We start from the raw sequence: 72089 nt of genomic DNA, 5'->3' as shown, positions 1-72089 counted from the left end.
AGCACCGAGCATTTCCGGGTTACTCAGGCGGGAGCTCGGGTCTCCGCCCTGCATGTTTGGCGCTCTTTACAGAGCCAATGAATATGCAGGGATTGCCAGCCAGTCACTGTAATGCTGCAGCCATGTTGGTTGTGGGCATTACAGTGATTGGCTGGCCGCACAGCGTCACCTCGAGTATTTAAAACGGGGCGCCGCCATCTTGGACACAGTCGCTCCGGATTAGACAGTGTAGGGACAGCGCTGCTGATTTAGGGAGAGATATAAACTGCAAAATAGTTACTGTAGGGTCTGTAAAGGCTGCCAGAACAAACAAACAGTCCTTTACAGGACTAATATCCATCCCAGATACCAGGCAGGCAGGCTGTATAGGAGACACAGTGGTTATACCAGCAAACGCTGCATTACAGTCCTGTGTGCTCCTGTTGCTGAAATTGCTGGACTTAGCACCAGGTGTCGGGAGCCAGGAAAAATCTTTTTTTTTTTCATTTAAATCCTCCTTTTTTTCCTCCTTCACACTGTACAAATACCAGACTTATTAACCTTTTGGTGTCCCCCCCCCCCCCAAAAAAAAAGCGTGTCTCTGATTTTTCAGACACAAATATAACTGTTAAAAATAGTCTGGTGTAGGCTAGAGAAACAGAAGTGTTGTTTTGCACTTCCACAGTTCAAACCTCTGTATTATCCATTTTGGGCCATTTGTATCTAAAAAAAAAACAGTTTGAGTGTGTCGCTCACTGTTCAGCTGCAAATATCTCTATTTAAAAAAGTTTGGTATACCCCAGTAAACAATAACTGTGGTTTTGCCATCCCACAGTAAAAAATCTCTATTATTCAGCTTTTGGTAGTTTTTTCCGTAAAGAAAAACAGTAGTGTCTCCTGACTGTTGTGACACAAAAATATATCTGTTGAAAATAGTCTTGTGTAGGCCCGACATCCCAGTGTGGTTTCGCAGTTCCACGGGTCAAATCGCTGTACTATCCAGTTTTGGGCCTTTGGTATCTAAAAAAAAAAGCAGTTTGAGTGTGTCGCTCACTGTTCAGCCGGAAATATCTCTATTTAAAAAAGTGTGGTATACCTCAGTAAACAATAACTGTGGTTTTGCCATCCCACAGTAAAAAATCTCTATTATTCAGCTTTTGGTAGTTTTTTCCGTAAAGAAAAACAGTAGTGTCTCCTGACTGTTGTGACACAAAAATATATCTGTTGAAAATAGTCTTGTGTAGGCCCGACATCCCAGTGTGGTTTCGCAGTTCCACGGGTCAAATCGCTGTACTATCCAGTTTTGGGCCTTTGGTATCTAAAAAAAAAAGCAGTTTGAGTGTGTCGCTCACTGTTCAGCCGCAAATATCTCTATTTAAAAAAGTGTGGTATACCTCAGTAAACAATAACTGTGGTTTTGCCATCCCATGGTAAAAAATCTCTATTATTCAGGTTTTGGCATTTTTTTCCGTAAAGAAAAACAGTAGTGTCTCCTGACTGTTGTGACACAAAAATATATCTGTTGAAAATAGTCTTGTGTAGGCCCGACATCCCAGTGTGGTTTCGCAGTTCCACGGGTCAAATCGCTGTACTATCCAGTTTTGGGCCTTTGGTATCTAAAAAAAAAGCAGTTTGAGTGTGTCGCTCACTGTTCAGCCTCAAATATCTCTATTTAAAAAAGTGTGGTATACCCCAGTAAACAATAACTGTGGTTTTGCCATCCCACGGTAAAAAATCTCTATTATTCAGCTTTTGGTAGTTTTTTCCGTAAAGAAAAACAGTAGTGTCTCCTGACTGTTGTGACACAAAAATATATCTGTTGAAAATAGTCTTGTGTAGGCCCGACATCCCAGTGTGGTTTCGCAGTTCCACGGGTCAAATCGCTGTACTATCCAGTTTTGGGCCTTTGGTATCTATAAAAAAAGCAGTTTGAGTGTGTCGCTCACTGTTCAGCCGCAAATATCTCTATTTAAAAAAGTGTGGTATACCCCAGTAAACAATAACTGTGGTTTTGCCTTCCCACGGTAAAAAATCTCTATTATTCAGCTTTTGGTAGTTTTTTCCGTAAAGAAAAACAGTAGTGTCTCCTGACTGTTGTGACAGAAAAATATATCTGTTGAAAATAGTCTTGTGTAGGCCCGACATCCCAGTGTGGTTTCGCAGTTCCACGGGTCAAATCGTTGTACTATCCAGTTTTGGGCCTTTGGTATCTAAAAAAAAAGCAGTTTGAGTGTGTCGCTCACTGTTAAGCCGCAAATATCTCTATTTAAAAAAGTGTGGTATACCCCAGTAAACAATAACTGTGGTTTTGCCATCCCACGGTAAAAAATCTCTATTATTCAGCTTTTGGTAGTTTTTTCCGTAAAGAAAAACAGTAGTGTCTCCTGACTGTTGTGACCCAAAAATATATCTGTTTAAAATAGTCTTGTGTAGGCCCGACATCCCAGTGTGGTTTCGCAGTTCCACGGGTCAAATCGCTGTACTATCCAGTTTTGGGCCTTTGGTATCTAAAAAAAAAGCAGTTTGAGTGTGTCGCTCACTGTTCAGCCGCAAATATCTCTATTTAAAAATGTGTGGTATACCCCAGTAAACAATAACTGTGGTTTTGCCATCCCACGGTAAAAAATCTCTATTATTCAGCTTTTGGTAGTTTTTTCCGTAAAGAAAAACAGTAGTGTCTCCTGACTGTTGTGACACAAAAATATATCTGTTGAAAATAGTCTTGTGTAGGCCCGACATCCCAGTGTGGTTTCGCAGTTCCACGGGTCAAATTGCTGTACTATCCAGTTTTGGGCCTTTGGTATCTAAAAAAAAAGCAGTTTGAGTGTGTCGCTCACTGTTCAGCCGCAAATATCTCTATTTAAAAAAGTGTGGTATACCCCAGTAAACAATAACTGTGGTTTTCCTCTTCCACGGTTCTAATCTACTCTTTATTACCCTTTTTCCATTGATAGTGCAAGTGTAAGCTATTTTACTTCATTTACAATGGGCAAGGCGCTTGGCAAGGGATGTGGAAGTGGACGTTCTGGTGATGGTTCGTGCAGAGGACGGGGCCGTGGCCAAGGTGAAAATGTGCCACAACCAACAGCCACATCTTCTCGCTCCCACTTCTTGACCGAATTACTAGGGAAGCACAGAACAAACACCAGTATTGAGAACTGATCAGTGTGAACAGGTTATTAATTGGATAGCAGATAATACTTCCAGTTACCTGGGCACCACCACCTCCGGTCTGTCTTCCACACGGTCAACTCTTAGTAGCCATGAGTCTCGACCGCATACGCCTCCTCACCCTGATGCTCCTTCCTCCCACCATGCCGAGTGTCGTCAGACAGCAAGTGATCCCACACTTGGACACTCTGAAGAGCTGTTCACTGGTCCATTTCCATATTTGGGCCCCTCGCCTGATACGCTTGAAGTGGTGGAAGAGGAGATCCCATGTTGCGATGCCAAAATATTTGAACAGCCACGGCCAAAGGAAGTCAACGTTGGCAATCTGTCACAAGAGGCGGACGATGACGAGACACAATTGCCAGGAAGTGAGGAGGAGGATCGTGGTGCGCAAGTGGAAGAGGAGGAGGTGGTGGATGATCTAGTAACTGACCCAACGTGGAAGGAGGACATGCAGAGTGAGGCCAGCAGCACACAGGGGGAGGGAGGCAGAGTACCCCAACAGGCAGGAAGAAGCAGTGTGGTGGCCGCAGACAGAAGGCAGGCAACCGTTCCCCGTAACACCAACACGAGGGACGTTGCCAGTACAAGCGGTAGGTCTTCCAGAGTCTGGAATTTTTTTAAAGACTCTGCTGATAACCCCAAAAAGGCCATATGTTCCACCTGCCATGCCAGCATCAGCAGGGGTGACAAAACTACCAGCCTGACCACCACCAGCATGATTAGGCACATGGCAGCAAAGCACCCGACTTTGTGGGGCGAAACCCAGGGTCCACGACCAGTGTCAGCGGGTGTCACCACTGCTTCTTCCACTGTTGTGCGTGCAATAGAACTCCCTGTTGTGTGTGCAAGGCAATCCCCTGTCCATACTGCATGTAAAGATGCCCCCTCCTCTCAGTCTTCACTTGTTATGGCAGTTTCTCAAGAAACAGCATCAACGTCCACGTCCACGTCCCACCGCAGCGTTCAATTGTCCATATCCCAGACCTTTGAACGAAAGCGGAAATTCGCAGCTAACGCCCCACCGGCCACAGTCCTAAATTCGCACATTTCATGACTGCTTGCATTGGAAATGCTGCCTTTTAGGCTGGTGGAGACGGAATCCTTCTGCAATCTTATGGCGGTGGCCGTCCCTCGGTACTCGGTCCCCAGCCGACACTATTTTGCCCGGTGTGCCATCCCCGCACTACACAAGCACGTGTCCCAAAGCATCTGCCGTGCCCTCAACAACGCAGTTACTGGGAGAGTCCACCTGACAACGGACACGTGGACAAGTGCTTGTGGCCAGGGACGGTACATCTCTCTGACGGCACACTGGGTAAACATAGTGGAAGCCGGGATCCAGTCGGACCTTGGGACGGAACACATCCTCCCCACACCGAGGATTGCGGGCCCTGTGTCAGTCAGAGTTGCCCCCACAGTGTTGAGCTCCTGCGCATCCTCCTCCTCCTCCTCCTCATGTTCAGCCTCCATCTCAGATATCACCACATCAGTTACAAGCTGGAAGCATTGCAGTACTGCCTCCGCCAAGCGGCAACAGGCTGTGCTGAAACTCATAAGCTTAGGTGATAAACCTCACACTGCTTGTGAGTTGTGGACAGCTGTGAAAGAGCAGGCAGATCTGTGGCTGAGACCGCTGAACCTACATCCCGGCATGGTCGTGTGTGACAATGGCCGTAACCTGGTGGCGGCTCTGAGGCGAGGTGAGATCACACACGTACCATGCCTGGCTCATGTGCTTAACCACGTGGTTCAGCTGTTTCTTAAATCGTACCCCGAGTTGCCAGATCTGCTCGTGAAAGTACGCCGCCTGTCAGCTCATTTTCGCAAGTTGGCTACAGCTTCCACCATCCTTGCTGTGTTGCAGCAGCGTTTGCAGCTTCCGGCACACCGACTGGTGTGTGATGTTCCCACACATTGGAACTATACCCTCCACATGTTGCAAAGGATTTGTGAGCAGAAGAGAGCAGTTGTGGAGTACCAGCTGCAACAAGGCCGTCGATATTCAGGTCAGACTCCACACATAAGACCTCAGGAGTGGACCTGGATGTCTGACATATGTACGATCCTGACAAACTTTGAGGAGGCCACCAAGATGGTGAGTGGCGATGACGCCATCATTAGTGTCAGCATCCCACTTGTCTGTCTTTTGCAACGCTCTCTGCAGAGAATTAAAGAGGAGGCATTGCAGCCAGAGTATGATGAGATGGATCAAGAAGCTGTAGCGGGCGATTACACACAGTCCAGCCTCATCTCATCCCAACGTGCATTGGGGGACAATGAGGGAGAGGAGGAGGAGGAGGAGGAAGAACAGAAGCTGCTATCATGCGTTGTAGACGGTAGTACCTGTACAAGTGTCATACTGTCGGTGCAGCGTGGGTGGCCTGAGGACAGGGGGGAGGAGGAAGAGGAGGAGGAGGAGGAGGAGGAGGAGAGCATGGTCAGTCGTCATCTTGGTGAGGACACGGAAATCTTGCCCGTTACCAGTCTGGCACGCATGGCTGACTTTATGTTACGCTGCCTTAACCGTGACCCTCGCATTGTCAAAATGTTGGGTGACAGTCATTACTGGTTGGTGACACTTGTAGACCCCCGCTACAAGGAGAACTTTCACTCTCTTATTCCTGAGGTGGAGAGGTCTACAAAAATGGGGCAATATCAGAAGGCCCTTGCTGCAGAACTCTTAAAAAAATTCCCATCTGAACACGATAGCGGCAGAGGTCACAGTTCGCTGCCCAACCAAGGCGTACAGGCGAGAGAGATGCAACTCCAATCCAGCAGAGGCAGGGGAACACTGTCAACGTTCTGGGACAGTTTTCTGACACCCGCCCAGCTTACAGGCCCTGAGGCGCGGGGTACTCTCACAAGGAGTGGAAAGTTTCAAAAGATGGTGAGGGAGTACCTTGCCGATCGTACCAGCGTCCTCCGTGATTCCTCTGTGCCTTTTAATTATTGGGTATCCAAGCTGGACACTTGGAATGAACTCGCTCTGTACGACTTGGAGGTCCTGGCCTGCCCTGCCGCTAGCGTGTTATCGGGGCGTATTTTTAGTGCCGCTGGGGGAATTATAACTGATAAGGGCACTCGCCTGTCAACTGACAATGCTGACAAACTGACCCTTATCAAAATGGACAAGGGCTGGATTGGGCCAGACTTCTCATCACCACCAAATGACAGCAGAGTAACATAAAGTCAAATCCACTCTGTTATTTCGGGAGGTGTATTCACATGCACCGCTTCACACCAACACATGGGTATACGCTTCCTCGTTTCGGCTGTTTAATCTTCTTCTCCTTATCCTCAGCCTCCACCACCACTATACCACCAGGGTGCCAGCATTGCAAGTTGCTCCGTCCTTATTTTTGGCAGCTTTTGCTTGCAAGGCATAAGCAAATACTATGGGACACCCACTCCCCAATAATGGGACTTATGTTTGTAATATGCTGTACTGCATGGCTCTTGTAAGGGGCATTGCAAGTTGCTCCTTCCTAATTTTTGGCAGCTTTTGCTGGGAAAGCATAAGCAAATACTATGGGACACCCACTCCCCAATAATGGGACTTATGTTTGTAATATGCTGTACTGCATGGCTCTTGTAAGGGGCATTGCAAGCTGCTCCGTCCTAATTTTTGGCAGCTTTTTCTGGGAAAGCATATGCAAATACTATGGGACACCCACTCCCCAATAATGGGACTTATGTTTGTAATATGCTGTACTGCATGGCTCTTGTAAGGGGCATTGCAAGTTGCTCCGTCCTAATTTTTGGCAGCTTTTTCTGGGAAAGCATATGCAAATACTATGGGACACCCACTCCCCAATAATGGGACTTATGTTTGTAATATGCTGTACTGCATGGCTCTTGTAAGGGGCATTGCAAGTTGCTCCGTCCTAATTTTTGGCAGCTTTTGCTGGGAAAGCATAAGCAAATACTATGGGACACCCACTCCCCAATAATGGGACTTATGTTTGTAATATGCTGTACTGCATGGCTCTTGTAAGGGGCATTGCAAGTTGCTCCTTCCTAATTTTTGTCAGCTTTTGCTGGGAAAGCATAAGCAAATACTATGGGACACCCACTCCCCAATAATGGGACTTATGTTTGTAATATGCTGTACTGCATGGCTCTTGTAAGGGGCATTGCAAGTTGCTCCGTCCTAATTTTTGGCAGCTTTTGCTGGGAAAGCATAAGCAAATTCTATGGGACACCCACTCCCCATTAATGGGACTTATATTTGTAATATGCTGTACTGCATGGCTCTTGTAAGGGGCATTGCAAGCTGCTGCGTCCTAATTTTTGGCAGCTTTTGCTTGGAAAGCATAAGCAAATACTATGGGACACCCACTCCCCAATAATGGGACTTATGTTTGTAATATGCTGTACTGCATGGCTCTTGTAAGGGGCATTGCAAGTTGCTCCGTCCTAATTTTTGGCAGCTTTTGCTGGGAAAGCATAAGCAAATACTATGGGACACCCACTCCCCAATAATGGGACTTATGTTTGTAATATGCTGTACTGCATGTGATGTGCCCCCTGGGCCATGTGTACACGTGTGTGGGATACCGGGTGCCGGGTCTCTGGGGTCTGTAGTCTCCGTGGCGGTGACCCGGTCCCGTGGCTCATTCTGGTCAAACCAGTGGCAGTCTTTCTTAGGTTTTGAGGTTAATTGTCCGACTGCGCCACCCGTGGATTGCGGTCAGGGAGTACCACCGCTGCAAGGCAGACTGCTGAGGCTGGTGTTGTGTGCGCAGCATAGAATGGGATAACTCCCCTCGGGAGGAGTATAGCCTCAGCGCAGTGAGTGTGGATGATGGGGGTGATGGTGCACGAGCGCAGCAGGAATGACTCAGAGTCTTTGCAGTGCAGTTCAGGGTCTTTACTGATGATAATAAGGTAGACCCTCCCGGGAGTACTGGCTAGCATAAGAGGCCTGGTCAGTCTGTGAGCAAGCAGGAGTTCCTCTGGCCAGGTGGTGTTGTAGGCCTCCCCGTCTGTCTGCACTCTTCCTGGCTACCTTGCTGTAAGCGGGTAGAAGTAGCCCACGTCCCTGAGTGTACCGTGTAGTGCTCACCCGTATGGCTGGTGACTTGGGGCCTTCTGTTAGCCTCCGCTCCACGACGGCGGTGCTGGTCCCTTGCTTGTGACTGAGCTTCCGGGCTTCTATGGCCAGAGGACCTGAAATCCCCTGTCGGCTGGTTTCTGCTGCTGGATATATAAGTCCTCACAGCTTCGGACTCCTGTGTCCGGTTCCTATTGTCTTCTGCCAGGGCGAGCTCTGCTCAGCTTCCAGCCCCTGGTCTTTAGCTCCTAGCTCCTACAGAGCTCCTTGCTGTTACTTTCCCTTGCTCTCACTCTGACTGTGACTGTTCTCTGACTCACTCAACCCCGCCCCAGATCCAGTTTATAAGGGCAGAATTCTCCCCTCCCAGGATTGGGGCAGGAGGATGTTGCATGTTTAAGGGATCCTGACCAGGAAACCTCCCACTTGCTCTCCGACGTAATATCTCTATTACTGTGGTGACCAGACGCCTGGGGTGCCACACATGGCTCTTGTAAGGGGCATTGCAGTTCCTCATAATTTTTGGAAAGCCTTCCATTCACTGCTTAGGCCAACAGTGCACGGGAGACCCAGTTGCTATAAATGGAAAAAAAGGTTTAGTTAACGCCCTCTGACCTCCATGTCATTTCCAAGGGGCATTGGAGTGGCTCGAAATTTTTGGTAGGCATTGCACTCACTGTATGCCCTATAAATGTGTAGCTGAACCGCTCCTTTTGTTACAGAAACATATCCTACAAGGCATATCTGGTTGACTGGCCTGATATTGATGTGAATGGTCCCTGTTCCTCCTGCTCTTTCTCCTTTGCCACTACCTCATCCATCATTTATCACCTGAAGCTTTGTTTTCACGGGAGTCATAGAACTTGGATAGTAGCAGGAAAACTTTCAGCAATCCTCGGAGGAGGTAGGATATGCGCCAAAATGCTGACCACCTCAGGCCTAGCCGCTACTACATACATGCGCTTGCATTACAACAAAACAAAGCAGATGCTAACTTCTATCATCCTCATCATGCTCCTCACCTTGGCACTCTCAACTCCCCTGATGGAGAAGCCAGGGCCCACCGGAGGAGTCTGATAGTCCGGTGGGCTCGGCCAATACTGCCCTAAAGCAGGCCAGGCTAAGAAAAGTGTGGGAAAGGTTACTGGGATAAATAGGGGTGGCTGTGGACCGAGAATGGACACCCGGCCACCCCCTGGAGGCTGGGGAGCAAGCGGGGACACCCGGCCACCAGACGGCTGGGGACTGAGTATGGATACCAGGCCGCCGACACAGCCATGGCGTGGTGGTCAGATTCCGCCTCCACATGCCTAAAAGGCCCAATTTAAAGTGCAAGCAAGCAAGCAGTATGGTATTGCAGCCTGGGGGTGGGTGGGTGGCAGGCTGCATACTTGCGCTTGCATTGCAAGGAATGGGAGAGGTATAATTGAACACAAACCTGGGACAAGGACTTGAATGGGGATAGTTGCAAGTCTGCAACGACAGGTGCAAGGTGGGAGGCATCTTCGCATGTACCATGAACAGGGGTTTGGCATGCACACACTACAGCGGAATAGGCTCTCCTTCCCACTAAATGCACTGGGGAGGGCACAGGTAATGTTTTGGTATATGCGCTTAATCTTATGTATAAGGCACACCAGGACAAATATGGGCGGCTGGGGACTGAGTATGGATACCTCGCTGCCGAAGCAGCCCTGAGGTAGTGGCCAGCTTCGGCCTCCTCCAAACTAAAAGGCCCCATTTCAAGTGCAAGCTAGCAGTATGGAATTGCAGTCTGGGGGTGGGTGGGTGGCAGGCTGCACACTTACACTTGCATTAAAAGAAAACATAGCAGATGCTAACTTCTGTCAACATCATCATGCTCTTCACCTTGGCACTCTCAACTCCACCAATGGAGAAGTCAGGGCCCACCGGAGGAGTCTGCTTCTCTGGTGGGCTCGTCCAATGCTGCCTAAAGCAGGTCAGTCTAAGAAAAGTGTGTGGGGGGATGTTCCAAGGAGAAATAGGGGCGGCTGGGGACCGTTTATGGACACCCGGCTGCCCCCAGGTGGCTGTGGACCGAGTATGGACACCCGGCCGCCGGGCGGCTGGGGACTGAGAATGGATTCCAGGCCGCCAACACAGCCATGACGTGGTGGCCAGATTCCGCCTCCACATGCCTAAAAGGCCCAATTTCAAGTTCAAGCAAGCAAGCAGTATGGTATTGCAGCCTGGGGGTGGGTGGGTGGCAGGCTGCATACTTGAGCTTGTATTGCAAGGAATGGGGGAGGTACAATTGAACACTGCCCTGGGACTAGAACTTGCATGGGGATAGTTGCAAGTCTGCATCTTCTGATGCTGTAAGGATCACTTATGATGGGCACACTTTTAGACAGTGACCTGGGAGTCAGAGATGCTTCCAGGGGTCTTCCCCATGCTGTTCCCTTGTCTTTTCAGCACTTTATGCATGTGTCACACAGCACATGGCCAGATAAGGTTGTAAAATGTTAAAATGACATTTCACGGTGAATGCATTTGTCAAAGTTGAAAGCAATACAAAATGCAAAAACAAATAAAAAATGCTACTTGTGAACATAGCCGAAGGTGTGGAGGAGTATTTTTGTTTTTAGTCATTTATTTTAACTTATACACAAGTCTTTACCCTTGATGTTCCTTAACATATTTCACAGGAAAAAAGATTCACTTTCGTTTTTGAACGTTTTATTGTGAGCCTGTAAAAGTGGCTTAATACCTCTGACCACGTTGTTGACAGCAGTGACCTGGGGGTCAGAAATGCTTCCTGGGGCGATCCCCATGCTGTCCCCATGTCATTTGAGCACTGTCACTATCGTTTTGGGCACTTGTTAGGCTTTTAAAAGACTGCCGGGGGTGCCACCGCAAAAATGCTCGAGTCTCCCATAGACTAACATTGGGCTCGTTGCTCGGGTCGAGCACCCGAGTATCACGGCGAGCTCGGCTTGAGCTTCGAGCACCCGAGCATTTTAGTGCTCGCTCAACACTAGCAGCAACCAGTGGGACAGAGTTGAACATGTCTACCATTTAAAACGTGGCCAGATGGTCTTCATGGAAGACTGGAGGGCAAAAAGCCATACCGTCAACATGTAACCAAGGCCAAGCACCTCAACTATATATAAGCATAATAAATGGAGTGCAGGAAAATCCCGTCAAGTGAACTGGACTGATGAAATGTGAACTATTGACTGTAACTTAAGAAAGTATGTTCACGGAAGCTCAGGAGATCAGTATAATAATGAGTGTCTGTAAGCCACAGTGAAGAATGGTGGATGTTCCTTGCAAGTGTTGGGCTGCATTTCAGCAAATGGAGTTGGGAATTTGGTTAACATTAATGCTGTCCTCAATGCTGAGAAATGCAGACAGATACAGTCATATGAAAAAGTTTGGGCACCCCTATTAATCTTAAGCTTAATGTTTTATAAAAATTGGTGTTTTTGCAACAGCTATTTCAGTTTGATATATGTAATAACTGTTGGACACAGTAATGTTTCTGCCTTGAAATGAGGTTTATTGTGCTAACAGAAAATGTGCAATCTGCATTCAAACAAAATTTGACCGGTGCATAAGTATGGGCACCCTTATCATTTTTTTGTTTTAAATACTCCTGCCTACTTTTTACTGACTTACTAAAGCACTTTTTTTGGTTTTGTAACCTCATTGAGCTTTGAACTTTATAGCCAGGTGTATGCAATCATGAGAAAAGCTACTTAAAGTGGCCACTTGCAAGTTGTTCTCCTGTTTGAATCTCCTCTGAAGAGTGGCATCATGGGCTCCTCAATACAACTGTCAAATGATCTGAAAACAAAGATTATTCAACATAGTTGTTCAGGGGAAGGATACAAAAAGCTGTCTCAGAGATTTAACCTGTCAGTTTCCACTATGAGGAACATAGTAAGGAAATGGAAGAACATAGGGACAGTTCTTGTTAAGGCCAGAAGTGTCAGGACAAGAAAAACATCAGAAAGGCAGAGAAGAAGAATGGTGAGATCAGTCAAGGACAATCCTCAGACCACCTCCAGAGAGCTGCAGCATCAACTTGCTGCAGATGGTGTCACTGTGCATCGGTCAACTATACAACGCACTTTGCACAAGGAGAAGCTGTATGGGAGAGTGATGCGAAAGAAGCCGTTTCTGCAAGTACGCACAAACAGAGTCGGCTGAGGTATGCAAAAGCACATTTGAAGAAGCCTATTTCTTTTTGGAAGAAGGTCCTGTGGACTGATGAAACCAATATTGAGTTGTTTGGTCATACAAAAAGGCGTTGTGCATGGTGGCAAAAAAACACAGCATTCCAAGAAAAACACTTGCTACCCACAGTAAAATTTGGTGGAGGTTCCATCATGCTTTGGGGCTGTGTGGTCAATGCCGGCACTGGGAATCTTGTTAAAGTTGAGGGACGCATGGATTCCACTCAGTATCAGCAGATTCTTGGCAATAGTGTTCAAGAATCAGTGATAAAGTTGAAGTTACGCAGTGGATGGATCTTTCAGCAAGACAATGATCCAAAACACCGCTCCAAATCTACTCAGGCATTCATGCAGAGGAACAATTACAATGTTCTGGAATGGCCATCCCAGTCCCCAGACCTGAATATCATTGAACATCTGTGGGATCATTTGAAGAGGCTGTCCATGCTCGGCGACCATCAAACTTAACTGAACTGGAATTGTTTTGTAAAGAGGAATGGTCAAAAATACCTTCATCCAGGATCCAGGAACTCATTAAAAGCTACAGGAAGCGACTAGAGGCTGTTATTTTTGCAAAAGGAGGATCTACTAAATATTAATGTCACTTTTCTGGTGAGGTGCCCATACTTATGCACCTGTCAAATTTTGTTTGAATGCAGATTGCACATTTTCTGTTAGTACAATAAACCTCATTTCAAGGCAGAAACATTACTGTATCCAACAGTTATTACATATATCAAACTGAAATAGTTGTTGCAAAAACACCAATTTTTATAAAACATTAAGCTTAAGATTAATAGGGGTGCCCAAACTTTTTCATATGACTGTACTTATCCATCATAAAATTACATCAAGAAGGTAATGATTGGCTTCAAATTTATTTTGCAGCAGGACAATGACTCCCAACATACAGCCAATATCATTAAGAACTATCCTCACAGCATAAAGAAGAATAAGCAGTGCTGTAAGTGATCACCTCCATAAAGCCTTGATCTCAACATCATTGAATCTGTTTGGAATTAAGTAAGGAGACAGAAGGATTTGTTCAAGCCTACATCCACAGAAGATAAGTGGTTAGTTCTCTAAAGTGTTTGGAACAATCTCCCTACTGAGTTCCATCAAAAACAGTATTTAAATGTACTTAAAGGGAATCTGTTACTAGGTTTCTCTATGTAATCTGAGAGCTCCATAATGTAGGAGCAGAGTCCCTGATTCAAGTAATATGTCACTTACTGGGCTGTGACAATACAATTAATGTTTTATCAGCAGGATATTATTACTACAGGACAACCCTGACAGTGCAGGGTAGACCAACCCCGCCCCCAAGACTGATTAGCAGCTCTCTGTCACTATACAAAGTACACAGAAAGCTGTAATGTGGGCGGGTGTTATATACAACTCAACAACTGAGCTCTGCTAGACCTGCAACAGAGAAAACTGTGGCTCTATCATAACTGCTGCAGGCAGTAAACTAAGTGATACATTGTTGTAATCAAGATCTCTGTCCCAAGCTCATGCTGCTTTCAGATTGCACAGCAAAAACCTGCTGACAGAGTCCCTTTAAAAGAATTGATGCTGTTTTAAAATCAAACTGCGGACACACCACATATTGACTTGATTTAGATTTCTCTTTTGTTCACACTTTGCATTTTATTAGTTGATAAAAATAACTTATTAACACTTCTATTTTTCAAAGCATTCTTACTGTGCAAAATTTGTTTCACACCTGTCTAAAACTTTTGCACAGTAGTAGATAAATAGATTTACTTGGAAATTTATCATGAGAGGAATCTTTGAAGTCAGTCTTGCTTTGTCAATGTTTACGCAAAATTTATCAAAATGTTCCTTTAATATTTTCTGAATTTTTTTTATTTTTAGAAATTTGGAACATCTTAAGATGTAAGACTTCTGTCCAGTATGGATTATTACATCTCTCGTCTGCTCAAGTGACTTTGCGTCATTTTTTGTTCCACATTTTAAAAGGCTGTATGTGATAAATATGAACTAGCCTTTTATGACAAGCTTTGATGGGCTTGACACGCAATTCTTTGAAAATGGTTCTTTACTTTAATAAATGTGTTTAAAAACTAATGAAAGCACAAAGCAACCAGAGTAACTGCAGTAAAACTAATTTTAATATAGAAAAAAATTGCACCTTTTGGTGTAATTGATGTTTTTACACCAGTTTTGCTAACTTTTTGAAAAGTGGAGGGATCGCAGCAAAACAGAGCAGGGCCCAAGGCTGCTTGACAAATTCATCATCATTTTTGCTACAAATGTGGCTTAAATTAGAACAGAAATATTCTCCACTCCATGACTGGAGAAAATTTCTGTTGTTGGTGTTGGCTGTGTAGAGGGTATTTGGTGTTTCTTAGTGCAGCGCACCCTGAATCAAGACCAGCTTACAAGATTCTAGCTCAAAACATATGCTAAATTCCTTTTAGTGTGCTTTGAAAAGTCCCACAACTGGTCTATCCAAAATCAGTTGGTGGGGGACAGTGTTGATGTCTCAGGATCTGGCCAGAGACAACCCACGCCTCCTATAGTCAAATACTCCAGGCCAGAGCCAGGGGCAGTGTCTCAAACTACCAAAGCATAAAATACATAGAGATTTTTGAGAAGATGGCAGTCAATTCACAGAAATGAAGAGTGCACAGGGATGCAGAGAAACCGTACTAAAAACCATACCAGAAAGATTAAAAATATGGGCAAGAAGTATGCATTCATTGTAAATTTTTTTATTTTGAACCAAAGGGTCTCTTTAAACCAAAATTTACACAAGGCATAGATGACATCTAAGCACATGACAAAATATATATTCTGTAGATACCAGACCTACAATAAACCCACTCCCATGGAGATCAATAGGTGTCTTCCTTAGGCAATCAATATTTGTCAGAATAGTAACCTGATCACAAAGTGTCGACCTCTGCAATGTCCAGCATTTAGCTTATCATCTTTGGAGGAATCTGGAAACAAGAATATAAAGGCAATCTGCCAGCAGGATTTACTCTTCCCCCCAAATTGTTAATATGGTTGTGTTGCCATGTGAAAGAAGTCATCCACACTTTTAATTATGCAATCTGCTTCTCCCTGACCAAAAATTAATCACTGTTTTAACGCATATGCAGTTGAGGCTAAAGTGCTCTAGGTATAATCAGAGCACTTCCCATGCATCTGCCTCCCCAACTCTATTCCCTGCCTAGTGCCATCTTCTTCTGCTTGACTGACAGCTCATTGGCTTGACTACACAGCCAGTGAGCTGTCAGTCAAGCAGAGGGAGGTGGGACTGGAGGAGAAATAGAGAATCAAAGAGGCAAAGGCTTAGGAAATTCTTAGATCACACACAAAGCTCTTCAGCCTCATTTGCATATGAATTAAAAAAAACTATTTTTTTCCCATCAGGAAGCAACAAATTGAATAAATAAAGGTTTTGATAACTGTATCTTTCACATAGCAATGCGATCATATTAATAGTAGATTGTGCTGATAGATTCCCTTTAATTTCCCTACAGTCCCACCATAGGAGATTTGATGCATTGGTAGAAATTAGTGCTGGCCTGGGCTCTCAACTAGATTTGTCTTTTCATATAATATGACAGATCCCTATAGACCTGGTGCATTCGCATTATAGTGTGAATGTGGTAAGCAAAGTATGCATTCATGAGCCTAGCTTAGAAAGACCAAAGGATGGAGCTTATGTATGATAACTGTAGACCTAGTAGTCTTTCTTGACTTTAGCATGATTAAATCAATATGAACCTTCTATTTTCAAATATTATACAATTTTAAATAATGCAAACATGGAATATTTAGTTACTTTTGGTAAACTGTAAAATATGGCGCTAAATATTGCTCACGAAACACAAAACAGGTCCATCCTTCTATTACTTTATAAGCGCATAGCAAAAAAAAATTTACTTGAATGGCCTTGCATATAATATTCATACCTCATTCCTCATTTACAGATAATTATTTCTTATTTGTTATTCCATGGCAATAATTTTATATTGTTTAGACGGTTGTAATCTCCCAGTGAATGGCCGCTGTGTGAGATTCTGACCATTTCTGAACCCTTGAACTGTCAGAGAAGGAAGGGCTTCTAAGATGCTGCCATCTGAACCATGTTAAGAGGCGAGGAATAGCTTTCTTTTAATGACACGCCTTTCGCTTTAACAGTTGGTGGGAGATTAAAATAATCTAGGTGGATAAAATACGTTAAAGTCTGCTCGCTCTCCTGCGAACAGAGAAGAGGCCTGTGCTTTAAGTTTACATTTGCACGTAGTTTGCATCAAACCCCCCAAAATATCATGCGCTTAGCCATTATTTTTTTATGAATACCATCTCGACGTGAAGCCTGCTCTTGACCCCCCTTAATGTACTGTCCACCCTGTTTAGTCATCAGGTGCTGACATTCTGAGTTACAGCCATATTAATTGCTTGATAAAAGCTATAATCCCTTCTCTTTGAAGCCCTAGGCTGAATTTTAGGCTGCACTTCAAAAGCTGCTCACAACTAAAGAGGCAAATTTCCTACTGCACAGAACAGTAGAATTTATCCTATCTACATCACACACATTTGTGTCTTCAGCAAATAGTGTAACATTGCTCTATTACCGGACCCGCATTGTGCTGTTTATAACATGTGATCTCATCTGGAGATGATTATTCACATTCAGGTAAGATTTCTTTTGCTTTCCACATCTTTGATGCTTATCTGATACATACTGTTCCATATTTAACTGTATGCCCATATTTCACTCCCAAGATCCAATCCGCTGGACGCTTTACGTTGAAATATTTGCGCGCCGTCCTCTATAATATTTTATCCTTTTTAGACAAATACTTGGCAGGGCATTAAACATTAATATAGTGTAATTCCTGGGCCGTCCGGCTGGGCAACTGTTGCAGGTTGAAAAAAAAATCCAAGTCTCCAGTGACCCAGTCTTGACAGCTTCATATATTCAGCCTATGTAATTAATTTTTAACTGCCTACAGGAAATAGTACACGTATTAGGCACTGTCTGTTTGTGGGTCTATTCACATTGGTGCCTTCCTCATAAAAGTATTTGCCAAATGTTTCCAGAACGAGGTAGGAAGGAAAAGTGAAAAATTATTGAGATCAGAGGGGTGGTTTTCATCCAGTCCAATGAGACCGTGTTCGCTTCCACTACCCAGAATTTTCAATGCGATGTCAGGATTTGCTCATCAGTACAAGGCCGACATGCATCTTTCCGAAAAGCAGCCAGCTCTGCGTGGAGCATTAAAGAACACCTCCAGACAAAGGGCAATTTGTATTTTCCTTTACTCCTTACGATACCAAAGCTAGAGGTCCATGGGCATTTTCTAAATCCCATATATGTCATGTTAGATAGAAAACAAGCGAACTCGATCTCACAGAGTCCTTTTATTCTACCTTAAATGTTTATTTAAAGCGGCGCTCCCGGCTGAACATTCCTGCCCGTATCTTCTTTCTTACGTAAAGGTCATGACTTGTAATAGCTGAAAAAAATATACACAACCTCTGAGAATCCTTTGCCATCAGTGCTCTTGTTAGCGTCCTACAAGGTAGAGAAAGACTGCAAAAGCCACCAGCGTCCTGACTTGAATATAATGCCCAGCGTTTGTTTTTAGAAAAATTAATTTAACAAAACCACATTCAATGGCCATATGAGATTTATTTCAATAGACCCAACTGCAGGAATAAGAACCTAAAAGTTATGTGCCAAGAATAGCACTGATCGTTTAGTCAGAGCTAATAAAAATATAAACACCAGGCTATCCAGCAATAGGCTGCGGCTAGGTTATGCCGGGAGAATCCATGAGCAACAGCGCCCTCTACATGCAACAAGGCTTAATAATTAATAAAATCTGCAGAATTCTAAGTGTTTGCATGTGTTTCACAGGTAAAACAAACACACATGGGGCTTGTCATGATGCAACTGCACTTTGAACTTATGTTTCTCATCAGTTAGAAACGACTAACAGCCAGATCTAACACATGAATGCTGTAACCGGCTTTTTTTATTTCTTTTTTTCTTTTTTTCCTATTTGACATGTACAAATTAAATTTCAAGTATGTAATTCTAAACAGTATTGAAATAAAATAAAGATGTGTCCATTGTAATCATATTTTAGAGATCCTTATAGACTTTTGTGCAATTTTTTATACTCATATACATTTGTGTGATGTGTATGTGTGTAATTAAGTGTCATAATCAAAGACCATCTTCTGTATTATTGTGTATGTCTACAAGGCGGAGCAGAAAAAATATTTCAGGAATCAAAACACATTTGTTTGTTTTTTTCTCGCTCAAAATAACATTAGAGGGCATTATTGTATGCAAGAGTTAAATCAGCATTTCATTGTCAATTGTTCTATCCTTCAATTATCTGCCTAGCCACTACTTATTAATGAATCCTGACCAATGGTTACTAGTTAAGCGTTTTACTGATAATTACAGTTTATCAATGCTCACTACATTTCAAAGTGCATTCACAAAGAAACTTAAATCAATTTTAGCCCACTGTGTCGTGTCTAAATCCTGCTGAAGCCCAGATAATGGGAATCTTAGATGTTTCACTAGCACATATAATTGAAATATATATACGGTATAGAAATATAATATATATATATATATGGGTTTGTTTAGCACTGGAAGCTTCAAGATATGAGATGACTCTAATTTCCAAGACATGCAAAATTGTAAGACAGAATAAGAATAATAAGCCAGAATAAAAAGCAGAAAAACTACATTTATTTTGAACACATGCATTTATTTTATTTTACATATTACAATATATTTATTTTCTTTTTTTATACATTTTTCTCTCTCTCTCTCTCTATATATATATGTATATACATAAATAAAAAAATATATATTACTATTTATATTTTACATTTTAATATATATATATATATAAACGTGTGTATATATACACATATATTCTAGTTGTTCTATTTTTCCATTACTTAGCACAGGATGTACTCATAAGATATTTACACTTGTTCTTACACATTATATATATATATACACACACAGATATATATATATATAAAATGTGTAAGAACAAGTGTTATATACATATATTACATATATAAACTATATATATAATGTATGTATATGAATATACATGAACATGTGTTTATATATATAAATATATATATATATATATGTATATATATAGATATACATATATATACACAGAGAGAGCGAGAGAGGTTTTAAGGTTCTGATGACATTTTTGCTAAGTAAAACGTTAGTTCATGATCTTTTTTAACCTCTTTTATTTATAGTAGTGTACTAGCATTTATAATAACGTGTTTTATTTTCTTTTTTAAAGAACCGGCGTTCTAAATAAATATGATGAAGCCAATATTTCATCCCTCAGCGCCCGCAGAGTCAGATATTATATTTGCCATCTAATCCCCCCTATTAATATCGGGCAGAAATTTCAATCAATATTAACTTGTTAATGTTTGGGCTCTTCCATCTCTGAATCTCCAGATCATGGTGGTGATAGTGTTAAACCATACAGTGCAATGTTAGGACAATACAGCAGCAGTTCCATATATCACTTTGTTCATCTGAAGAGCAAATTAAAGTAGTGAAAGACTAGTGAAAATCATTGTTTCCCCTGCTCTGTGCTTGTGACTGCTGTAATCATCAAGGCTGATTTACAAATGCAGCCTTAAAGGTTTCTCAGCTTCCTGCAGTGTAGAAGACTGTTACTTTGGCACTCACACTCATGCCTTTGTAATCACCACTCAAAAAAAAAAAAAAAAAACCTGTGCCCTGGTACTTCCAATTCCCAGTCTCTTGATTGAACACCTCATTCTGTGCTAACAAGGTGTCCAAGGTTTGTGAACGCAGACCGCAGTCAGAAAATTGTTAATGGTTTTGCTCATTAAAAGTTGCTCTACTAGTTTTGGTAATTTGGTTACTCTGTAAATTGCAGTTTGATTTTTTTTTTCTTCTTTTCTTCCAATTGGTAGAATGATGATAAAATTAAAGACTATTCTAAGCCAGACAGAGAGCAACAGCACTTATCTTATACGGTCATTGGAGTATTCATGTGATATACGTGAATGATATAGGAAAAATATAGTAACATAGGAGCCGCTTGTCATTTGACTGAGGAGTGCGGGTTTGTAATAAGAAAATAGATATAGAGAAAATAATATGAAATAAAACTACAGATTATAATTATAAAATAAGTGAAACATGGAGCATTTTTAGCCAGCGAAATAATATTATCATTACTCAAACAATTTAGATTATCAGTCTAATTAATATTCAATAAAATACTTCTAAAAAACATTATTTGGCTTTGTAAAATTATTATTCATTATAGCATTGTAATTAAACATTGTAGTCATTTCTATTGTAATACCTGTTAATGCATTTTTCATATTTTAATATATTGGTGAAAGTTCATCACAACATTATAATACCTAATCATGGTCATAGGACGTTGCGTTTGTATTTAACAAATTGTCCGATATCATTTAATTACATTTGGACTGGAATATTGCAATTTACCTGCTGATTTACACCTTTTTTTTATTTCTAACTGAACTTCACAAACGAGGGAAAATGAGCTGCTGTGATGGGCCGAACCCCAAGGTGCTCAATGAAACAAACAAGCAAGGTGATATTAATCTATAATATCAAATACCTTTCACATCAAAGTGTCAAATAATCTATTGTATCACTTGCAACTTCATAGCATGAAATACAAAAGCTCTGATTGTTAATATGATTTTAGGATTAGCCAGAAATTCCGCAGGCGGAAACATAATTTGCGTTCTCCTGTATAATACGCTTAATGCGCAAATTGTGTTCCAGCATGGTAACATCACACGTCGCAGCTCATGGTCTGTAAAGGGAACAACAACCATGATTGTAAGCTTTTAATGTTGGTAACAGGTTAACTGCTTAAACTGTTATATATATATAGCTATTCTATCTATCTATCTATCTATCTATCGATCTATCTATCTATCTGTCTATTTATACTATCTATCTATCTAATCTATCTATCTATTATCCATCCTCATCTATTTACCTCATATCTATCTATCTATTATCTATCAATCTGTTACGTATCCTATATCTATCTATCTATCTAATATCTATCTATCTATCTATCTCTCTATCTATCTAATCTATCTATCTCTGAACTATTTATCTATTTATCCCATATCTATCTATCTATCCATCTATCTATCTATTATCTATCCATATCTATCTATTATCTATCATCCATCCATCTATCTATATCTATTATCTATCCATCCATCCATCTATCTATATTTCTCTATCCATATCTCTCTATCCATATCTCTCTATCCATATCTATTTATCTATCAATCAATCTATCTATCTATCTATCTATCTATCTATCTATCTATCTATCTATCTATCTATCTCTATATATTTATCTATCCATCTATCTATCTATCTATCTATCTATCTATCTATCTATCTATCTATCCCACTTAATTCTTACCAAAGATACCCTTCATCAGTGGTAAAATATGTAATGGACGGTTGTAAAAAGGGACAAGGTTTTCATGTATGAAATATTTAAAAAATGGGCAGTATATAGTATGGGCACTATATATCTATAGTTATATCTATATATAAATATATATATATATATATACATACAAACAGCATATATATATATATATATATATAAATATAAAATCCTCAAAGTAATAATCCTCATGTTTTACAAATTTTAGCTACAGTAATGATTATTATATTATTAGACTATATATCTATATCTATATATACATATATATAGATATATTTACAAATATATAGAGAGACATATACTGTAGTTATCATTTGAAGAATATTACTTTTTTATAATCAGTAACGTTTGTTAATTTTCCAGCAATCGAACCGCATTTGGATTAAGATGATGACAATATAATCAAATTATTTATTTTCTTGTAGCATCTTAAAAAAAAAACTTGCTCCCTGAGCGTCGCAGAAATAAGTCGATCTCAAGTTTATCACCTTTTTCTAAATAGTAAAGCAAAAGAGTGAATAAGTTGGTGATTTCTGCCTCGGTGAACGCCAGTCATGCTGATGTGCAGGAGCGTTTGAAGCCTTTGCAGCATAATGTGATCTTAATTTGCTTTGTATTCAAGATTAAAATAATTGCATAGAGGACACATTTATTTTACAGATCTATGTATGCGCCGATGATATGTATAACCTGCACTTGTATAATACCTAGAATGTTTTAAGAGGATCTGCAATAATTTCATTAAGTAGCACATACATTATTGGGAATTTGCAATGAAGTACTTGGAAACTTTCAATAAATTATAATAGAAAATATTAATTAGACTTCCTGTGTCATAAATTCCAAGCACATTTAGATAGCAGACACCGGAGATTAATGTTATTAACTGGAAACAAAAGCATGTGAGAATATAAATAATATGTTAGGTTTTATTAATATGCATGCTAAATTTTAATTCTCTTATAAAATGATAATATTTTAATATGTTATTTATATTTTATTAAGTATGTATGAACATTTCTGACTTCTTTCTGATATTTATGAATGAATTTTATATTGTTATCCAGTTCAGTACAAGCTGCTGCCAGGTGCAGATCTGGAGTGGAGCTGTGCAATAGCAATAGTAGCTTATGCAGAGGGGGATCATATTTTAGCAGATCAGTCACTACATTCGGCTATGTTATACCAGGCACAGCAAAGATATTGGTCAAACATTTCTTTGCTTCACTTTGCGCTAAGCGGACAAGTTTGGTTCTGATTGATAATTGGGCTTCAGTAAAACTTTGCAGTGCACTTACTTATGTGATTATGGAAACAACCCTTATTAATTAGGTTTGGTTTCATCAAATTTGTGTCCAGTTTAAAGAAATACATACAGATTTAAGTAAATGATTGGTAAACAAAGAAATAAGGAATAAAAGCGTAAAGGAAAACTAAAAAAGTACTGCTGTAAAAGAAAGATAATTATAGAGCCTGATAAAGATAAAATAGCAGCAAAGTAAAGGTAGAAGAGAAGCACAATGACATAATCCCTCACACAAAGATTTTTTTTACTAAACCTGTGTGTATGTGCATGCACTGTACTGTGTGTGTTAATATACTCACCTATTGCTGCCTTCTACGGTATCCAGCGCCGTTCTGGTCCTCTTCTCAGTGACGTCACTGCACTTCAAACTATCCAGGTCACTCTATACTATATGTATTAGCCTGAAGTCTCCTTTACAATGTAAGTCTATGAGGCCTCATTCTGACAGTCCATAGGCTTACATTGTAAAAGTCACATCCAGGTCACACAGAGCGCGGCGTGACCTGCAGAGTCTGAAGAGCATCACTGAGAAAAGGAGAGGAACGGCGCTGGATCCAGGAGAAGGTGGCGGTAAGTGAGTATATTAATACACTCACACTACACTACATCCACATATACACAGATTTAATAAAAAAAGTCTTCATGGGAGGGATTCTTTAATGATAAAAAATAGATAGATAGATAGATAGATAGATAGATAGATCGATAGTTAGATAGATAGATAGTTAGATAGATAGATAGATGGGTGTGCGCTAAGTATGTTCAATTTATAAGTATATTCTATTTATTAGTAATGCAATTTAAATATCACATATTCAATGTTTGCATATATCTTATCACATACAGTGTTGAGCTTTCTTGAGCTGTATTAATTGGATTGCAGATATAAGATAGATATCGAAGAAAGAAAGAAAGAAAGAAAGAAAGAAAGAAAGAAAGAAAGAAAGAAAGAAAGAAAGAAAGAAAGAAAGAAAGAAAGTTCTCCTATGCAGGTAAGGTGAAAAATTGACTACTACAATGTTTTGGCTCCAGCAATGAGCCTTTCTCAATTTAAGATGATAGATAGATAGATAGATAGATAGATGGATACATAGATATATATAGATAGATATGGGATAGATAGATAAATAGATATGGGATAGATAGGTAGATAGATATATGGATATATAGATAGGTAGATAAAGATACAAAGATAGGTAGATATGGGATAGATAGATATGGGATAGGTAGATAGATAGTACACCAGCTATATATAATAAGGATGATTTTTTACATATCGATAAGATAGAACGTCCACCGTGCATTGTCATGCATTACAGGGTTCATGAAAATAATGTGACCATGTGAATGTGTAGAAAACATTGAAGGACTATGGTAGGATACACAAGGCCCCCTAGTAATGCAATATTTAAAGATTTATAAGCTTCTCTAAGGTGGTGGGTTTTTGGATGTGCTCAAAATGTTTAATTTTGCCAGTCTGTAGAAGATTCCAGAGCAGATCTGCAGCACATGAGGAGTCTTCTAAGCAAAGTGAAACAAAGAACATGGAAAAGTGCTTAACAGAGATGAAGCATGACAGAGAGCTTTGTAGTGACTTGCAGAGAGCAGAAACCATAGCAAAAGGAAAACCAGCTTAGTTGCAACATTCATGATGGAGTTTCAGACATATAAAAAGCAAAATACAAACAAGAAGTGTGAATATCAACCAAAAACATCCAATATGTTATCTAGTTGTGAAAATGGTAATACACTAAATGACTTTGTTACTTGATATATGTAGCCTGTAACATCACTGCTTATACACAGAATTCTGCCATAAACATATTCATTTATTATGCGTATTGGAGACAAGCTGCTAGCAATCACTGACAATGGTTCATCTGACAGTGGATATTGATATACCTACAACGACACTTACAGTACAGACCTAAAGTTTGGACACACCTTCTCATTTAAAGATTTTTCTATATTTTCATGACTATGAAAATTCTAAATTCACACTGAAGGCATCAAAACTATGAATTAACACATGTGGAATTATATACTTAGCAAAAAAGTGTGAAACAACTGAAAATATGTCTTATATTCTAGTTTCTTCAAAGTAGCCACCTTTTGCTTTGATGACTGCTTTGCACACTCTTGGCATTCTCTTGATGTGCTTCAAGAGGTAGTCACCGGAAATGGTCTTCCAACAATCTTGAAGGAGTTCCCAGAGATGCTTAGCACTTGTTGACCCTTTTGCCTTCACTCTGCGGTCCAGCTCACCCCAAACCATCTCGATTGGGTTCAGGTCTGGTGACTGTGGAGGCCAGGTCATCTGGCGTAGCACCCCATCATTCTCCTTCTTGGTCAAATAGCCCTTACACAGAATGGAGGTGTGTTTGGGGTCATTGTCCTGTTGAAAAATAAATGATGGTCCAAATAAACGCAAACCGGATGGAATAGCATGCCGCTGCAAGATGCTGTGGTAGCGATGCTGGTTCAGTATGCGTTAAATTTTGAATAAATCCCCAACAGTGTCACCAGCAAAGCACCCCCACACCATCACACCTCCTCCTCCATGCATGTAGAGTCTATCCGTTCACCTTTTCTGCGTCACACAAAGACAAGGTGGATGGAACCAAAGATCTCAAATTTGGACTTATCAGACCAAAGCACAGATTTCCACTCGTCTAATGTCCATTCCTTGTGTTCTTTAGCCCAAACAAGTCTCTTCTGCTTGTTGCCTGTCCTTAGCAGTGGTTTCCTAGCAGCTATTTTACAATGAAGGCCTGCTGCACAAAGTCTCCTCTTAACAGTTGTTGAAGAGATGTGTCTGCTGCTAGAACTCTGTGTTGCATTGACCTGGTCTCTAATTTGAGCTGCTGTTAAACTGCGATTTCTGAGGCTGGTGACTCGGATAAACTTATCCTCAGAAGCAGAGGTGACTCTTGGTCTTCCTTTCCTGGGGCGGTCCTCATGTGAGCCAGTTTCTTTGTAGCGCTTGATGGTTTTTGCAACTGCACTTGGGGACACTTTCAAAGTTTGCCCAATTTTTCGGACTGACTGACCTTCATTTCTTAAAGTAATGATGGCCACTCGTTTTTCTTTACTTAGCTGCTTTTTTCTTGTCATAATACAAATTCTAGCAGTCTATTCAATAGGACTATCAGCTGTGTATCCACCAGACTTCTGCACAACACAACTGATGGTCCCAACCCCATTTATAAGGCAAGAAATCCCACTTATTAAACCTGACAGGGCATACCTGTGAAGTGAAAACCATTTCTGGTGACTACCTCTTGAAGCTCATCAAGAGAATGCCAAGAGTGTGCAAAGCAGTCATCAAAGCAAAAGGTGGCTACTTTGAAGAACCTAGAATATAAGACATATTTTCAGTTGTTTCACACTTTTTTGTTAAGTATATAATTCCACATGTGTTAATTCATAGTTTTGATGCCTTCAGTGTGAATGTAGAATTTTCATAGTCATGAAAATACAGAAAAATCTTTAAATGAGATGGTGTGTCCAAACTTTTGGTCTGTACTGTATGTATGGGTCCTCTGCAGTGGCCTCAGTACATCTTCTTGGCATTCAAATATTTCTTGAACAAAATATATTTTTGTGACATTGATCTCTCCACCTTGTACCGAACCCAACTTTATAAGGCGTTGCTCAGTCTGCAACATTTTGCCTGTACTGTTATTACCGATATTGCCTAGCTATAACATTCAAGTGTAGAGTGGGAAGAGGGAAGGTACCCAAATTGGAACCATTGCTTTCCATATACCTCATCATATCTAAAGCATAAAGAAATGATTGTTCAAGGGAATCTGTCAGCAAGATCAACCCCACTAAACCGTTTACATAGACATGTAGGTGAGTGAAAAATAAATGCATTAGTACCTTTAAATCCATTGGTACGCTTATATCTGCTATCCATTGCCTGATTTCAGAGAAATCCAGAATTTTAACACTAGACGTTAAGTGCTTTGTTATGTCTGGAGCACTTGTGAGAGTGCGAACTGTGATAGCAGCAGGAGAGCATTAGGACCCTGTGGGTTTTGCCTGGCTGAGCTCAGAGCAGGGGCAGATCAGGAGACCCTGTGTGTTCTGAGGGTGTCTGCTGTGTGGGACGCTGGAAGGAGAGTCTGAGGAGAACTGTGAGCACTGAACTTCACCAAAGCTCTCTCTCTATAAGCTCTCCTGTGGGGGTTGTTAACCTCTGGCCCTGGTGAAGCTGTGTCCCAGCTTAAGAATGAGTGCTGAGTAGAGATGAGCGTTGTTCTACTCGAACTGTTCGCCAATCTCAAATTCGAGCTGTTTTGGGCGGTGTTCGAGCCGTTCGGCGAACACGAACAATTTGATAAAAATTCGGCTGTTCGAGGTTATGTTCGATAACTGTTCGTGCACCAAAATCATAACTGGATTTTTTCTCAGTAATGATGAAAATTAATGTTAATACGCAGTTTGAGTGTACAGCGGGGTGGGGGGAGGGGCAAGGGATGGATCTCTGCAGGAACAATGAATATCTCCATTTTTTTTTCTCTTTCCCGCATTTGCAGTGGGGAGGTGCAATCTGTCAGCCTATCAGCAGCGCACACACGGAGCGAAGTGCTTTTTTTCACACAAGCAAGGGCATGTGTCTTTGGCAGTGTATGTCACATGTCCTTGCCCTATAAGACCAAGCCATTTTCCCCGTCGCCACCATTTTCTCACTGCTGCAGCTGCGTGTTAGACGGCACCGCTGTTGCTGTGTGCGCTATACCTTGTTAATTTCAAGCCAATTTTCGCACAAATATACAGATAGCTTGGGAGTAGGGAATAGTTGTGATTGCAGTCCTTTTAAGGACTAGGTTACAGTATTTCCTACGACTTTTATCAGGGAGGTCTGTGCTCTTAAATAGATAGGTTGTGGGAGTAAAGACTAATTGTAATTGGAGTCCTTTTCAGGACTAGGTTACATCAGTTCCTATCAGCTTTTGCCAGGCAGGTCTGTGCCAGTGCTGTGCAAGTTTTTTTCACAGCATTTGGCTGAATCTAGCAAAGCTAATCCTTTTTGGCCTATTGCAGAGTGTGTTAGTCAGTGGAGTAGCCTATCTGTGCTGCAAGATATACCACCTGTGTATAGAATACCAATTTTTTTACTGCACCTAGTGAAGTAAAATCTTTTGGGCATAGCATCATTCTATTAGTCCATCTATACTGACCTCCATCAGGTTGCAAATTAAAACTAATTTTTATCTGCATCTACAGTACCTCTGAAAAAATATTTGGGCTTCTAGCTGTGTGTGGGACTTGTTGTATTAGTCCATCTATACTGACCTCCATCAGGTTGCAAACTGAATATATTTTTTTCTGCATCTACCTCTGAAAAAATATTTGGGCTTCTAGCTGTGTGTGGGTCTTGTTCTATTAATCCATGTATACTGACCTCCATCAGGTTGCAAACTGAATATAATTTTTTTCTGCATCTAGCTCTGAAAAAATATTTGGCCTTCTAGCAGTGTGTCGGACTTTCTCTATTAGTCCATCTATACTGACCTCCATCAGGTTGCAAATTAAAAATAATTTGTATCTGCATCTACAGTACCTCTGAAAAAATATTTGGGCTTCTAGCTGTGTGTGGGACTTGTTGTATTAGTCCATCTATACTGACCTCCATCAGGTTGCAAATTAAAAATAATTTTTATCTGCATCTACAGTACCTCTGAAAAAATATTTGGGCTTCTAGCTGTGTGTGGGACTTGTTGTATTAGTCCATCTATACTGACCTCCATCAGGTTGCAAACTGAATATATTTTTTTCTGCATCTACCTCTGAAAAAATATTTGGGCTTCTAGCTGTGTGTGGGACTTGTTGTATTAGTCCATCTATACTGACCTCCATTAGGTTGCAAATTAAAAATAATTTGTACCTGCATCTACAGTACCTCTGAAAAAATATTTGGGCTTCTAGCTGTGTGTGGGACTTGATGTATTAGTCCATCTATACTGACCTCCATCAGGTTGCAAATTAAAAATAATTTTTATCTGCATCTACAGTACCTCTGAAAAAATATTTGGGCTTCTAGCTGTGTGTGGGACTTGTTGTATTAGTCCATCTATACTGACCTCCATCAGGTTGCAAACTGAATATATTTTTTTCTGCATCTACCTCTGAAAAAATATTGGGCTTCTAGCTGTGTGTGGGTCTTGTTCTATTAATCCATCTATACTGACCTCCATCAGGTTGCAAACTGAATATAATTTTTTTCTGCATCTAGCTCTGAAAAAATATTTGGCCTTCTAGCAGTGTGTCGGACTTTCTCTATTAGTCCATCTATACTGACCTCCATCAGGTTGCAAATTAAAAATAATTTTTATCTGCATCTACAGTACCTCTGAAAAAATATTTGGGCTTCTAGCTGTGTGTGGGACTTGTTGTATTAGTCCATCTATACTGACCTCCATCAGGTTGCAAATTAAAAATAATTTGTATCTGCATCTACAGTACCTCTGAAAAAATATTTGGGCTTCTAGCTGTGTGTTGGTCTTGTTCTATTAATCCATCTATACTGACCTCCATCAGGTTGCAAACTGAATATAATTTTTTCTGCATCTAGCTCTGAAAAAATATTTGGCCTCCTAGCAGTGTGTCGGACTTTCTCTATTAGTCCATCTATACTGACCTCCATCAGGTTGCAAATTAAAAATAATTTTTATCTGCATCTACGGTACCTCTGAAAAAATATTTGGGCTTCTAGCTGTGTGTGGGACTTGTTGTATTAGTCCATCTATACTGACCTCCATCAGGTTGCAAATTAAAAATAATTTTTATCTGCATCTACAGTACCTCTGAAAAAATATTTGGGCTTCTAGCTGTGTGTGGGACTTGTTGTATTAGTCCATCTATACTGACCTCCATCAGGTTGCAAACTGAATATATTTTTTTCTGCATCTACCTCTGAAAAAATATTGGGCTTCTAGCTGTGTGTGGGTCTTGTTCTATTAATCCATCTATACTGACCTCCATCAGGTTGCAAACTGAATATAATTTTTTTCTGCATCTAGTTCTGAAAAAATATTTGGCCTTCTAGCAGTGTGTCGGACTTTCTCTATTAGTCCATCTATACTGACCTCCATCAGGTTGCAAATTAAAAATAATTTTTATCTGCATCTACAGTACCTCTGAAAAAATATTTGGGCTTCTAGCTGTGTGTGGGACTTGTTGTATTAGTCCATCTATACTGACCTCCATCAGGTTGCAAACTGAATATATTTTTTTCTGCATCTACCTCTGAAAAAATATTTGGGCTTCTAGCTGTGTGTGGGACTTGTTGTATTAGTCCATCTATACTGACCTCCATCAGGTTGCAAATTAAAAATAATTTGTATCTGCATCTACAGTACCTCTGAAAAAATATTTGGGCTTCTAGCTGTGTGTGGGACTTGTTGTATTAGTCCATCTATACTGACCTCCATCAGGTTGCAAAATAAAATAATTTTTATCTGCATCTACAGTACCTCTGCAAAAATATTTGGGCTTCTAGCTGTGTGTGGGACTTGTTGTATTAGTCCATCTATACTGACCTCCATCAGGTTGCAAACTGAATATATTTTTTTCTGCATCTACCTCTGAAAAAATATTGGGCTTCTAGCTGTGTGTGGGTCTTGTTCTATTAATCCATCTATACTGACCTCCATCAGGTTGCAAACTGAATATAATTTTTTTCTGCATCTAGCTCTGAAAAAATATTTGGCCTTCTAGCTGTGTGTGGGACTTGTTGTATTAGTCCATCTATACTGACCTCCATCAGGTTGCAAATTAAAAATAATTTTTATCTGCATCTACAGTACCTCTGAAAAAATATTTGGGCTTCTAGCTGTGTGTGGGACTTGTTGTATTAGTCCATCTATACTGACCTCCATCAGGTTGCAAACTGAATATATTTTTTTCTGCATCTACCTCTGAAAAAATATTGGGCTTCTAGCTGTGTGTGGGACTTGTTGTATTAGTCCATCTATACTGACCTCCATCAGGTTGCAAACTGAATATATTTTTTTCTGCATCTACCTCTGAAAAAATATTGGGCTTCTAGCTGTGTGTGGGTCTTGTTCTATTAATCCATCTATACAGACCTCCATCAGGTTGTAAACTGAATATAATTTTTTTCTGCATCTTCCTCTGAAAAAATATTTGGCCTTGTAGCAGTGTGTCGGACTTTCTCTATTAGTCCATCTATACTGACCTCCATCAGGTTGCAAACTGAATATATTTTTTTCTGCATCTAACCCAGCCAATAGTTTTGGCCTAATACCACAGTTTGGCCACTCAGCTCTGCTCGGTTACCATCCATTGTTTTTTTGTGCAAACAACTCCAGAGTTGTGAATTAGTTAACCACCAAAATGAGTGGAAAAAGGCCTGCTGCTGGTGGAAAGGGGAATAGGCATGTTGGGAAGGGGAAAAAAGGTTGTGTCCGTGGGGTAGGTGTTAAAGCAACAGTAACATCTGCAGAAGAAAGACCATCTTCCAGCCAAACTAAAATGTCTACTTCTTTTAGCGGACAATGTGATAAGATCCCTTTCTTACGGCCACGCCAATCGCTACAAATTCCAGATGAGGCACAAAAACAGCAAGTGCTTCAACGGATATCAAGTGCTCCTTTAAGTGGGCTCTCCTCCACATCAACTTCAACATCACAAATACTCCAGTCCTCAAAGGTGTCACCCAAATCGCACTTGCTTCCTCACAGCTCCCAAATCTCCAGCTGCCCGTCTGAGTATGAGGTAGAACAGATGGTTGAATCTGCAGAGCTTTTACTCATACTATAGCCTGGGAATCAGAGGTCGACTCCAGCGCTTCTGTGAATCCAGACGAGGAAATGATCTGCACTGATGCCCAGAATCTTTATGAGTCAGATCCAGGACCAGACGCAGAAGGTTCTGACCATAATGTAGACCCTCATTCCCAAACTGTAACTCCTGTTGGTGGAGACAATGAGGAAGACGATGATAAGACTCAAATACCTGATTGGAGCGACAACTTTAGTTTTTTGTCAGGGCAGGAACAGGTTGGCTCTGAGGACGACGGGTGTGATAACACACAGGGTGATGATGATGAGGTTGGAGATCCCACTTACTGTCAACCCACAGTCAGCCAAGAGATGAGGTCAGCAGAGGAGGTGGAGGAAGATGCTAGTGACGACGAGGTCAGGTTGCGCCTTCCTGGACAGAGACGTAGTACTGGAAGCACGTCAACAACTTCATCCTCAAACACAACTCTGCCTCTCACCACAAGTCGTGGTGGCTCTTCAGGTCGCATGGGTGCTAAGCCTTGCATAGCCTGGGCATTTTTTCAGATCGATAAAGATGACCCAACTCGTGTTATCTGTAACATTTGTCAGCAAAAGCTAAGTAGAGGCCAAAAAATACATAGTTTGAGTACTTCATGCATGAACCGGCACATGGACATGAAGCATAAGTTGCAGTGGGAAGCTCAGTGTGCTACAATGCGGCCTAGCCGGCCGGGCCAACCACCGTCTGCCATATCTTGTGCATCCGGGCCTCTTCATCCTCTGTGACTGGGGGGACAGCAGTCACACCTGTTTTGGGGCGCAGACCTGCCACCTCTTTACCCGCAACAGCCAGCGTGATTGGCAGGTCATCATTTTCTTTGGAGGTGGCAACAGCAGCTGGTGTTGAGCGCTGTCCGACATCGATAGCACCACCTTTGGATCAAGGCAACCTAACATGTCCACCTGCATCTTCCTCACAGACCGGCAGTTTGCCGGGGACACCCTTATCAACCCCGTCTAAGCACAATAGCCAGCCCTCGGTCCCTCAGATGTGGACAAGTAAAAGACCATTTCCTCCTAGCCATGAGAAAGCTAAGAGGTTGAATTTCACCATCTGCAAGCTCTTGGCTACAGAAATGCTGCCTTTCCGCCTGGTGGACACAGAGGATTTTCGAGACCTTATGTCCGTCGCAGTGCCCCAGTACCAGATGCCCAGTCGGCACTACTTCTCAAAGAAAGGTGTGCCTGCGCTCCACCAGCATGTCGCACACAACATCACCGCTTCTTTGAGAAACTCTGTGTGTGACAGGGTGCATTTCACCACAGACACTTGGACGAGTAGGCATGGACAGGGGCGTTACATGTCGCTGACTGGGCACTGGGTAACTATGGTGACAGCAGGACAAGGGGCTGCTGTCCAAGTCTTGCCGTCCCCACGAGTTGTGCGTCAATCCTCTTTATGTCAAAGTTCCTCCACTGCTTCTGCCTCCTCAACCTCCTCTCGGTCTTCCACCTGCACCCAAAGCCTGTCTGGTCATGCCACAAGCTTTCTAACTGCGCAGAAGGGATCCTGCACACCTCCTTACTATGCTGGCAGTAGGGCTCAACGTCATCAGGCGGTTTTTACATTGAAATGTCTGGGAAATGTGAGTCACACAGCTGAGGAGTTGTGGTCAGCTCTGGAGAACCAATTTCATGAATGGTTGTCTCCACTGGACCTGAAACCAGGGAAGGCCATGTGCGACAATGCTGCAAACCTGGGTGTGGCCCTTCGCCGGGGCAATGTCACACACGTGCCTTGTATGGCTCACGTGTTGAACTTGGTTGTCCAGCAATTTTTAGCCCACTATCCCAGACTAGATGGCCTTCTGCAGAGGGCACGGTCGCTGTGTGCTCACTTCCGCCGTTCGCATCCCGCAGCTCAGCGACTTACATCTCTACAGAAGTCGTTGGGCCTGCCACTTCACCGGCTAAAATGCGATGTGCCTACCCGGTGGAATTCAACTCTGCACATGTTGCAGCGACTGTGGCAGCACCGACAAGCCCTGGTGCAATACGTTCTGACGTATAGCCTGGGCCAACGAGATTCAGAGGTGGGGCAAATCATGCTGGAGGAGTGGTCTCAGATCAGGGACCAATGCACCCTTCTGCACAGTTTTGAAATGGCGACGAAGATGTTTAGTGCTGACGATGCCATTATCAGCATGACTATTCCGGTGATTTACATGCTGGAGCACATGTTAAACAGAATTCGGAGTCAGGTGGTGGCACAAGAGGAGGTGGAGGAAGTAGAGGAGGAGGAGTTGTATGCGGAAGGGCTAACATCTGCAAGGTCCAGACGGTCGGCAGCACCAAGGCGGCAGGCATGTGAGGGTGGGGGAGATGGTTTTACCAGGGCGCATGGTAGCAGCCAAACTAGTGAAGAAGGTGCAGGAGCCCAGGAAGAAGTGGAGGACGAACTGATGGAAGACTCATCAGATGAGGGAGACCTTGATCACATTTCTGTTGTGCGAGGTTGGGGGGACAGGACAGAGGAAGGAAGCATGATTGTTACCTCGCCACCAACACAACAGGGACTTGGTGCTCCTGGATGCGCAACACACATGAGTGCCTTCTTGCTGCACTACCTGCAACATGACCCTCGAATTGTGAGAATTAGAAATAATCCTGACTACTGGGTTGCCACACTGTTAGATCCCCGGTACAAAAGTAAATTTGCAGAAATTATTCCTGCCATAGAAAGGGATGCACGCATGCAGGAGTATCAGCAGAGACTGTTGCAGAATCTTACATGTGCTGTTCCACAAAATACCAGTGGTGCACGTAGTGAATCTCACAAATCCAACTTGCCAACCGTGGGACCGTCAAGTGTTCAGCACTCAAACCGTAACAGAACCACAGTATCTGGTGGTAACATCAATTTTGCGGAATCATTTCACCACTTTTTTAGCCCATCCTTTGCAAGGCCACAGGAGACAAGAAGTCTGACACATAGTCAACGCCTAGAGACGATGGTACAGGAGTATCTCCAAGTAAACATTGAAGCCACGACTGTGTCACTGGACCCTTGCTCTTTTTGGGCTTCCAATCTGGATAAATGGCCGGAGCTAGCCACTTACGCCTTGGAGATCTTGTCATGCCCCGCAGCCAGCGTTCTGTCTGAACGTGTGTTCAGCGCTGCTGGTGGTGTGCTGACAGATAAGCGCACGCGACTCTCCACTGATAATGTAGACAGACTCACGTTCATAAAGATGAACAAATCATGGATCCGAAACGACTTTTCTACCCCTGTGTCATCCTGGGGAGAGTAAAAGCTTGATGATTGGTTAAAATCACCCTACCAACTGTTTTAAGCTTTCAAATTACTAATCATGTTTATCTGTATCTTGACTGGAAAATAATTTGGGCTTTGTAGCAGTGTGCAGCACTGATCCTATTAGGCCATCTATAATAAGCTCCACCAGATTTAAAATTAAAAATAATTTTTAGCTGCATCTAGCCCGGAAAATAATTTTGGGGCTCCGAGATGCGCAAGACACATAAGTGCCTTCTTGCTGCACTACCTGCAGCATGACCCTCATATTGTCAGAATTCGAAGTAATCATGACTACTGGGTTGCCACACTCTTAGATCCCCCAAACTTTTCGATCAACCTTTACATTTTAATAAAGACCAAAAAAATGGTCATTTTTGAAATTATAAGCATTAGCAGGTTGTTAGAAACTGAAATCAAACAGTTTTCAACTCAAAACTTTATTCTTGGTGATGTTACATTTTCACATAGGACCCCTTGTTCGAAATGAGCTTCTGAACTCTCTCGTCCATTGAATTTGTCAGGTTTTGGATGGTTTCTGCTTCAATTGTTTTGCATGAGGACAGAATACCCTCCCAGAGCTGTTGCTTAGATGTGAACTGCCTCCCGCCATCATAGACACTCCTTTTAATGATGCTCCAAAGGTTCTGAATGGGGTAGAGGTCAGGGGAGCATGGGGGTCACATCATAAGTTTGTCCCCTTTTATGCCCATATCAGCCAGAGATGCAGATGTTTTATGTGCAGCATGAGATGGTGCATTATCATGCAGAAAAATGATCTTGCTGTGAAATACACGGTTCTTCTTCTTGAACCATGGCAGGAAGTGCTGTTTGAGAAAATCCATATACATTATGGAGTTCATCTTTAGCGCCTTCAGGGATCCTAAAGGGGCCGACAATCTCTCTCCCCATGATTCCAGCCCAAAACATTACTCCACCTCCTCCTTGTTGGCGCTGTAGCCCTGTTTGCGTGGGGTGTCCATCAACCAGCCATCCTCCACTCCATCCATCTGGACCATCGAGCGCTGCACGGCACTCATCTGTGAACAAAACAGTTTTGAAATCAGTCTTCATGTAATGTTTGGCCCACTGGAGCCGTTTCTGCTTGTGTGAAGTGGATAGAGGAGGTCGACAGGATGGCGTATGCACAGCTGCAAACCTCTGAAGGACCCTGCATCTTGTTGTTCGGGGGACGTTGGAGGCACAATCAGCTTCAAAAACTTGTCTGCTGCTATGACAAGGCTTTTTTGCCGCTGCTCTTTCAACCTGACGTAATTGCCTGTAGGAAAGAGTCCTCAATTTGCCCTTATCAGCACGCACACGTGTGTACTGTGAATCAGCTACATACTTCTTGATTGCCAAGACACTTCATCCTGATCATCGCACAATGTTGATTGTAGTCATGCCTTGACCTAAACACTCCACAATTTGTTGCTTCTCAGCAGCCGACACATCCTTTTTCTTTCCCATTTTGGCAGAAAATGTAGGCTGCTGAATAATGTGAGAGAGCCTTCTTAAGTAGTCTTGCCTTTCATTGGACACACCTGACAAACTAATTAGCACTGGTGTCTGCAATTGCTTACAGTGATATAAAGAGCCCTGACACACATCACCATCAATGAGTTTAACTGACAAACAAACAAATTCTTCCCTTATCACTCCTAAACACTTTTTGCATAATAATTTGGAACACAGTGTACATGTGCTTTTCCACAAAACACTAGTGGTTCACGTAGTGAATCTTACAGTTCTAACTTGCCAACCGTGGTCTGTATGGAGTTGTTCAATAAAGGGCCCAAAATTAAGATAACATAGATGGGAGAGGTCTCTATGAATAGGAATTCCTAAGTATTTGATACCCTGTGAGGGCCAGGCAAAGGGAAAGTTGGACTGGATGGAATCCTATATGGATTTGGGGAGGGAGACATCGAGGGCCTCAGACTTCGCTGCATTGATTTTAAAATTGATGAGAGCAGGTGCTCCGTCACTAGGATGTATAAGAGAGGGGACAGAGAACATCCCTGCCTTGTCCCATTGGTGATTGTGAAAGGTGATGAAAATGTTCTGACGCGCCCCCTGGGCCTTGGGACACCCGGAGCCGGACCCTTTTTGGTGGATGCTGGTGGTTGTAGTCTCCGTGGCGGCAACCCGGTTCCGTGGCTCAGGGCGGTCAAACCAGTGGCGGAACTATTTATGTGGTTTTGATGTTTAAATGTCCGACTACGCCACCCGTGGATTGCGGTCAGAGTGATCCGCCGCTCCAGGGCAGACCGCTGAGGCTGGTGTTGTGGGTGCAGCAGAGCATAGCATAACTCCCCACGGGAGGAGTATAGCCTCAGGGCAGTGTATGCGGAGGATGGGGGTGATGGTGCAGGGCAGCAGCAGTAATGACACGGAGTCAGTTATGCAGTCCAGGGCCTATACTCACAGTTCTTATTATCCAGACCACGTCTGCAGGTAACGGCTGCCCACGTCGTACTGTGCTCACAAGGTGAGGGGCTCAGACAACTCCCAGATAACTTTGGAGCGCTTCACAGGACCCCCTTTGTGTGTCCTTTGTCTGGCCTTTCTTACCAACCCTTCTGTCCGGCTGCCTCGGGCCTCCTCTTGGTAAACTTGGCGCCAGTTTCCCTGACCCTATGTGGTGCCTTCCTAGCGGGTGTAGCGAGGGGCTGCGCCACATAAAATGTCACAGCCTCCTGTTTCTAGCTGAGGGTCGTTTCCTGCCTCCACTAGTTTCGGGGACCGGTCTCCCCCTTTGGCCTGACCCCTCCACGCAGGTGGATTCTGGCGTGCGGTGGCGACTCGCCCGTCCGCACCCCTGAGATCCCTTCGTTCCTCATTCCTGGAGCCTTCTCCGCTCCTCTTCCTTCCTTCTCCCTCTTCCAGGCCTGGGCCTCTGTTACTAGGCCCGCCTCCGGAGCAGAGCTCATGCAGAGCCCCTGCTCCCTGCCACTTCTGCTCAGACTTCTCTGCACTGAACTAAGATGGTGCCCACCTTTTATACTCCCTTCTCAATGCACCCAGGAACTGCTTCCTCCCTGCTCCTGCACTACAGGGTTCCCCTTCCTCAGTGTTCCCTCCCCCCACTCCAGCCAGGGACAGGGACTTTCGTGCCCATCTCAGGGGCATATTGGTCGCCCTGCCCCACGGCAATGTAGTGTAATGCATGCAGGTGTCGGGTCCTGATCCACACTACATCCTTACCTGAGAGTGAGATATCACACCTCTGGGTGAGGTGCAATACCTCTGTAGCAACCGAGCCCTCAGGGTGCTACAGTTCCATTTATCTTCAGCCTAGATGACGTATTGCGATACAGGGCCGTGATTTTGGCTATAAAAGGGTCCCCTAGACCCCTACCCCAAGCTTTTTAAGAGAATCATATATGGCGTGCCAGGAGACTCTATGGAATGCTTTCTCAGCATCCAACGAGAGTATCTAATTACAAATTTTTAACTGCATCTAGCCCAGGAAATACTTTGTGCCTAGTAGCAGGGTCTGCTAGTCAGCGGATTATCCCGGCTGTTAAGCAAGCTACACCACCTGTAGTTTGGACACTTCATTTTTTCAAAGGAAATGCTTCGGGACCACGGGATACTCAGTGAAGAGCATCAGGAGGCACCCCAAGGCATAGGGGCTGGGACTGGCAGTAGGATGCCTTGCGGTGGACAGCCGAGCTCGATCCTTATAAAAGCTTTTTAACTGCAGCAGCTTTAGTGGACGCTACTGGAGCTGGAATTACGCGGCTGCTGGCATGAGACTTGCCCTCCAATAGATCCTTGTAAATGGATTTAAAGTGTATTCATTCAAATTAGAGAGACAATTTAAATTAAAAAGCTTAGAGCTGCCTCCACCACAGGGGGGCTCGCTCGACCCACCAGCGGACAGGCACCAGTATTGGGAGAGGGGGGCTGGCCGTCAGGGTCCACCGCGGCTCTGGCACAAACCCGGCGACACGGAGGTGGCACGGGCAGGAACGGACTGGCCGTGTCGGCTTCTCACTTTTTGGATTTTAGAAGGGCATGACATGCCTATATCTGTGTCTCCCCCTCCTTTTACTCCTCCACCTCTTTTCTTTTCGCATGACTATATGTACTTGTCACTTTTCCATGTGTTAGTTATGTCTTCTGAGCAGTTTGTCAGCTTCTGGACACCTTTGAAGGTGTTTTCTATGTGTTTCTATGTGTTTTTGTTTGCCTGCCATTGGTTTTAATGGTGTTCGAAGGTGTTCGACGAACAGTTCGACGAACAGTTCGGCGAACACACGGGTGTTCGACGAACCGAACCGAACTCGAACACTACGGGGGTGGCTCAACACTAGTGCTGAGCTGGTGAAAGCTGTGTGGCTCTTCGGAGTTTTGTGGAAGTCCATGCTGAGTGGACTAGAGACTTTGTGCTGAACGAGCCAAGTGTCGAGTGAGAGTGAAAGAGACTGAGGATATCATCTCTGTGACGGAGCGTGTGCTTGGTTGCCTGGAAAACAGTGAGTGACTGCGAGAGGAGAAACGGGGTTCGGTGCCATTCACACTGAGAGGATACTGACAAGCCTGGTGAAGAGTTCTTCCCGGACCTTAACCTGAGGCTACAGGACTAAAGTCCCCGGCGTGTGGGCTCGGCATCGGCCGACAAGACAAGGAACCTTTGCTGTTTTTGTAAACGTCGCTTTTTATTTGGCCCCAAAGTTTTCCGGGACTAGCTGCAGCCACCGCGATTCACAGGCCTGTGATAGGCCACATCTGAGGTTAACGGTACCCTAACTTTAAGATACCCGGCTATCCTTATACTAGGGGTATGAGAGCAATTGGTATAGTTTCATGCATTGTTATTGTTAGTAGTGGTAGGATTGTACTCAGTGTGCCATCTCAGGGGTCCCTATAGAACACCCACACAAGACTGACACAGTGTTTTGGTAAAATTGCTCCAGATCTTTAGTATAATTCACATAAACTGGAAACCTTGAGATTGACACATTGATTTCTGCTTTTGCTGATTGTGTGTAGTTAGTAGAGACAGTGTCCCAGGTAGAACCTGAGACTGATTCATGCAATACTGAATTTTAGTCTAATCCCTGTTTTAGTGAAGAAAGTGTTGTTTATTTCTGTCTCTGTCTCAGTTTGTGACTCACTGGATCTCTCTTGGACCTCCGGTCATTACACACTTAACAAATCTCTGCCTCATGAGGTTATTTCCTTACTTAACACCTCCCTCTCTGTGACTGATATCTTAATGTATTGGCATAGTTCACTGCTTCCCTGGCTGCTGTGTACTAAGGATCCCTGCTAAGGGCATTGACTTCAGCATGCTACTGTGCATCTACTCCACCCAGCCAAATTGTACATCCAAATGTGCAAAGCATCCCCATTGCATTTGAGTTTCTAAATTTTTTTTATTTAATTATCCTCCAGACATTGTACAGTTATGAATGTTTGATATACTTCATTACCATATTTTCGTTCCTTCGCTCCAAAATACTATACCAGTTCATTCTCCATGCTCTCTGTCAACTGTATTCAGTCTGTATACAGCACTTTCCATGTCTCAGCCTCTCTATTCCCCAAACTTGTACTCAGACAGGGAAATTCCCGTACATTTGATTGCTTTAATAAAGAGTATGGATCTTGCCGAACAGCAGTTAAAGGAAGGTTTTAAAGGAGCATAAACTGGGCATTCAAACAAAACTGCAGCATAGTGTTTGACAGAGAAGAAGGCAAAACAGGGTAATGAATAAGATAAAAAGTTCATACCTTTGTGATGCCTGAAGGATAATTAATTAATTAAAAAAAAGTTTACTTGAGCTATGTGCTAACATGCTTCCTGATCGTAAATAATGAGTCACGCAAATAAAACATTGAAAAAAACAAAATCTCTAAAATCTCTCTAGCAACCAACCTTCCATACTAGCACTGTTCCATCATTATGGTCAGTGAACCCCATGATTACTATTGCAATCATTGTGAATCATCTGGTGATGAGCCATTTTTGGCCAAGACAATCAATGGGGCATAGTGGTGACATCACTATGTTCAAGAAAGCAATTGACAGCCATGATCACCTGACACATGGATGGAAATCAGTCTGCAGATTGTGAGTCTTTTTGCAATGCTTTATGCAAAAGGGACATTTGGGCAGTACTTGGAGACTGTGGCATAGACATCACAGGAGACATGAGGCTGCCCCTGCTGTATTCTTCTATGCATTGCGCATTGCATTGATAAGACATCTACTTTAAAATTTTAGGTAAGAGTTGCATTATTAATATGTACTTGAAGTCCAATAAATGCTATGTTTCTTATTCATATCTTTAGCAAAATATTACTACAAAATAATCCTTTCTGGACAGTATTGTGGACAAAATGTGACTGTGATTGATAGCAATAATAGCTAGTGTAATGTTCTAAATGTTACCAATTTTGCTAACGAAGACTTTCTTTGTTGAAGCAGATTTGTTTGCTTGCAGTGGAGATGGTTTTTAGAAGTATACCGAGCAAGTGGAGCTGCTTTTAAAATGCTTGCAACAGCAAAGTGAATGGAACAAATACTGAAGTGGTGAGGTGAAAGCCTTTTTATAACCACTGGTAAGAATTTGTGTATTAATTATGCTGAACACTAGAATGATGGAGATGATGGTAAATAGCTTGCAGATCTGATTGTTAAGCAGTCGCAGTTAGATTACTAATAGAATAAAATATGAGAGTTCTACTTCAATAGCTTTCTGGTTTGTTCAGGTGAAATTTGACAAACATCATATGTTCTTTTTGGGGATTAGTGGCTTTATACCCTCAATTCAGCCATGCATAACATTTTTTTACAGTGTCCTCCCGATAGTTGATTCATGAAAATTAACATTAGCTATTTTTAGAGAGGCCTTTAGTTTCTTAGTATCTTGGGTTCCTTTCTGACCTTGCTATTATATGCCTTTGAGAGATCTTTGTTGATTGACCACTGCTGGAGAGAGGACATGAAAATACTGTATAGAAATTGAATGCATAAAATAATGAGAAATTTTTATGCTATGCTTTAGAAAAGAAACTTCCTCTTTTACTTTTAGATGTACTGGAGCAATTAAACATTACTGCAATAGTATACCTTTCATATTTATTCACAGTTAAATTAACTTTGTGTATTTGGTGGAAACTTTGCATCATTGCAACATGTACATTTTAGGGCAGGTTTGGGAAAACTCAGACACATGGGTCATTTATGAAATGCAAGTCATTTCCTCTGGCCCCTGGGTAAATTTCTAGGGACTGCAGTGATTGGGTCGCCAGCCTTACTTTGCCAGCTGTTGGCCCTTTAATTTCTCCCTAGACTGTGAGCACATGCATGCAGCATTCACTTCTGAACACTGCAGCACATGCAACAAAGGATTACGTCTTGATGCTAGCCAGGGCCAGGACATTGTTCATGGGTAGAGTTAGCACACTCTGAGCTTCTGTCCTCATGTTGAAGGTAGCAGTTGCAATGTCTACTATGTACTGCATACAGCAACCTTTGTATCCTTTGTGCTGTATATACACCATTCCCAGTGTCTTCCATGTGTTGTACATACACCAGTCCCAGTGTCTCCCATGTCCTGTATATACACTAGTCCCAGGGTCTTTGTTGTGCTGTATATACACCACTCCCAGGGTATCCTATGTGGTGTATATAGAACAGCCTCAGTGTATCCTAGGTGATGTATATAAAGCAATATTTGTGTCTCCTATGTGATGTATATCCAGCTGTCCCGGTGTTTCCTATGTGATGTAGCGATTACAAAAATTGGCGTGCACACAGTTATAGAGTGAGGTGCAGGTGGAAGGGAGTTGCAGACTCCACAATCACTAGAATATGTGATGTATACAGCAGTCTCAGTGTTTCCCAGGTAATGTATTTATAGCAGTTTTGGTGTCTCCTATATAATGTATACTGAAGTCTCAGTGTCTATGTGATGTATACACAGCAGGCTCTGCGTCTCCTATGTAATCTATACTGCAGTCTCAGTGTCTCCTATGTGATTTATATATAGCAGTCTCGGTTTATCTATCTATGTGTTATTTTATACAGAAGACCTCTCAGTCTATGAGTTCTATAAATGTTATGTGAGGAGTGATGAATTTCCCACTTTGAGGAGACATGCAGTGTAATATATCTGTGTTCAGAAAAAATACGTTCTAGACTGATGCAAACCTGGAAAAACATAATCAATTTGATCTAACATCACACATCTTGCCAAACCGCAGCAGTTCCAGCCATCATATTAGGGGTGAGTTAATTAAATGTCTGACCAAATATAGCAGGATAATTTTTAAGTTGATAATTTTGTATGGCTCGCAATTGATGTTATAAATATACAAATGGTCCTTGACAGAAATTTTTTTTCCCCAAGCATGAGTATTTTTACAGAAACAATGCTCTTTCTGACTATGAAAATGTGCAAACAATATTAAGCAAATTCTGTACCTTTTCAAAACATCAATATAGTCCTAATATTTGGATAAATTACCATATTTTTCAAACTATAAGATGTACTTTTTTCCTCCAAAATTTTGGAGGAAAATGGGGGGTGCGTCTGATAGTCCAGATGTACCTTATCGCATAGTCTTATTGTAGTCTGGCTGTAGCTGTGTATGGGCGGGAAGCAGCAGCGGCGGTAGAGGAGCGGGTCACAGGAGGCAGGAGCTGGTGGCTGGGCGATCATGTGTGCCGCTGTTAAAGAAAATGAATATTCACTGCTCCCACGCCCATAGTCCCACCCACCTCTATGCTCTGAAGCCAGCACCAAGAGGTGGTAGGGACTATGGGTGTGTGGAGCAGTGAATATTCATTTTCTTTAATAGCGGGCACAAGTGATCACTGAGCCTCTGCAGAAGTAGGCGGCTGCGGCTAACAGTGTGCCCACTAATAAAGAGAATGAATATTCACTGCTCCTCAAGCCCATAGTCTTGGGCATGGGTAGCAGTGAATATTACGCCAGCTGACCTCAGCATGTGGGTGTGCATGGCAGTGACGTCATGTGCTGCTTACATGCTTAAATCAGCTGCTAGCATCAGAACAGAATGCCTTTGGAGAAGAGGGAAGGTGAGTAGAATCCTTTATTTTTTATGCGTGCAGAGTGATGGGTGCCATATATAAAAGGATGGGGATGGGGGCCATGCATACCAGGATGGGGTACCATGTATACCAGGATGGGGATGGGGGGCCGTGTATACCAGGATAGGGTACCATGTATACCAGGATGGGGATGGGGGGCCATGTATGTCAGTATGGGGGACCTTGTATACCAGGATGGGCGGGAGATGTATATCAGGATGGGGGGCCATGTATAGTATGGAAATGGATAAACAGAGGTCACTGGAATACTATTCCCTTGGTAGCTTGAATCCTATTGATATGCCTCACAATTCTCAGAAATAATCTTTTAAGTGTGTTATCTACTTCAGCGTTCTGCTATAGTGAATAATACTGACCAATTGATTTAGTTCTGATACATATCTTATTATGAACTAATCCACAAAACATGACGTAAGACGAAACTTGCTTGATAGAAATAACTTAATGTGTTCATTTCTTTTATTTTCCCTTTTTTTTTTTTTTACAGAAATCTCAGCCTCTACCTCTCCTTACCAGTCATATGTACTGAAGTTATTTATAGATATATTAATCAGACCACAGAAGAAAATATGCAGTAAAGGAACAATCAGGAAAATGTATGACCTTGCTGGGTGAGATGAAAAACTATAAAAAGCAGACCCTCTAATAAAAGAGATTGGCAGAGAAAAATATGCATCTTTTATATGGATTGCTATCAGACAGTTATCTTTTTAACATTTTAATCACATTTTACAGATTTTCTATTTCAGAATATATTTGTGCTCACATATATGAATGACTATGCTAAATAGATGTATGGTAAATATTCATATAGAAATATTAGAGATGAGCAAATCAATTCAATGTTAATTTGGTGAAATTTCCTTAAACCGGCGAATTGGAGCAATTTGCCATTTACTTTGTACAAATCACCTAAAATCTATGGCCATATTAAACAATGCAGACTGATGAACCAGTCAAGGATGCATCACATAATGGCAGGCTTCTCAATAGTAGATATCACTTGATGGGGTAAAGCATACTCAATCAGGAGGGACTATTATAGCCTGTATAAAAGCAGATGATGGAAATGCAGCTGCCATGTTGTGGTGAATTTGTATCACGAGAGAACGTCACAGCTCACAGCTTAGCAGTAGAGATAGGGAGAGAAAGTCAAAAACACTGAAGAAATTATATAGGTACAGATAGTGTGTTACAGCACAGCTGAGAAGAACTCATAGGCATGCATGTTGAGGTCATTTTGACATTACTAAGGCTGTTTGTGTTACAGAGCTTCAAATACGTTGGACTGCCCTATGACGTCTCAGAGTGTTACACACGTCTTTTCAGATATTTATTTCCAAGGCAATTGTAGGTTGTATAATAATTTTGACCTAAGTTTTCCAAAGCTAGCAAAGCTAGCAAATTCAAATTTTCGAAGATTTGTTCATCAATAATAAATACAGACTCACAATGCATATAACAAAGAGATATAATAGGAATGTGATTAAATTTTTCCAGAATAAAAAGTATAAACAATTTTTGTGCAAAAGTCTTAGCAAATTTGTGTAAATTGGTTTTGTTCCTTTTCGACAACATTTTTTTTTATAGACTAACATAGCCCTAATTATTGCTGGGAGCTGACTATTGACTGTAAGAAAAATGAAGTATCACTCAATTCCCATTTTAACTGTTGGATTTTATGTGTAATAGACAAGCTGGGTTATCTAGAGTGAGAGATTATTTTTCTAACCACTCTGTTTAACCCCTTTACAACCCAAGGTGGTTTGCATGTTAATGACCAGGCCAATTTTTACAATTCTGACCACTGTCAATTGATGAGGTAATTACTGTGGAACGCTTCAACGGATCCCCCTGATTCTGAGAATGTTTTTTCCTTACATATTGTACTTCATGATTGTGGCAAAATTTCTTCGATATCACTTGCGTTTATTTGTGAAAAAAACTGAAATTTGGCGAAAATTTTAAAATGTTGCAATTTTCAAAATTTTAATTTTTATGCCCTTAAACCAGACAGATATATCACACAAAAGGATTAAAAGTTTACCAGTGATTTCTCATTTTTCCAACAAAATTTACAAAACCATTTTTTTAGGGACCACAAGGGAAGGAGCGCCATTTGACTTTTTGATTGTAAAATTTTGAATGAAGAACATCATCATGGACAGGTTCATACACTCCCTTTCAAGGCCGATGCAGTCCTAGGTGGCCCAGGGAGATCCCCGAAATGCCAATGACCTGTGGGCCTCGTGGAAAGGTACCAGCTGCTCGACAGTTCCTTGGGGAAGCATGCGGTCTTAACATCTCCGTACTGGGGTTTCCAAAGGAGTGTTGACACCCAAAAGAGGGGAACTAGTCCACATTTGGGGTGCGTCCAAGGGCCCAGGAAGCATCTGAGTTGTTTCTAAAGGCCCAATTTTATAACGTAATTTGCTGGAGGTGTCACACCTCGGGTCACATGCTCGCCTATTGCACCATGACCACAGAGCCGATGGAGTGCAGTATTAGCTGGTGCTCCTCGTAATATGCATATCCTGCCTGCAGTGTAGACACTCAACCCGGCGAGGGGCCACAGGTATGTCCTGTGTCAGTGAACGGAGTCCAAATGTCTTGTTTGTTGGACTTGCTCAGGAAGTATGGTAACCCTAGTGAGGGCCACACTTCCTCATCAGCTGACTCCTGGGAAGATGTAGACGCCCCCTGTTTCCATGGTCTGATAGATTCTACTGCACATGCGCCACTGTCGGCGTCATTTTGCTGGAGCCAAATTTTTTCTTTAAAGACCACAATATTAACTGCACAAACACAGTATTTAAAATAGGAGGCAGGCATCATTCTGATTTAAGCCAGAATGATGACGATGAGGCCAGCGCAGCAAAGAAAAGACCCACCCACAGGCCCACCCCAGAGCAAGTGCATCTCATTAACTCAAAATTACAAACACAGATTAAACAAAAAATACAAGATGGATTTCTTGAACCCAGCTATCATTTTAATCAATGTAACAGTGCCAACCTGACAATGCCTGTTGTTTACATAGCAGATGACAGGTTTACTTTAATAAGGTCGTTGAGAAGGGCGGCCAAGACTGGACCTGTCTGCTGCCATACCTGTTATTCTCCATCAGAGAAGTCCCACAGGCCTCTACGGGGTTTCCCCGTTTGATTTGCTGTATGGCTGACACCCCTGTAGGCTCCTGGATATAGTAAAGGAGACCTAGGAAGCAGAGGCTACACCCTACAGAAGTGTGATCGAGCATGTCACCCAAATGCAAGAAAGAATTGCTGAAGTGATGCCCATCGTGAGATAGCACCTCCTTCAGGCACAAGAGGCGCAGTCATGGATGTACAACCAGTCAGAAAGGGTGAGACAGTTCTGCCCTGGAGATCGGGTACTAATACTACTACTCGCACGCCTCCTGAAGAAGCTAATGCGAAACGTGCGCGTCGGGTCATGAAGCAGGAGCGTATGGGATTTTTTTGATGATCTAATTGTGAATTATTTATTATGTGTTGACATTAATGTTTGATACTCCACTTCTTATCGGAGGATTGACTCTGGTAATTGGCATATCGGTTAGAGGGGAACCTATTTATTGGCTGTGTTATTCTATGTGCTCAAGGCACGAGAACACTGCTGTTTCCCTCACCTGATATGCTGCTCTCTGTGATTTGCCCCGTCATGTGGAACACACAGGTCAACCTTGGGTGTTTCTTTGTTTTTCATTGATTGATTAAATCATGTTGGAACTTTATTGATTGTATTTACAAAGAACACTGCTGTGGAAACATTTTCCACCATGAAATTTTGATGAAGGACGATATTAGCCCGATTTGCATTATTTTTCATCTGATACCCCCCCCAAAGACTAAAAAGCTCCTATTGTGTCTTCCCTTGATTGGTACCTTTCCCTTTTATTTTTTTATTATTTATTTTTATACATGTTTCAAATAAAATATTCATTTTAATATTCCTTTTGTTACTCCTTCTTTACTTGGTGATCATTATGCACATCCGTAAAAATCTGTATATATAATTGATATTGGGAGTACTACTATTTCTTTATATATTTGGACTACCTGTGTGAAATTTACTAGTACCCATGGTAGAGAGCATATTTCTGGCCAAATGACGGACCACCTACGAAGTGGTTGAAAAGATTGGTGAAGTCAATTATAATGTTCACCAACCAGAGAGAAAGAAGCCCTACTAGGTACACCACATCAATCTGATCATGCAATGGCGAGATAGAGACCCCAAGGAAGCTCCATGTTTGCTGGTTAAGGCTGAAGATGACATGAAACATGTCAAGGTGGCAGAGATGCAGTCACCTGCCCAGAAGCAGCAGTGCCAAGAATTGTTTAATCAGAACAGAGACCTTTTTTCGAAGTTGCCAGGTTATACTCAGGTCATAGAACATGAAGTCCTCACAGAGCAACATGTGCAGGTGAATTTGTAGCCATATTGAATTCCCAAAGTCCACAGAGAGATAATCTTAAAGGAGGTGAAACAAATGTTGGACCTAGCTGTCATTGAAGAGTCCAAAAGTGGCTGGTCCAGTCCCTTTGTCTTAGTGCCGAAACCAGATGGACAATGGCTGTTCTGCAATGACTATCGGAAGCTGAATGAAGTCTCTAAATTTGACACATTTCCAGTGCCCCATTTCGACGAGCTCATTGAAAGGCTAGGGCCAGTCTGGTACATTAAAACTCTGGACCTCACAAAAAGGTATTGGCTTATTCCCCTCTCCAAGGATGCAAAGGAGAAGACGGCCTTATAAACCCCAGATGGGTGTTTCCAGTATGTCAGCATGCCATTTGGGTGGCAAGCAGCTCCAGCCACCTTCCTGAGAGCCATGGACTGAATCCTAGCTCCCCACAAGAACTTTGCAGCAGCCTACCTGGATGACATTGTGATCTTTAGCCAGGATTGGGGAAGTCATCTAGGCATAGTCTAGGCAGTATTTGATGCTTTAAGGAAAGTGGAGTTTTCCATTATTCCGAAGAGATGTGCCATGGTAATGTAGGAAGCAAAGTACTTGGGATAATGTCGTAGGCTGGGGCGAAATCAAACCCTAAACCTCTATAAACAGTGAAATGCTGATGGTTTTAATTATGTTAATTGTTTATTTCTTACAGGCATCCTACAAGAAAAAGGTTGTAAGATTAGGTTGTTATCAATGTTTATGAACGTTATACCAATTGAATAAGGTTGATGCAATCCACAATTGGTCACAACTGCTCTCAAAGAACCAGATCATAGCGTTTATGGGCATCGTGGGTTACTACCTTTTGGATTATCCCTAACGTCACCATGAAAGCGGTACCTCTGACGGACCTCCTTAAGGGTGCAAAGTCGGCCATGGCCAAGCAGTATCCAGAAGCTGAGACAGCGTTCCAGGAACTGAAGCTAGCCATGTGTAAACAGCCAGTATTGGTTACTCCAGAATTTCCAAGGAGTTTGTGCTCCAGACGGATGCATCAGATGTCGGATTAGGTACAGTTTTGTCTCAGGAAGTGAAGGCGAAGAACACCTGATAATATACCTGAGTTGGATACTGTCTACCTGTGAAAAAAATTACTCTATCGTGGAGAAGGAGAGTTTGACCATCAAGTGGGCATTGGACACTTTAAGATACTGTCTATTTGGCAGGAGGTTCAGGCTAGTGTCAGACCATGCTCCACTGAGGTGGAAGTGGGAGAAGAAGGGGAACAATTCCCGAGTGACCAAGTGGTTCCTAGCACTTTAGGATTTTAGATTTCATGTAGAGCATAATCCCGGGAAACTACTTGACAATGTTGATGCTCTGTTTGATGAAGGTGCCAACCCCCCTGGCTTTTGGAAGAGGGGATGGTATGTAAGATGGCTGCCGGACAGGTCCTCGAGGGGAGATATGTATCAACAAGGCTTGTAGCCTCAGTTATGCAAGCCTGGAAAAGCAGGCTCCAGCACGTATAATGCTGAGAGAGGTAATAGGGCGTGTCCAGGGCGGGTTTGCCAGCAGTCAAAGAGATGGATGGTATTGGCTGTTCACATAGCTTCACCCCAGGATGTGGGGTGTCCAGCTGTATAAGGAAGTCCAGCTGTATAATTAATGTGATGTGTGCAAAGTGAAAAGACCTTGTTTGTGTGACTCAGTCTCTACTAAAGGCTAAATAAAGGTCTAACATTTAAACAAGTGAGCCTGTGCTATGTATGGTCTGTTTATTTTTTGTTTTGATTCTATTATACTTGTTGTACCCAGAAGAGGCTGTTTTGTTGTGTTAAGCTGGACAGTTTATGGACATTTAATAAATTACACGTTTCTTTTGAACCAACAAACTGGATCCTTATGTGTGTACCAGCTCTACTTGAGAGCCGAGCCCTTACAATGGGCTTTCAATATCAGATTGGGGGGAGTCAGTCAGATGTTATAAGTGCTGTCATTAGCTAGATGCAAACACTTTGGGCCCAGTTCATTATTGCGTCTGCACCTTTTTTTGTCTAGTTTTTAGTGGTTTTTTTTTGCCTTATTCTTTTTTTCATTTGTGCCTTAATAAATCAATTTTATATGTTTAGGCCTGTTTTGTTTTATGTTTATCACTGTGGACTAAGTTTTTGGTTTCCAGATGTTTTCGGCTGATTCATCAATTGCAACTTTTTAAAAAGTTTTAAAAATTTTTGTGCAAATGAACTCCAGTACCTCCCACTCCATCTTTGAGTGATTATTAGTGATCGGCGAACCCGTGACTGTTTGGGTTCGGCTAATTGAGTCAAACACCGAACAGTTTAGTAAAAGTTCGGGTTCGGTTACCAGAACAGTACTCGAACCCCGAATCCGAACAAGGACCCCATTCATGTGAATGGGGGAGCCGAATGTACCTAGTTTACCGCACTGTCATTTGCGTGACAGCGCTGGAAGCACAGGCTCTGATCGGAGGTAATAGCATTACCGCGATTAGAGCACTGGGGGATCATGCTGACAGGTGTCGCGCCAAGCTACAATCCAGCCTGCCATCCAGATGTAGCAGAGCTGGACACATCGTGGGACACATGAATGTTCCTCATGCCTGAAAGGTAAGGATGAGGTTGCTTTATTATTTTACTCTCATTGCAGATGACAATGGCTTCAACTGGAATGGTCATGATGGTAAGTATAGTTTAATTTAGAACATTAAAAGGTGTCTATTTGTATCAGCCCCCAGATGTCTGCTTAGCCTTTTCTGGCTGTTAAGATGTGGGTTCCCCCTGTCTTTTTTTTGGGGAGTCCCCCATTTTAATAGCCAGTAAAGGCTAAGTATTCAGCTGGGGGCTGATATTAGTAACCTGTGAAGCTCCATGGGTATTACCCCCTTCCCAGGCTAAAAACATCAGCCCCAGCTGTACGCTTTCCCTCTGCTGGTTAATAAAATTACGGGGGACCCCACGCCACCCCACTATACTTATCATCACGCACAATCCAGTTGAAGCCATGGTCACCTGCAATGAAAGTAAAATAATAAAGCAACCTCATCCTTACCTTTCCAACGTGAGGAACATCCATGTGTCCCACAACATGTCCAGCTCTGCTACATCTGGATGGCAGGCTGGATTGCAGCTGGATGCGGCCATCCAGCCTGCCATCCTGCAGAGACACTGAGGAACACAAGCATACTTGCCCTCCTCAGTGACTTGCAGTGCCGTCAATGAGCTGAGCTGAGTTCATTGACGTCAGTGCAATTGTGGGAAAATACTTACCGCGTATGCACTGACCTCATTTGCCGGCACTGAGCGTCAGTGTATTGCCGGCTACTGATTAGAGCGGTCACATTTTACGATGTGGCCATTCTATTCATGGGATCGTCGTGTGAGCCTCTATATTTGGACTGTGACATACAGTTGAGGATGAGGTTGGTTTATTATTTTACCTTTATTACAGGTGATCATGGGCTTCGGGGATTAGCTGTAAGGTGAGTATATGGTGTTTTTTTATTTTTTGCAGGGGCGGAGAACATCGGGGACAAGGTGTAGGTGTACTGTGTTTTATTTTTATTTGAATTTTTTAATTAATTTTAACTTTTTTTTTTTTCATTTCAGCACAGGTGCTGGCAGATGAGAGACTACTGCTCCCACCCAGCATCGCCTGCTATTTCCTAAGGCAGCAGGCGCCAGCTGATGGTGGTAGTAGTCCCATCAGCCAGCGCCTATGATCTACGGTAAGCTATTTACTGTTGGTCACTGTCACAGCTGTGGGATCATGCTGACACTTGTCAGCATGATGCCACAGCGCCCTGACCATGGTAATGTTGACCGCCTGTGCTTCCTGCGCTATCACCCTATCACCCAAGTGACAGCGCGAGAAACACCCGAATCCAAAAAGTAACATGGACTTCCTGAGGAAGTCCGTGTTCAGGGTCCGTGTCCAAACAGTAGGTGTTCAGTATGGACCCCGAACTTTACTATTCGGGTTTGCCCATCACTAGTGATAATATATACACTGCTCGAAAAAATAAAGGGAACACTCAAATAACACATCCTAGATCTGAATGAATGAAATATTTACATATACACATTTGTGGCCTGCTGGAAGTCATTTTGAAGGGCTCTGGCAGTGCTCCTCCTGTTCCTCCTTGCACAAAGGCGTAGGTAGCGGTCCTGCTGCTGGGTTGTTGCCCTTCTACAGCCCCCTCCACATCTCCTGGTGTACTGGCCTGACTCCTTGTAGCACCTCCAGCCTCTGGACACTACGCTGACAGACACAGCAAACCTTCTTGCCACAGCTCGCATTGATGTGCCATCCTGGATGAGCTGCACTACCTGAGCAAATTCTGTGGGTTGTAGAGTCCGTCTCAAGCTACCACGAGTGTGAAAGCACAACCAACATTCAAAAGTGACTAAAACATCAGCCAGAAAGCAATGGTACTCAGATGTGGTCTGTGGTCCCCACCTGCAGAACCACTCCTTTATTGAGTGTGTCTTGATAATTGCCAATAATTTCCATCTATTGTCTATTCCATTTGCACAACAGCATGTGAAATTGATTGTCAATAAGTGTTGCTTCCTAAGTGGACAGTTTGATTTCACAGAAGTTTGATTTACTTGGAGTTATATTCTGCTGTTTAAGTGTTCCCTTTATTTTTTTGAGCAGTGTATAATATTTTTCACAAATTTTGAAGAAAACTTTTTACACCAAAAAGTCGCAATTAGAGGAACATGTGACTTTTTGCAATGAAAAGTCGTGAAAAACGTTAGTAGTAGAAAAATTGCTGCACTGCTCGACAGTGGTGCTCGAGTAGGGGCCAAACCCGTACTATGCTATAGAGTAATCTCGGCACTCAAAAGTTCATTAACCCCTTTACCCCCGAGGGTGGTTTGCACGTTAATGATCAGGCCAATTTTTACAATTCTGACCACTGTCACTTTATGAGGTAATTACTCTGGAACGCTTCAGCGGATCCCCCTGATTCTGAGACTGTTTTTTCGTGACATATTGTACTTAATGAATATGGAAAAATTTCTTTGATATCACTTGCGTTTTTTTGTGAAAAAACAGAAATTTGGCGAAAATTTTGAAAATTTAGCAATTTTCAAAATTTGAATTTTTATGCCCCCCAAATCAGAGAGATATGTCACACAAAATACTTAATAAATAACATTTCCCACATGTCTACTTTACATCAGCACAATTTTGGAACCAAAAATTTTTTTTGTTAGGGAGCTATAAGGGTTAAAATTTGACCAGCGATTTCTCATTTTTCCAACAAAATTTACAAAACCATTTTTTTAGGAACCACATCACATTTGAAGTCACTTTGAGAGGTCTTTATGACAGAAAATACCCAAAAGTGACACCTCCTCTTCCGGCCTTCAGCGCTGTCTGCCGTGGCTTCCAGGATGTTGCCATGACGACCCGATGTCGTCATGACAACATCCGGGTCACCAGACAGCAGGAAGATTTTTTGGACATGCGCAGTGCATCTCCAAACTATCTTCTCCCTGTCCAGCGCTGGCAGCCTGCATGGCACAGGGATGATGCTCTATTCCTGTGCTATGCAGGCGATCAGAGAAAAAAAAGTGAAAGTCCCATAGTGGGACAAAGTAAAAAAGTAAAAAAAAAGTCATAAAGTGAAAAAAAAAAAAAAAATTGTAAAAATATAAAAAAAAAAAAAAAATAATAATCCACCAAAAATAAAAATATAATGTACCCATCAAAAAATATTATTATAAAAAAAAACAAAAAAAACAATAAAAGTACACATATTTGGTATCGCCACGTCCGGAACGACCTGACCTATAAAACTGTCCCACTAGTTTACCCCTTCAGTGAACACGGTAAAGAAAATAAATAAAAAACGAAGCAAAAAACAATGCTTTATCATCATACCGCCAAACAGAAAATGGAATAACACGCGGTCAAAAAGACAAATATAAATAAAAATGGTACCGCTGAAAATGACATCTCGTCCCGCAAAAAACAAGCTGCCATACAGCTCCATCAGCCAAAAAATAAAAAAGTTATAGCTCTCAGAATAAAGCGATGCTAAAAAATAATTTTTTCTATAAAATTGCTTTTATTATGTAAAAGTGCAAAACATAGAAAAACTATATAAATGTGGCACCGCTGTAAACGTACTGACCTGAAGAATAAAGCTGCCTTATCAATTTTACCACACGCGGAACAGAATAAAAAATAAAAATAAAAAAATTCCTGAATTGTTGTTTTTTGTTTATTCTGCCTCCCAAAAATCGGAATAGAAAGCGATCAAAAAATGTCACGTGCCTGAAAATGGCACCAATAACAACGTCAACTCATCCGACAAAAAACAAGCCATCACATGACTCTGTCTGCCAAAATCAGGAAAAATTATAGCTCTCAAAATATGGCGATGCAAAAACTAGATTTTACAAAAAATGTGTCTTTTAGTGTGTGACAGCTGTCAGTCATAAAAACCCCATATGATTCTGGTATCGCTGTAGTCTCACCGACCCGAAGAATAAGGTCGTCTAATCACTTATACCGCACGAGGAACGGCGTAAAAAATAAACTGTCGGGTTAGGGTTGTGCTAGGGTTAGGGTTGGGCTAGGGTTAGGGCTAGGGTTAGGGCTGGGTTTGGGGTTAGGGTTGTGATGGGGTTGGGATTTTTTCAAAAGTAATAAAAAAAGATGACGATATGGCGACTAGTGTTGAGCGCAAGAAAAAATGAAAAAGTGGAAAAAAAAACCCTTTTTCATTTTTACGAATCAATTTGTAGAGCACCTGGGAGTTCCAAGTGCTCATTATGCATCTAGATAGGTGCCTTGGGTGGTCTAGTTTCCAAAATGGGGTCACTTGTGGGAGAGCTCCAATGTTTAGGCACACAGGGGCTCTCCAAAGGCGACATGGTTCCAATTTGTTAGCGGACACCATGTCGCGTTTGGAGAGCCCCTGTGTGCCTAAACATTGGAGCTCCCCCACAAGGGACCCTATTTTGGAAACTAGACCACCCAATGCACCTATCTAGATGCATAGTGAGCACTTGGAACCCCCAGGTGTTTCATAAATTGAGTTGTAAAAATGAAAAAGTGGAAAAAAAAACACTTTTTCATTTTTACGAATCAATTTGTGAAGCACCTGGGGGTTCCAAGTGCTCATTATGCATCTAGATAGGTGCCTTGGGTGGGCTCGCTTCCAAAATGGGGTCACTTGTGGGAGAGCTCCAATGTTTAGGCACACAGGGGCTCTCCAAAGGTGACATGGTTCCAATTTGTTAGCGGACACCATGTCGCGTTTGGAGAGCCCCTGTGTGCCTAAACATTGGAGCTCCCCCACAAGGGACCCTATTTTGGAAACTAGACCACCCAATGCACCTATCTAGATGCATAGTGAGCACTTGGAACCCCCAGGTGTTTCATAAATTGAGTTGTAAAAATGAAAAAGTGGAAAAAAAAACACTTTTTCATTTTTACGAATCAATTTGTGAAGCACCTGGGGGTTCCAAGTGCTCACTATGCATCTAGATAGGTGCCTTGGGTGGTCTAGTTTCCAAATTGGGGTCACTTGTGGGGGAGCTTCAATGTTTAGGCACATCAGGGGCTCTCCAAACGCAACATGGCGTCCGCTAATTATTCAAGCAAATTTTACAATCAAAAAGTTAAATGGCGCTCCTTCCTTTCCGAGCCCTGCCGTGTGCCCAAACAGTGTTTTTTCCCCACATGTAGGGTATACGAGTGCCCAGGGGAAAATGCACAACAAATTTTGGGGTCCATTTTTTCTTGTTACCCCTGTGAAAATAAAAAAAATTGGTTCTAAAGTAACATTTTTGTGAAAAAAGTTAAATGTTCATTTTTTTCTTCCACATTCCAAAAATTCCTGTGAAGCACCTGAAGGGTTAATAAAGTTCTTGAATGTGGTTTTGAGCACCTTGAGTGGTGCAGTTTTTAGAATGGTGTCACTTTTGGGCATTTTCTGTCATAAAGACCTCTCAAAGTGACTTCAAATGTGATGTGGTCCCTAAAAAAATGGTTTTGTAAATTTTGTTGGAAAAATGAGAAATCGCTGGTCAACTTTTAACCCTTATAGCACCCTAACAAAAAAAATTTTGGTTCCAAAATTGTGCTGATGTAAAGTAAACATGTGGGAAATGTTATTTATTAAGTATTTTGTGTGACATATCTCTCTGATTTAAGGGCATAAAAATTCAAATTTTGAAAATTGCAAAATTTTCAAAATTTTCGCCAAATTTCCATTTTTTTCACAAATAAACGCAAGTGGTATTGAAGAAATTTTTCCAAAATCATGAAGTACAATATGTCACGAAAAAGCAGTCTCAGAATCAGGGGGATCCATTGAAGCGTTCCAGAGTAATTACCTCATAAAGTGACAGTGGTCAGAATTGTAAAAATTGGCCTGGTCATTAACGTGCAACGGGGGTAAAGGGGTTAAGTGGTGAAAAAAAAAATCCAAAGTCTGCTAACAAAAAAAAAAAGTCGCCATTTTCCGAGACCTGTAGCATCTCCATTTTTTGTGATCTAGGGCTACGTGAGGACTTATTTTTTGTGCACCAAGCTGACATTTTTATTGATACCATTTTGGGGTAGATCTGATGTTTTGATCGCCCGTTATTGTATTTTATTGCAATGTTGCGACGACCAAAAAAACATAATTCTGGCGTTTAGAATTTTTTTCTCGTTACGCCGTTTACCGATCGGATTAATTCTTTTTTTATATTGATAGATCGGGCGATTCTAAACACGACGATACCAAATATGTGTATGTGTGTTTTTTTTTTTATTGTTTTATTTTGAATGGGGCGAAAGGGGGAAGATTTAAACTTTTATATTTTTTTATTTTTTAATATTTTTAAAAACATTTTTTTTTTACTTTTTGCTTGCTCCATGGGAAACTAGAAGCAGCACTTGCCTGATCGACCACTGGGCGGCGCTCATAGCAATCAGGACATGACAACCACAGGGGACTGCTGCAGATCCCAGGTTGTCATGCCAATCCATCCGTGACCCACGATCGTGTGACGAGGTCACCGATGGGTGGGTTAAGTGACGCGCATCCGGTTTGCACGAGTTAAATGCCGCTGTCAGAGATTGACAGTGGCATTTAACTAGTTAACAGCCGCGGATGGATCGCGATTCCACCTGCGGCTGTTGCGGGCACAGGTCAGCTGTATAAATCAGCTGACATGTGCCCGGTCAGTGCGGGCTCAGTGCTGGAGCCCGCACTGAACTGGAGGTTCCGACGTGGTGCATACTATTATGTACCACTTTGGAAAGGGGTTAATGAACGGGCTCGCTGAAGTGTGATGCGACAAATTAATTAAGAGGCCTTTTCAATTTAATGAATTAGGCTCATCTTTTATCTGGTGAGCACTTTCGCTAGAAATACTACTCCAGTCAGAGACTGATGTACATTTTTGGAGTAAGTTACGCCAATAAAATTGTGTAACTTTTCATACTGGCATAGCTAGCTGGGACTGGCATGAAAATGCCAAAGGTCACAATATTTTTGTGCAACTCCTGAGGTGCGCAAAAAAAATGCGACTTATTAAGGTGTTTTATCCCAGAATTCTGGAGTAAACACCTTAATGGTCAGCCCCTAAGTGTTTTTACTCTTCCTATGCCATCTTTCACAATATACATCCTAACTATCAAATTTTGAACTGCCCTTTAGTTGCTGGACAAAGTAAAGTAAGTTCATAATGGAGTCATCATAATACAGGAGATAGTAATATGACTTAACAAGCACCACTCAATAGTTTTTTTTATTGCAGCACTGGAGTAGTGCTTCTAATCTAAGGTTCCTGATCCTAGTCTTATATTTACTTACCTCCGTCTTCACTTTCTATCAGCACCGCTCCGGTAAGTCTTCAGCAGGTTGTGACCTACTGGACCTTTCCTGTATTTGCTGAGTGAGCGGGAGGTCCCTTTTCAATGCAAGTCTATGTGAGCCTCATTCTGTTTCTCATAGACTTACATTGAGCACTTGTGACCGTTCCTTTGACTTCCGGTCAGTCAGACTTTGCAGTCACAAGATGGTGCCGCGGGACCAGAGTGGCATAAAAAAAGGTGAAGATGGGTGCAAGTAAGAATAAGACTATGATCAGGGACCTTAGGTTAGAAGCACCACTTCAGCGCTGCAATAAAAAACACAACAGACTTTAGATCCAGTTGTTAAAATGTGGTGCGGACGATATTAATACATTGTGACTTTCTATCCAGTGCCTGCTACATAAACCAAATGTTGCACTAAAGCTGCACACCACTTTATGACTCAAAATGAATAAATGAAGAATAAAAGAAAAATGAGGCAGAACTAATAATGTACATTAAAACTAAGTTAATCTTTAAAGCAAGTTTTCAAATGGAACAGATTAGGCTTACAGCAATGGGCATAAATTTGTTCAATGCTCCCTTTGGAACGTAGATTGATACATTTATTAAGAGTGCAGACCACTTCTTTCATTTGCTTGTATTATGAGGACATTTTTCAGTCAGGTGGTGCTGATGTTTCCTTTAGTGATTTAGAGTGTGTCACTAATGGGATTTTAAACCTCTTAGAAATGTGAGGAGGTAGCTTTCGTGTATCATTTTTATGTGAGGTGGGTCTTTACTCCTCTGTCTATTGTTAACTCCTAATTACACCACCTATTTAAATCACTGTTTTTAAGTCGAGCTTTGTAAGTAAAAGAGATAGTTATTGTGCTCTCTAGATTATTAAATGAAGAAGCCACCCTGTATGAATATTAAATTAGGCTAAAACTGGAGACTAGGGATTTCTTCAGAGTGAAGTGTCCAAGATGTATTCCAAACTGAATAGGTTTTAGAAAGTAACAATGAATAACACCAGTCTCTGCCTTAAGCTGATTGTAGGTGGATTTACTTAACTCAATGGTTCTCCATTAGAAGAATACCCTGATGTAGTAGATAAGATGAATAAGATTGTAATCTGTTTTTCAATTAAAATCCATGAATACTTCCATTAGTTATTTTAGTTTTTATCAAGCAAACAAGCATCAAACTATATTAAAATTATTAGATTGTGTCATGCAACACATCTTTTTGTTAAAATACAGACATTTCAATACATAGATAGGACTTTTATTCTTGTGTGCAATAAATGATTTGAAACTGAATCTCTCCTATAACTTACATGAGCTAAAATTGGTTAAATAGAAATACCAGAAGAATTTGACAAGTATATAACTATTTTGTGCACATGGAAACTCTGGATTTGGGGACTACCAGAATCCCTGTGCTCCATTTGATTAGACCGGTAGAGATGTTGCAACGAAATCTAAGATGTTCATAGTATTGTGTTATAGTGGGTGTTATTCAGACAATATTTTAAAATACTTAAAATACATGCAATATGTTAATTTGGATGCTCCCTCTTCTGATTGGCAAAAAATATCAAACAATTACCATTGAACTTGTGCACCAATAGAAATCAAAGAAAAGGAAACGTAACACTGCTTGGGAAATCACACAAGCTTTTGAACAGGGTCTTACGTTGCATTTACATTGCAAGATAATTGTGAACAAGTGTTGTTAAAAATGCTCATTTCATGATTGTCTTGCTGTGTAAACCGGCTGCCGATCATCTGACCAATTAGCAAACGTAAAGTAAAAGTAAAGAAATGGCTGTAATGGTGCTGCAATACTGTTTAAAATGTTACATTTGGTGAAGAAATCTGCTTTGTTGTTCTTCTTTAATCACCATTTGAAGTTTTCGGTGCACAGGGGCCGGACTGTAGTATGGGGCTTCTCCTTCCTGTCTGTAATTCCCCAGCCCTTCCGCCTGCCTCTGGTCTGTGAATGACAGGTCACTGCTGAGATTTCAAACAGAGGAGACAGGTCATTTAAAGACCAGAGACAGGTGGTTGGGCTGGGGAATCACAAACAGGGATGAGAAACCCCAGTGTACAGTCCGGCCCCTGTGCACCGAAATCTAATAAGCAGAAAACTTGAAAGGATGATTAAATAAGAGCAACAAAGTGGATTTCTTTACCAAAGGTATCAATGTAATCTGTATTACATCACTCTTACAGCCATGACTTTACTTTACATTACAAAAATTGTGCTGACAAGTTCTCTTTAAGTACAATTCTTTAAGCATCCTGTAGATGTTTTTGATCAAATTGTTTTGGTGAGAAATTCCTACAAAATCCGCTATTAAAAATTAGTTGAGAAGAAAATGAATTTAAAGTTGAATTTCAATTAAAAATAATTTAAGGAATTTTCAAACACATTTTTAAAATATCATATGCAGTATAAAAATAGATGATTTAATTGTATTTAAACTTTGTCTTCATGACAGCACGCTTGCTGCTTTTATAGCGAGCCAGTCACGGTGCTTGGTGAGCTGACATTTGTCAGCGTCTTGACAAGTATTAAACAAATGATAGACAGTTATTAACTCCTTAAGATAAAATACTTGTATATTACATATATAAGCCATGGGAAAAATCACTTGGTATTTTCCTTTGGCAACTGCTCATAATTTGATGGAAAATTGATTAATCACACATTTAACTCAATGCAAGATCCTCTGCACTGTAATAAATTATGGCCATTAATCAATAACTACAAAGTAATTCCGGGAGTCTGGAGACATGCTGGTTTCTAATAGAAAACTTGCGCTCAGGCCTTTCCGCCAGTGTCCACTTCATCTGAGGTATTTTGCACCTGCCTCAATCCAATTAGATGACATAATTAATGAACCTCAATGCACTTGATAATTTGTTACATAAAAGCAAAGAGTGTTTTGGCAGGTCCATTAAACTATGGTCCACAACACTTTCAAATAAATTGTAAAAAAAAAAAAATAGAAAGAAATAATAATGAAACACTCAAATGTCTTTTCTCAAAAATAAAAAAAATGATTAAAGACTAATAATAAAAACAATAAATAGTTATTTTGCTAAATAGGAAGAGATGCCATACAGAGTTGGTTAATAATATAGGTTGTTTACAGTATATAATAGATAATAATAGATAATGTCCTATTTTTTTAAGTGACTTAATGCACATTGTGGTCATTGTATATCCGGTTATATTCCTTGCAGTAGAGTTTATGAAGATAAGAGATAATCAACCTGCTGCTAATTCTGTCACTAGGAGACGCCATGAGCAGATTTTGTTTAGGGACCAAAAAACAATTAGCTGAGGATTATAGGACTAAAGGACCTTTCCTAGCTGTACCTGAAAAATACTTTGCCCATTTAATGCCTTCTAAGCTGTCATTGTGCTTGAACTTCAGTCCTGGTGATTAATGAAAAGCTGCAGGGCACAGCTAGAAGCTAAAGTCTCAATTATGAAAAAGCAGTAACTAGTTTAATGTGCTGATGCTTTTATATTTAAACTGACAGCTGTGAAAAATTGCAATATTTCCAATCATGCCTTAATAATGTATCATTAATTTATTGGCATGTCCGAAATACTTTTACTCCCACTGCTCTTTTTTTTCACTTTAGGCTTGTGGCATTTTAAATTTGTTGGGACGACAAAGTCTCTAAGAGGAACATTATTCACTCGGAGTCTGAAAACTAGAGAACTGGACAGGAATTGTATTTATATTAGCTATTCAGTAGATCTAATGGGCAAGGTATGAAGAATTGTGCTTAAACCAACACATTTTTTCAATGTACTTTGTTGTTACATTAATTGTAAAGAAAATAAACTACAAAGTATTGATAACTCATATTGTATTTGTGATGTAGGGTGTTTCACAATCAAACATGTGAAAACAAAGTTGTCTAGGGTTAAAATGTTTTCTACTGCAACACTCACTCTTAGGAAGCTTGTTCGAACCTCAACACGCACTAGGGCTACTGCAGTATGTTTCTTCTTTTATTTTATTCCAAGCTCCTTCAGCTTTACTCTTACTCTTCTAAGTATCAATAATAAATCCCTCATTTCACAGCAAATCTTGAAGACTCTACCGTACACAACTTCTTCTAGACTTCTCCTTAGCTTTTCCTCACTGTCTAGCAAAAGATAAAACAGGCAGAGCACCTCACATGGTTACAACACACTACACAATACAGAGGAAAGTTGTACTTTTGTGTGCTCTCAGTGTACAGTATTAACTCTATTCCTCCTGGGAGCCTTGAGCTTTCAATAATAGAAGTGAGGCCAGCACGGCTACAGTCATTGTTCAGTACACAGTGAACAGTGGCTGTAAGCACATCACCTGCACTGACTGACAGCTAGCTCTACACTGATGCATTGCTGAGCCGGCTGTCAGTCAGTGCCGGAGTGTGATTTAAGGCACCGCTCAGTATGATGCTGACTATGTACTGAGCGGTGACTGTAGCCACACTGGCCACGCCTTTATGACTGAAGTCCAAGAATGTTGGGTGGAATAGGGTTCAATTCCTCCTGGCAGCCAGGTTTTCAGTGAGGCTTTAGAACACAATTAACCTGTAGATTAACCTGACATCTGTAGGTTAATAGCATTTTTTTACATTACAGGTTCCCTTTCAGGTCTGATTTTTTTCTTGTTCTTGAAAAAAAATTGATAAATATTCATAATTGTGCTAGATTAGTTTCATCAGTATTTGGTCAGTATGTCCATTTTTATGATTAGTGATTCTCTCATATGCCAAAAATGTAAGATTGAAAAGCTTCTCCCACTCATTACAATGTTAAAAATGGACAGCATAGCGATTGTGCTTGGAGGGCATCCATATGCTATTTGTTCTTTTCACCAGCCCGCAGACTTGTATGGGCTATATTAATCCATGACTTGAATCAAAAATGGACATGTTGCCATGATTTTTTGTTTTTACACTGCTTTACCTGCAGCATTTTTATAACTCTGCGATCTCAGAGTTAAGCTTAGGCAGTAGAAATTGTAGAATCATAGTTAAATACACAATATTTTTTGGTAAGAGAAAAAGAGTGTGTTGACTCACTGTGGAGCATCTATAAGAGAATCAATTTTGAAAAGCCTATCCATCAAAGAGTGAAACATCAGCAAAGAGTGAAGAGGAGCCTGGTACGAGGAGCAGGGACCCACAAATCCAGCAGATGACCATCAGGAAGCTGCATAGGTGGGACTTTGGAGGTGATCTTTTATTATATATAGAGCTATTGTTTCATTTGTTTCTTGAGATTTGTTCTGCCCATACAGTTCATTTTTTTACTCTACAGAGTTCGTAGACCTCAGAGCATGATAAACGTCTTTTCTTAACAGCAACGAGGGCTCATTCAATTTGCATTGAATAAATTCAATGCAAATTGAATTATTCATTGCAAATTGAATTTCCCAACTGATTTTCAGTAATTAAGCTGAATTCAAATTTAGTTAGATTTGCTCAACTCTAATCTTAACCTAGTGGTCATCATCATAACTAAAGATGATCGAATATGCCAAGATTCCAATTCCGCAAATCGCGTCAATTTTACTGGGATACTCAATTTGCAACAAAAATTTTCAATGCAAATTGAATGTTCCTTTTTATGCTCTGGGGCCTCTCCAGACCTCAGAACATAATAAACCTAGGATGTAAAAAAATAAATTAATACTCACCACTCACATGTTCATCTGTTGCCGCAACCCATCATCTCCTCCAAACCTCTTATGAGTGAAGTGATTTTTCAGCAAAATGGCGGCTGCAATTGTCCACCATTTTGCTGAATTCATGTGGAGAAAATTACAAAAAATATCTGTATTATGAAGAATATAATACATTTCTATAAATTCTCTAGTCTTAACCAATCTTAACCATGGTGTTCCTTTATGCTAAAGTCAGACATATGATTGTATGATTGTGCCCACCTGGAAAAAGACAAGATGCTTGCATTGAGGCATCAAATACTTGTGCGTAACCAGTTGTTAGACAAACTACATGTCCCAGAATGCCTCAAAGGTTGCAGCTTCCTGATATGGGTGGCACACAAGCTTTTAAGAAAAGTATAACAAGTAAATGTGTCCTAAATGCCTCTAAGTAAATCTTAACTGTTCAATTCTTGTCAAATTACAATTCCTAGCTAATCCTCAGAGCTTAAATAATCAAAGCAATCTGGATGTATGCCCAAAACTCTATGCCACATTTATCTCTTGGTAAATTACAAATCCCAGTATATTCTAAGTGCCATTGTCGGAAAAGTGGAACTTGCAGTTCTAAAACTTAAAATTTATCATTTTGGAAGTCAGTTATTCAAGGGACTACATTCAAGTTACTTGTACCAACATTATTACAGAATCACATAATGTTTGATAAATTTGGCGCATCTTTAGATATAATACTTCTGCCAAGAATTTATTTTCAAAACTTATATTTTGTAAACTTAATTTGCAACTATGTGGCCTAAACCTTCTTTCAATACCTAACTAGACTTGTTTGCATAGGTACCACCATACACATTGGACAATCTTGCCAATATCAATGGGTTTAGCCAAGATTCTAATGTGTATGGGGGCACCTGATTACTACAGATGAGTATTGCAGGAGATAAGGATCCGGCATGTTCGATTTTGGACTGCTGATCCTTTAATTCTCTGAAATATAAATCGGCAGAGGAGGAGTTTGACAGCCGCTGCCTCATAGAGAATTCAGGAGTAGAGATGAGTGATCCCAAACTGTAAAGTCTGGGGTTCGTACCAGACACCTAGTGTCCAGTGCTGATCTCTGAACATAAACTTCTCCTGAAAATCCGTTTTACAGTTCAGGAGTCCAGGGAGGAGAAAGAAAGAGAGATATATATTTTCCAGCTCCAAAGTTTGGGTCCCCATTGATTTCAATGGGATTCGGGTTCAGGTTCAAGTTCGGGTATACTTCTGGAACCCGACCAGGAATTTGGACTAAAGTTCAGCAGGAACCAGAACCCATACTTCCATGGGTTCCGAACTCCATGGGTTCCGAACTCATCCTTACTCAGGAGTGCTCGTCAGAGTGAGCACTCTTGTGTATAGGAGAGAATGGTGAGATAGCTGCCAGCCTAATATTAATATCTAAAGTTCATGGAGGGCTTAGGGGTGCATTCACACTGGTTGATTACTGTGAACAAGCTTTCCTAGGAATGCTCATTTCCTGATAATCGTCTAGTGTATATATACAGGCTGCTTTTTATTTAGGTGAAATGACATGTAAGCTAGCTCAAAAATCATTGTTCTTGGCAACACATTTTCCTGTATAACAATGACAATCTATGTGCACATAATGATTCAGTTAATGATTGTTCTGTGCACATGGAAGTGTGGTCGGCAAGTTTAACTAGGCTATTAAACTACCATTGACCAGCTTCTATGTGGCTGAAAAGTAATCATTTAGTCTAAATTCACCCTAACTGAATATAGACCCACTTTTTAAAAGTTGTGTGAGAAGCTTAACATTTTTGCACAAAAACGGCAACAATTGGTGTAAAACTCTTGATCTGTTATCCCGTAAAGTCTGGAACTCTTAAAACTTGCTGGGAGTTGTAGTTACCTTGTATACTGGGTATCTTGAAGACTCTGCCCAATTAAATAACTATTTCACACAACCCCTTTAATTACCTAGTTCTTGTTTAGAAGTGATGGGGTTCGGGAGGAGGAGGAGTTTCAGATCGGCAGCAAGGTTTCTTTTCTTCTTGCTTCAGCTTGTAGTTGAAGTCAGCGGTAAGTGAATGGGCACCAGGTGACTGGAAGTGGTATGAAAATGCTGCCTGGATGACAACATCACTCTTCTGTGTTTGGTTCATCACTTGAATTTGGTCAAATCACTATATTTGCTCATCTTGCCAGTAGGTTCAGGCTGACTGTCATTCAGAGCACCACAGGAGACTTAGTATGGCCAGAGCTCATGTCTAGGACTGGCTATGGCAGAAAGTCCTTGCTCTCTATTTTTTTTTTAATCCCCATTTTTTTTTAATTCTTTGTCTACAATTCATTCGGAATAAACACAGATGACCGGAAACAATTTAAAATACTAATTATTATTACTACTAATAATAAAAATAATTATTTACACATTTACAAAGATATAATAAAACAAAGTGAGAAATATATGTGGGGAGACTAGAAAATGTCCTTCAATGCCAATTCAACTGTCCTCTGGTATTACTGAACAAACAGCGGCCCACATCATATAACATTCAGGCTAAGGAACTGGTCAAAAAGTTCCAGATCCAACCTGAATATGCCTACTCAAAATTTAATGAAAGACTAGAGGAGACATGAGTATCATGGCATAAAAACAGCTTCATTTTTTAATAAAAAAAGTAATTAAATTGAAGTTTATCAAATGGTAAATCACATCAAATACATCAGACATGGTGTGCAATGGACCAGACTCTGTGACACCGCATGGTGACAAAAGGAAACCAATATATAACCTATATTGATGGCAAAGGGGAAAGAAGTATGTAATAGTATAATACTGCAATGTTCTCCTCAACATACATAAGAATACCGCAGAGGCTCAATCATAGGCCAAATCACCAAAATAGTTAGTCATACAAATCGACACATATGCTCACCAAAGGAGGGAGGACCTTCAGACAGCATGGGGTGTCACAGGAGTGGAGCGGGGGGTCAGGGCGCGCCTCAACGTGCGTTTTGCCAGTAAGCACTGAGGCTTTCTCAGGAGGCGCATGCAATGGGCACTAACAGGACCTTTTAAATACGCCCCTAGCAATCATGTGTGCGGTCACTTGACCACACAGCAGGGCATGCCAGAATGTGTTGCTGGCAGTAGACGCTTTATGGCAGATGAGCCAGGAGTCCCTCCCCCCACTGCACGAACCAAAGCCATCATGCCATTGGCGTGTGTCCGGGAATGCGTCAATGATGCCGCATCCAGAGACGCTCAGAAGGCAGGGGGATGACCAGGTGCATGTGCCGGAAAGCAGAAGACCACAGCGCATGCGCACTGCATCTTTGGATAGATATATAGAGAAATGAGTGACAAAGGTAAAAGAATCATGGCACAATTATACTTTTGACATACAATCAATGGGGGCAATCATCAAGTAGCATATATATGCACTCCCACAAATAGGGATGCACATAACACTGCTCAAACAGCGTATATATAAAATGTTTGAGTGATTGTGTCCTCTGGTATTAGTGGCATTTTCTATACTTGACACATTTTTTCTGTATTTTATGAACCTTTGTAAATATACAGGGTGGTCCAAAAGTAGGTGGATAGAAAGTGTGATAAGGTAAAGAAGGGGGAGATTTATCAAACATGGTGTAAAGTGAAACTGGCTCAGTTGCCCTTAGCAACCAATCAGATTCCACTTTTCATTCCTCACAGACTCTTTGGAAAATGAAAGGTGGATTCTGATTGGTTGCTAAGGGCAACTGAGCCAGTTTCACAGATCTAGTTTTCACAGATAGATCTCCCCCAAATCTGTTTTCTTTTCAGAAAATTCAGATAACACATAATGGCAAATAATTTAAATACAGATAAAAGAAAATTGATTTTAACAGAGTATTGGAAATCTCAAAATGCTGAAACCGTTAGAGCAAATTGGGTTGAAACATTTGGTACTCAAGCCCCAAAGAGACAAACCATTTACCGCATTCGTGACAAATTCAATACCACTGGCTCAATCCTTAATGCTCCAAAAACAGGTCGATCCAAAACAGTCTGTACAAAAGATAATAAACAACTTGTTGCTGAAACATTTGTTCAGAGTCCAAAAAAGTCCACGGAAGAGCCTTTTTGGAATTGGGAATTTCACGAGCTTCTATCATGCGAATCCTGAAATCTATTGTGTGTAAAGCTTATCGTCCATGTCTAATTCATGGTTTATTGGAGGATGATCCAGACAGGCGGCTGCAATTTAGTGTTTGATAAATCTCCCCCTTCACAACCTTTTTCCACTTTCTGCCCACCTACTTTTGGACCACCCTCTATAAGCAATTATTGTCATTAATACAACTGAACCTTTTTTTATTACTGTGTATGGACAATATTCAAGTCAGTCTGCTCTATAATAATTAAGGTAATGCTCTTTAAATGTTTAGGTATGAATTAGGTCATCTAAACACAGAACAGAACTTCCCAAAATTAAATTGCATCTCTAGGTGGCAACTACAGTGAATTTCACAGGTAAACTGAATATTTTTAGCACAGTGAAGGGTAGAAAAGCTACCACATCTTGCATAAAAGGTTCTAATGGGAGCCTATTGGCACTTATAAATGATTGGTAGTGACTAAAATTTCAGCCGGCAGTGTGGCCCGAATTTGAATACAACTTATATTTATCTGTCATCAAAATCCTTGTTTTGGTTCAGTTCACATTGACATCTTACTTTCCATTTTTAAAGTGGCATATTTATTATATTATAACAATGGACTTTAATAAATCTTATGGCTTTGACTGGGTTCTTATATAATAGTAAAAGTCCCAGAAGTTAATGGAAAGCAAATAAAACTATAACAGCTGATCTCTTTTATATTGTAGGCATAATGCTTATCATTTAAGTCTACAAATAAAGTTTTAAACGATAGTATTTGTATGTCAGAAAGTGCTCTATATTATGTGGGGCATGTCACCTAGGAACAATCTATTTCCTTCTGGATATTTATTTTCTCATTTCAAATGTTAATGTGTTCCTCACTCTGATTCCTAAATACCATGCTGTAACTTTATTTTAACCCAAGTACAATCAAAATGGATTCAAATAAAAGATGATTTAAACAAGCAATTTCGTTCTTTGTCCTTACACATGTCATAGTTTATCGTTTTGCTGAATTAACAAATAAAGCAAAGAGCTTGAAACTAGATTGCATATTTACTCATCCGCTAATATCCAAACTATTTGTGATGAAAATTAATTTGGCCTCCTGGCAGACTAGAAAGAAATTCTAATTACTGCCTCCTACTAAATTAAGTCTATGCATCATTTTTTATATGGTTAAGAAAGACTATTTTCTCATTTTATTCATTCATCTAATGGGACTTGAAAATAATTGATAGGATCTAAGACAAAATTGTAAGTCATCAGAGATACAGTTCATTTACAGTTCCTGTTCTTATCCATGTTTAACATTATAGATGTATCACAAACAATATTTTCTTAATGTAATAGACTATAGAGTGTGTATCTTATACTTATGACATAAGTTTATATCTACTGATACTTTGTAACATAAGACCTAAAGACGTTGTCTGGCCTTAAAGAGCACCTATCAACAGAATAGTCGACTCCTAACTAAAGGCATGAGAGTGAAGCCCCTTTAATGCTTATTACATTCATACTTTGCTTGTAGTATTTCACTGGTGCTTTTTTGAGAAATCCATCCTTGAAGTTTTAATCACATGTGCAGTGGGGTGGGCACTGCACCTCCAGCTCTGCTGTGCTCTCTCCCTTTTCTCTGCCCATTGCCGGCCTCTGGTCTTTGATTGATAGGTTCTCTTTGATAAAAACTTTATTTTGGATATTGATGGCTTCAAAATAATAATCCAAAACATACTCAACTGCTGATACTCCTGTGGATTCAGAGCAGGTTGTTCTGGTGGACTGCTGAACCGGAAGCCCTGATGTCATCGCTCTTCTGTCACAGGACCTATGTGGTCTAATATTGGATGCCGCAGTCAGATGAGTAGAATAATAAAAATTAAAGTGAATCTTTCAGCTAATTTTAAATGTTGAACTGGACACACAGTGCAATATTTGCTGCAGAGCAAAATCATTATAAGATATGAGATATAAGGAATCAAAGTAATTGGCACACAATGAGTTAACTTTTTTTTTAAGTCCAAGTAGGTTTTATAAGAGTTTTCCCTGGGTCTGCATACTTCTTCTCCCTGTATGATGCTGACCAATCATAATCAGGAAGGAACACTCAAAGGAAGAGCCCCCATCATTGCTTAGAGCAGGTTTCTCAGTGTGTGCGATATAAAGATACTGCCCTGATCCCCTGGTCTAACCTCCTACATGAGTCAGTTTGGAGGGAGAAGAAGTGCAGCTATGTTTACCTGTGTCACATTACAAACCCTTCTATAAGCTCTCCTGATTAATGTGTCAGTAATCACACTTATGTCTAACTTTTTGATTGATGGGCATCGACCCACTAGAACGCCACAATCCCAAGAACTGTCTCTCAAGATCCATGTGTCAATTGCACGGTGGACAATTATGCACACTGAGCTCTATTCATTCTTATGGGAGGGCCAAATGGTAGTCGAATGGAGTGCTTGGTTATCTCGCGCTATTACTATGAATGTGAATGTGTTACCATAGATGTAGCAAAGCTGAATGTGTTATTATGGATAAAGCAGAGTTGAATGTTTTAGCATGGATGAGGCAGAGATGAATGTGTTACTGTGGATGAATCATAGCTGAATGCGTTACAGCTCTGCTTCATCAAGAGTAACACATTCAGCTCTGCTTCATCAAGAATAACACATTCAGCTCTGCTTCATTCATAGTAACACAGTCAGATTTGCTACATCTATAGTAACAAATTCAACTCTGCGTCATCCATAGTAACTCATTCAGCACATTTACAACATTTTACTCAATTTGAAAGATAGTGAGTCTAAAGATGCAACAATAAGCTGTACCTCTCATACTTTTCATATTTGCTTGTTTTTATACGTGCATGTGGTAGATTTTTTGTTATATTTACTATTTTTTAAGGCTAAAATTATTTAGCCTAGCAGGATAAGCTATTCAAGCATATCATTACTATGGGTCATCCAAAGCACATCCTTTATAGGGTAACAACAAATGATAAATATAAGTTGTAGCATGGAAAGTCTGTGGCTACATTTGTAAGGTTCCACTTGGTTTCGTACTGTCTAGATCCTTTCAACACCAGTGATACATGTGTAATTCACACTGACTACACTAATTCCCTTATAGTTGGTGGCAGTAGCCTTTTGTGCGTCTCAGTGAAGACTACAGCAAAAAGTTGGAGCGGCCGTTATATAGTTTGAAATAGAATTATTTTAACTGTAACTTTGAAAAGTGAACCGCTATAACAGACAGCAGGCACAATAATAATTCTACATCAAAACAATGAAGGAGGTTTCAGCTTCATGGTTAGATGTGGTATTACATAGTTTCTTCACAATGATATATGTCCCTCCTTGATCATCCAGCAGTCCTGCTACAGTAGCTACTTTCTCTGATGCTGCCTTGAGGCAAGTTTTAGACTTCCATCACTAATCTCCCTCACCAGGTTGGTATCTTTAAGTCCACTCATTATTACAGGGTGAAACAATCAAATCCATAATGGCCTTCGTGTGACTCCTTGGACAGTCCTGTTCCACCAC

At 41.2% G+C, this 72089-nt stretch overlaps 1 long non-coding RNA gene across 2 annotated transcripts; it reads left to right on the top strand.

Moving 5' to 3' along the window:
* The first annotated feature begins 16590 nt into the window (after positions 1-16590).
* LOC141258051 (uncharacterized) lies at positions 16591-62470 on the top strand. Of its 2 annotated transcripts, XR_012318180.1 has the most exons (5): positions 16591-17086; positions 24140-24248; positions 41768-41901; positions 44907-45015; positions 62342-62470. It is a non-coding gene; the product is annotated as an uncharacterized lncRNA (long non-coding RNA). The 2 variants fall into 2 exon arrangements; XR_012318179.1 differs by lacking the exon at positions 62342-62470 and having other exon boundaries at positions 16600-17086; positions 44907-48015.
* Positions 62471-72089: the final 9619 nt, after the last annotated feature.

This window comes from Phyllobates terribilis, unplaced genomic scaffold (genome assembly GCF_046119375.1).
Source record: "Phyllobates terribilis strain yellow unplaced genomic scaffold, ASM4611937v1 Scaffold_3__8_contigs__length_932513732, whole genome shotgun sequence".
In the NCBI taxonomy this organism is placed as follows: Eukaryota; Metazoa; Chordata; class Amphibia; order Anura; family Dendrobatidae; genus Phyllobates; species Phyllobates terribilis.
The sequence above is the reverse complement of the archived record's forward strand: the minus strand, read 5'-3'. Positions and strand labels throughout refer to the sequence as shown.